Source organism: Aquarana catesbeiana, linkage group LG13, assembly GCF_042186555.1.
Source record: "Aquarana catesbeiana isolate 2022-GZ linkage group LG13, ASM4218655v1, whole genome shotgun sequence".
NCBI classification, from domain to species: domain Eukaryota; kingdom Metazoa; phylum Chordata; class Amphibia; order Anura; family Ranidae; genus Aquarana; species Aquarana catesbeiana.
In genome coordinates, this window is record NC_133336.1 from 207944845 (window position 1) to 208016933 (window position 72089).

The 72089-nt window shown below is 43.7% G+C and overlaps 1 protein-coding gene across 1 annotated transcript; it reads left to right on the forward strand.

The window, feature by feature from the left end:
- The first annotated feature begins 51192 nt into the window (after positions 1-51192).
- On the forward strand, positions 51193-53666 carry LOC141117782 (zinc finger BED domain-containing protein 4-like). Its single transcript, XM_073610813.1, has 3 exons — positions 51193-51568; positions 51728-53109; positions 53194-53666. Exons 1-3 carry the CDS (start codon positions 51402-51404, stop codon positions 53580-53582), a joined length of 1938 nt encoding a protein of 645 aa, XP_073466914.1. The 5' UTR covers positions 51193-51401; the 3' UTR covers positions 53583-53666.
- Positions 53667-72089: the final 18423 nt, after the last annotated feature.

Sequence of the window (72089 nt, forward strand, 5' to 3'; positions counted from 1 at the left end):
GACATCACTGAGTTTATATAGAAATCTTACAATTTACAGTCATTGTGGAGACAACTCTCAGGTTTTACTCACCTTGAGGTTGCTGCTCTCCTTTCCACCAATCACCAGGCAGCAAGGGGGCGGAGTCCAGGCGGGGCAGTGAAGCTTAGTAAATTAAACTAAGCCAAGGGAGGCGGAGCTGTGGTAGGACACGCCCACTAACCCATAGCTCTTTTCTCCAGCTCTGACGTAGAGAGGGTCCTGACATTCTCCTGTAGTCCTAGGGAGGGGCGACCACCACACTCCACACCGGGGAGAAAACCGCGCATGACAGGGGGGAGTTACACCCAGAAGAACAGGAAGTGAGGATTTCTAAGAAGAAATGAGGACATTTCCAAGACAAATGGAAGGATGAGGTAAGTGAAGGAGGACGGCACTGAGGTAAAGGAAGATATGAAGGAAACAATAATTGTACCTTTACAATCACTTTAAGGCGATCGCACCTGAGCATCGCGGTTTTCAGCGTTTTTTTCTGGCGTTTTGTCGCACTTTTGTATTTTTTTGTACGGAGTTTTCAAAGCGTTTTTGAGCATTTTTTTTATTAGCCAATAGAGGAAACTATCATCTGTTGTATCATTTGTAACCAGATATGTGAGATTTGTAGCTTTTCCAATAGATTTTATATATTTTTTAAAATTATTATTCATTTATTATTATTTTTTTGTTATGGGAAGGGGTTAGAGTTATGGTTACGTGTTGGGATTAGGATTATGGTTAGGGGTTATGATTAGGGATAAGGGTTAGGGGTTAGGATTAGGGGTCAGGAGTAAGTGCCGGTTCACACAGGGGCGACTTGTCAGGCGACCTAGTCGCCTGACAAGTCGTCTCCCGTTCTGTACAATGGAACCGTTCTAATAGGAGCGACGCAAGTCGCTCCGACTTAGAAAAAGGTTCCTGTACTTCTTTTGGGGCGACTTGAGGCGACTTGCATAGACTTCTATACAGAAGTCGTTTTGCAAGTCGCTGTGCATGTCGTGTGCAGGTCGCCTCGGTGAGGCGACCTGCAAGTCGTGCCGCCCCTGTGTGAACCGACCCTAAGGGTTTGGTTTGGGGTTTGGGTTGGAGAGTTAATATTTTATTTTTGAAATAATGCATTCAAATTTAACTAAACACATTCAATTTTAGGCGACTAAAATACAACTAAAACAATTCAAATGACTAAAATAAGACTAAAACTAAAAATGACATTTTAGTCAAAAGACTATAACTAAAATGAAATAGAAATGTGATGAAAAAATGAACACTGGTGACCAAAATGCTGTACAGTAAAGTTTTCCCATTTGAAATATTTTCAGAAACCTATACTGCATTTTGGCCACTAGATGGAGCTGACAACACAGACATTGATATTTTCCTAAAATTACAGAGACTTTTTTCAGCTGGTACAAATGTTTTGGACATACATTCTGCAATTATTGAAACTTATATATATTTTTTTCAGTGAGGAATAATTTCATGGAAGACAGACCCCTATACCCCTGCCGGACTGCCTCTTTAAGAAATTGGATAGTATTATCACCTCCTTTATTTGGAATGGCAAGACTGCTAGAGTAGCGAGAACAACCCTACAACTACCCATTACTCTAGGTGGCCTGGCACTACCCTCTTTTATAAAATATTATTGGGCGGCGGTTCTGGTCACTGTTAAATGTCTCTGAGGAGCCAGCCAACCCTGCATCTACCCTAGAGGCGGCACTACTTGGATCATATTCCGAATTGAGGAACCTGATACATAGGGGTCCTAGGTCCAACCCTTGGGTGACCCCCCTATGTGTACAACTCTTCGAGTGTGGGATACTGTTGCTAGGAAACTTGGGAAACCCCATGCCTGGTCCCCACATACTCCACTCTGGGGAACCCCCCGTCTGCCCCACTTCCGTTCCATCCCAGATCCGATTATTTGGGCCAGATATGGGATCATGACTTTGGAGGACATAGTGTCCCAGGGGCAGTTGATTACTTTTGATGCTCTTAAATGGGATCGGGGACTTCCGAATCAGATGTTCTTCCCATATATCCAACTGCGCCATGCTTTTCACTCCCAATTCCCCTCCCCGGTGAGTTTGGAGATGTCTGAGGTGGAGGATACGCTCCGATCCCCAGATGGTGTGAGAACACTGTCTATCTTCTACAACAAGCTTGCTGTTCTCCACACATCCAAGGTATCTCAATTATTCTTGGTCTGGCAACGAGATGTTCCAGATCTAACGGACGATGACTGGGCGGAGGGAATTCAGCAATATCTACCCCTGACGATCTCGTCACAAGATAGATTTATCCAGCTGAAATTCTTACACCGCGCCTATTGCTCCCCGACAGGTTTGGTGAGAATCTACCCTGACCGAACGTCTAACTGACTAAAAAAAGCTCGGAAAATGCTGGTTTTTATCATTTGGTCTGGTCCTGTCCTAGTGTAGTGGAATTCTGGAAGGCAGTCTTGGCTGACATGAACTCTATAGGAAAAATAAATGTTCCATATAGCCCTATCCCCATCCTTCTGGGCATATGCAACTTCTTAGAGGCCCCTCAGAGGAAAAAAATGTTTGTTTTCTACACGACACTGTATGTGAGAAAGGCAATACTCCTACACTGGAACCAGGCTCAACCGCCTACTAGACAACTTATACAGACAATGGTTAACACAGCCCTTCCACTATATAAATGAACTTACCTAGGTAGAAACTCCCCAAAGACATTTGATAAAATCTGGGCAGAGTGGGTGAAGGCAAAACATCTGACCCTTGGATAAACAAACTAGGAGTCCTATTACCCCTTGAGTCGCTTAATATTCCTGAACCAACCAAAACCTAATCCTATTGTTTATGTCACTGGCTAGACAGGAGATGAGAGGTTGGCAACCCCCCTCCTTCCTTCTCTTCCCAAATAGCACTGTGCCTTTGAACTAGCTGTACCCATTTAGACTACTGTTAGAAATCAATATTTATGAATGGTTGGGTCTTTGAGAACAATGGACATGGATACATTTATATCATTTATTACTCTTCTATGTATAGAAAAAGTGAAGTTTTATATAAGATCTTTATATATACTTATGAAAGTATATATTTTGTTATAAGCTTCATAAACAGTTCTATGTAGAACTCTCATATGGTATCAATTAGTCTCACCTCCCCCATCGTAAGAGATAAGGTTACATCCTTTTCCAAAGACACAAAGTTCCAGTATGTTAAGAATAGAAGCTGTTTCTTTACATTACTATATTTCTTGATTAGGATATTAATAAGAACACTGTATTTTAAATGTATATATACTGATATGTAGTAGGATTTTAGATGTTTAAAGGAAACGTGTATATTGTATAAGTTAAATGATTCTTATTTTAGCTACTCTCACATAGTTCATAGCCCCACCCTTAGGAATATTAGATTGAGTGACACCCACCTTTTTAGAAAGGTGGGAGGGAAATTGCTCATTCAAAGTTCCCGGTTTTTCTGTGGGACTATAAGGAAAAAACAAACCTTTAAAGCAGCCTGAATAGGAAAAGGGTAGGGGTTGTTTTTTTAGGAGTAGAAAAGCTTGTAACAGGGGACAAAGGCAGACTTTCACTCCAGCTCTCCACGAGGACACGCTCACACACATACATCTCCAGACATTGCTGATATTTTTACACACAGACATATCTGATTTAATCTTCATTGTAAGAATATAATACATTATTGATACTTTGACATTGTTTTTGTAATATTTTGCTATTTTTATTATTCAATCAATTTTTGAGTTTTTACACGAGAATTGAACGGATTTTCTTGGAACGTTTCTCATCAATATGAATTATTGAAATATCATTATTATTACAGTAATAACACAAATTCAACAACTACTGGAATACTTGTTTATTGCATTTACTGTTTATAATATGTACCTGTTTGGTTTATACCCCTGTTGTCGGATTTCTATCTGTGAAGATTTGTAACACTCTTCCAATGTCTGTTCATTTGAAAACTTGAACAAACTATTTGTTAAAAAAATTCATGGGAATTATAGATTGATTCTCTGATAATTGATTTTAACAGGATTTAAATCATTCACATAGTCACATATCACTTTACAGGATACAGACATTATGTATTTAGGGAAGGATCACTGTAGATGCTGAATGTAAAATCGATTGTATCTCTGGGAACATGGAGATGATTATCTATCCAGCTGCAGCCATCAGTCATGTAAAACTAGTGCTGGGCTCTCTTATTAGACATCCCAGCATGCATTGGAAACCCCCTGACATTCATCATCACCCACTTCACTGGTATTACCATCCCCCAATCATCACCATGAGAAAATTATATGAACCCCTCCTCTCGGGACTGGCCCTAATCCCTCTTTAAAGAACAATGGGGTGGCCCCTAAAAGTTGCACATCTAGGTGTCATGGAGTAGTGAATAGAGTGGTAACCTCAGCCTGGACTCCAACCAGGCCACGCCCCCAACGCATTTCACTCCACACCCGGAGATTAGTCATGGGGAACCCATCCCTCTTTACTGTTTCTCTCCTTTCTCTCCCCCTATCCCCTGTTTCCCACTCCTCTCTCTCTTACAACTTTCTTATTCCCACTAATTTTTATTTACTAGGGACCTATCTTTCTAGTGTAGCGCTCCCCCCACAGAAGCCGCTGGTGAATAAAGGTATCCTCCACCCTACACGGCCTGACACAGAATCTTCCACACATGCTGGAGACAAGAAATCAGTCCTTGCAGCTTTGGTTTATTTTATTAGGGGTCTTGCACTTGGATAGGATTGAGGGCAGTGGTGGCTGGTGCTTCATCTTTTTTCAGAAGGGGCGGCAAACAAAATGGCCACCATCCCCCATTCGGTCGGTCAGTCAAACCCCCCCACCCATCGCTTGCTTGTTCGATTGCCCACCAGCCCTGAACTTACCCCATCTAGGCCGCGGGTTGCTTCGGCTCCTTCCTGCCTCTCCTCCTCGGAGGCTTCACCTTGTGTTTCCTCCTCGGTGGCTTCCTTCTCAGCGGCCAATATGGCTGCTTGTCCTGTTGGCCAATAGGGTCTTAAGACCTACTTGCTGATTGTCCAGGAGGAGAAGCAGGAAGACAACAGTGAATGTTAAAGCGGAGTTCCACCCACATTTTCAACTCCTCAGCATCCCTCACTAATCTGTGCACTGTAAACGAATTGGATTTTTTTTCTCAGCACCTTCTGTATATATGCTGTATTCATTTTTCACTTCCTCCTCCCTGGCTGCAGCCCCGCGTGTCATTTCCACTCTGCAATGCCTCCTGGGAGATGTTTGTCATCAATAGGCATTGCTGGCCCATAGCATCGTGTTATTTGCAAACTGGAAATGACGCGATGCAAGGCGGTGGCCAGTGACATTTTTAAAAAGGGTAACCAGGCTTTTGTTGCCATGGTTACCAAAGCTTCTTATACACAGTGATGGGCTGTGGGGGAGGCGGCTGGAAAATCTCAGCTCTGATTACATAAAGAGCCCGGGGGAGGGGACAGTCCATTACTAATCATTTATAATAGAGGAATATGATGGGGCACTTTTGGGGCAATTTGATGGGGGTAATAGGATGATGTAATTTTGATGGGGCAGTTTTGATGGGATGGGACAGTTTTGATTGTGGCAGTATGATGAGGCAATTTTGATGGGGCAATAGGATGGGGTAGTTTTAATGGGGCAATTTTGATGGTGGTAGTATGATGGGGCAATTTTGATGGTGCAGTTTTGATGGGGCCATTTCCACTTACCCTGTGGAGGGGTTAAATTCTCTGGCAATGAACAGTCTCATAGCTTTCCCAAGCAAAACATCCCTTTTCAGACTCTATTATAGGAATACACAGATGGGCATGACAGTATGTATCCTCTGATTTTCAGCTTCCAGCTGTGGCGGGGGAAGGAGACAGTTCTGGTGATGACCCCAAATTGGCTGAAGGGGCCTTGGTACCCTCTGCTCATCCTTATGAGTGTCAAGGATTGACTCCCTCTGCCAGTAAGATCAAATCTTCTCCAAAGTCCCATTCATCCAGCATCCGACAGGCTCAGGCTGATGGCCTGGGTCTGGAGAGGCAGAGGTTAATGGATTTTGAATGCTCGGTGAAGATTGTGAATACTCTTATGAAGACAAGAAAGGACAGCGCTAACCGTGCCTATAGTAGTATATGGAATAAATTCCAAGTATTATTGCTGATCAAGATTTTACACTGGACTCTTCAGAAGTCTATTTTGAAATGTCTGCAGGCATGACTTGATTTAGGTCTATGAGTAAGTATGCTATAGGCACACATTTCAGCTATCTCTGCCTTCACCAGCATACAGTGGGCATCCAACACTTACTTATACTGTTTTTCAAGATGCAATTTGGTTGAAACCTTAAATTGTTTCCAAAATGAGATCTCCCATTGCTGTTGGACATTATTGCATCAGATGCCTTTAATCATTCTGTGGTACCTCTCACTGAAAACTGCTTTACTGGGGGCAAATACATCATCCAGAAAAGAGTCAGCATTGGTGGCCTTGGAGTTTAAAGAACCCATACTCGCGTACTTCCCAGACAGGGTGGTACTCATGCCAATACTCAAATTTGTGCCTGAACTGACCTTCAGAGTTCATATCACACAAGAGGTTGTCCTCCTATGTTCCTTTTGGGGAGTACTGAAGAAATTAGCCCATCGGATGTGGACCAAGCTTTAAAATGTTTAATCAAGGCGACTTCAGCCATGAGGAAGTCAGAGCATCTGTTTGTCATTCCAGGTGGAACACATAATGATTTTACGGCTTTCAGCAAGATTATTGCCTCTTGGTTGGTAAAGCTCATCTCCTTGGCCTACAAGATGAAAGGGTTGGCTGCACCAGGAGAATCACGGCACTCTTCACTAGAAGGGTCTCGACCTTGAGAGTGGCAGCAGGCGGAGTGTCTGAAAGTATCTGCAAGGCAGCTACATGGGCACCAAAATATTCATATTCATGGCTTAATGACAGTTGAGTTAGGCAGAGGCGTCCTGCCTTCTGTTTTTAGTCAGAATAGAGGAGTGTGTAATATTATCCCTCCCCTGTTTTGTCTAGTTAGTTCCCAGCTGTGCTGACATGGAGCCGTCAGGAAAACGGAGAATTGAATTCAAATACTTACTGTAATTTTCCTTTCCTGACGAGCTCCTTGGCAGCACAAATCCCACCCAGCTTGGTAGGACTAGTTATAGAAAGCCTAGGCTGTAGGTGATCTCAAATGTATATAAGTTATGTCCTGGAGGCATGGGGGGCGGAGCCTATACCCAGCTGTGCTGCCATGGAGCTCGTCAGGAAAAGAAAAATTACAGTAAGTATTTGAATTCAATTTTCCATTTTTTATAGTTGTGCTGCAAGTAAGTGTCCCTGCATTTGGTTACCACCATTACCATTTTTTAACTTCTTTGGCTAGCCGCTCTTTTTCCACCTTCTTTGTTATACTTAGCCATACTCAATGTAACAGTTCAGTGATTCTTAGAACTTCAGAATCATGGCAGCTTTACTTTATTCATGTATTTATTGCATGCATATAATCCATGTTACCATTATGTTTTGATGCTGCTTTATTGCCCGTAAATTATCCAAAAAGTTGTTTTAAGCCTCTGTTTGTCTTTTTAAACCCACAAAAAAACAAAAAAAACAAACCTGCAAGACAAAGGCATAATGAGCTAGTATACATAGCATACTAGCTCATTATAAAATACTCACCTTAGATCAAAGCCCCCGCAGCAGTCTCAACACACTGCTCTGCCCGGCGACATGTCTCCTGGAGTTATTTCTGAGTATCGTGGGCTCCGGTGCTGTGATTGGCCAGAGCCGCAATGACGTCACTCCCGTGCATGTGCGCGGGAGCTGCCGGTAACGGCACGTCAGCTGAAGCAACGGCACGAATGAGCCGTTGCTTCAATGCGCATGCGCCGATGACGTTGGCACATGCTGATACAAGGGATATCTCCTAAACTGTGTAGGTTTAGGAGATATCCACGGTAGCCACAGGTAATCCTTATTATAGGCTTACCTGTAGTGAAAAGTGGTTTGTAAGGGTTTACAAGCACTTTAAAATCATGTACAGTCATTTCTGTGCCAGGGCCGTCCTCAGACAAATGATCCTTGTGATTGCCTGTCTGATTGATGGTGATGCCATCACTGAATGGGCTCCCGATCACCTGACACCCTCACACTCCTTGGATTGGTTATACCAATCACATGCATGTATCTCATACACCTTGCTACACACAAATAAAGCCGTCTGTTTCAGACAGAAGACAGACTACCTGGAACTTGTGAGTGTGTCCCTTGATGACAGGACATACATTTCAATGCTGTCATTGCATTTGGTTACTATGATTCAGGGGCGTAACTGGAAATCACAGGGCCCCATAGCAAAATGTTGTATGGGGCCCCCCTGCAAACCCCCACCCCCACCCCCCCACAAAAAAATGAATTAATGCCATTGAACCACAGATTACATCACTCGCATATATTAAGAGCTTTAAAGTGCTGGTGTCAGTGCTCCCTTATCTCAGTGCTGGTGTCAGTGCTCTCTTATCTCAGTGCTGGTGTCAGTGCTCCCTTATCTCAGTGCTGTTGTCAGTGTTCCTTTATCTCAGTGCTGTTGTCAGTGTTCCCTTATCTCAGTGCTGGTGTCAGTGCTCTCTTATCTCAGTGCTGGTGTCAGTGTTCCCTTATCTCAGTGCTGGTGTCAGTGCTCTCTTATCTCAGTGCTGGTGTCAGTGCTCTCTTATCTCAGTGCTGGTGTCAGTGTTCCCTTATCTCAGTGCTGGTGTCAGTGTTCCCTTATCTAGTGCTGGTGTCAGTGTTCCCTTATCTCAGTGCTGGTGTCAGTGTTCCCTTATCTCAGTGCTGGTGTCAGTGTTCCCTTATCTCAGTGCTGGTGTCAGTGCTCCCTTATCTCAGTGCTGGTGCCAGTGCTCTCTTATCTCGGTGCTGGTGTCAGTGCTCTCTTATCTCAGTGCTGGTGTCAGTGTTCCCTTATCTCAGTGCTGGTGTCAGTGTTCCCTTATCTCATTGCTGGTGTCAGTGCTCTCTTATCTTAGTGCTGGTGTCAGTGTTCCCTTATCTCAGTGCTGGTGTCAGTGTTCCCTTATCTCAGTGCTGGTGTCAGTGTTCCCTTATCTCAGTGCTGGTGTCAGTGCTCCCTTATCTCAGTGCTGGTGTCAGTGCTCCCTTAACTCATTGCTGGTGTCAGTGCTCCCTTATCTCATTGCTGGTGTCAGTGCTCTCTTATCTTAGTGCTGGTGTCAGTGTTCCCTTATCTCAGTGCTGGTGTCAGTGTTCCCTTATCTCAGTGCTGGTGTCAGTGCTCCCTTATCTCAGTGCTGGTGTCAGTGCTCTCTTATCTCAGTGCTGGTGTCAGTGTTCCCTTATCTCAGTGCTGGTGTCAGTGTTCCCTTATCTCAGTGCTGGTGTCAGTGTTCCCTTATCTCAGTGCTGGTGTCAGTGCTCTCTTATCTCAGTGCTGGTGTCAGTGTTCCCTTATCTCAGTGCTGGTGTCAGTGCTCCCTTATCTCAGTGCTGGTGTCAGTGTTCGCTTATCTCAGTGCTGGTGTCAGTGCTCCCTTATCTCGGTGCTGGTGTCAGTGCTCTCTTATCTCGGTGCTGGTGTCAGTGCTCTCTTATCTCGGTGCTGGTGTCAGTGCTCTCTTATCTCAGTGCTGGTGTCAGTGCTCTCTTATCTCAGTGCTGGTGTCAGTGCTCTCTTATCTCAGTGCTGGTGTCAGTGTTCCCTTATCTCAGTGCTGGTGTCAGTGTTCCCTTATCTCAGTGCTGGTGTCAGTGCTCCCTTATCTCAGTGCTGGTGTCAGTGTTCCCTTATCTCAGTGCTGGTGTCAGTGTTCCCTTATCTCAGTGCTGGTGTCAGTGCTCTCTTATCTCAGTGCTGGTGTCAGTGCTCTCTTATCTCAGCGCTGGTGTCAGTGTTCCCTTATCTCAGTGCTGGTGTCAGTGTTCCCTTATCTCAGTGCTGGTATCAGTGTTCCCTTATCTCACTGCTGTTGTCAGTGCTCTCTTATCTCATTGCTGGTGTCAGTGCTCTCTTATCTCAGTGCTGGTGTCAGTGCTCTCTTATCTCAGTGCTGTTGTCAGTGTTCCCTTATCTCAGTGCTGGTGTCAGTGCTCTCTTATCTCAGTGCTGGTGTCGGTGCTCTCTATCTCAGTGCTGGTGTCAGTGTTCCCTTATCTCAGTGCTGGTGTCAGTGTTCTCTATCTCAGTGCTGGTGTCAATGCTCTCTATCTCGGTGCTGGTGTCAGTGCTCTCTATCTCAGTGCTAGTGTCAATGCTCTCTATCTTGGTGCTGGTGTCAGTGCTCTCTATCTCGGTGCTGGTATCAGTGCTCTCTATCCTGGTGCTGGTGTCAGTGCTCTCTATCTCGGTGCAAGTGTCAGTGCTCTCTATCCTGGTGCTGGTGTCAGTGCTCTCTATCCTGGTGCTGGTGTCAGTGCTCTCTGTCCTGGTGCTGGTGTCAATGCTCTCAATCCTGGTGCTGGTGTCAATGCTCTCTATCCTGGTGCTGGTGTCAGTGCTCTCTATCCTGGTGCTGGTGTCAGTGCTCTCTATCTTGGTGCTGGTGCCAGTGCTCTCTATCCTGGTGCTGGTGTCAGTGCTCTCTATCTCAGTGCTGGTGTCAGTGCTCTCTATCCTGGTGCTGGTGTCAGTGCTCTCTATCCTGGTGCTGGTGTCAGTGCTCTCTATCCTGGTGCTGGTGTCAGTGCTCTCTATCCTGGTGCTGGTGTCAGTGCTCTCTATCTCGGTTCTGGTGTCAGTGCTCTCTATCTCGGTGCTGGTGTCAGTGCTCTCTATCCTGGTGCTGGTGTCAGTGCTCTCTATCCTGGTGCTGGTGTCAGTGCTCTCTATCTCGGTGCTGGTGTCAGTGCTCTCTATCCTGGTGCTGGTGTCAGTGCTCTCAATCCTGGTGCTGGTGTCAGTGCTCTCTATCCTGGTGCTGGTGTCAGTGCTCTCAATCCTGGTGCTGGTGTCAGTGCTCTCTATCCTGGTGCTGGTGTCAGTGCTCTCTATCCTGGTGCTGGTGTCAGTGCTCTCTATCTCGGTGCTGGTGTCAGTGCTCTCTATCCTGGTGCTGGTGTCAGTGCTCTCTATCTCGGTGCTGGTGTCAGTGCTCTCTATCCTGGTGCTGGTGTCAGTGCTCTCTATCTCGGTGCTGGTGTCAGTGCTCTCTATCCTGGTGCTGGTGTCAGTGCTCTCTATCCTGGTGCTGGTGTCAGTGCTCTCTATCTCGGTGCTGGTGTCAGTGCTCTCTATCTCGGTGCTGGTGTCAGTGCTCTCTATCTCGGTGCTGGTGTCAGTGCTCTCTAGCCTGGTGCTGGTGTCAGTGCTCTCTATCTCGGTGCTGGTGTCAGTGCTCTCTATCCTGGTGCTGGTGTCAGTGCTCTCTATCTCGGTGCTGGTGTCAGTGCTCTCTATCCTGGTGCTGGTGTCAGTGCTCTCTATCTCGGTGCTGGTGTCAGTGCTCTCTATCTCGGTGCTGGTGTCAGTGCTCTCTATCCTGGTGCTGGTGTCAGTGCTCTCTATCTCGGTGCTGGTGTCAGTGCTCTCTATCTCGGTGCTGGTGTCAGTGCTCTCTATCTCGGTGCTGGTGTCAGTGCTCTCTATCCTGGTGCTGGTGTCAGTGCTCTCTATCCTGGTGCTGGTGTCAGTGCTCTCTATCCTGGTGCTGGAGTCAGTGCTCTCGATCCTGGTGCTGGTGTCGGTGCTCTCTAGCCTGGTGCTGGTGTCAGTGCTCTCTATCTCTGTGCTGGTGTCAGTGAGGGAGGTAGCAGCGGAGAAGCCAATCAGCTGGCATTGCCATTGCAGGATGCGGAGCACTTTGCCCACCATGGCAGAGGTTCAGCCCTGGACTGGGACCTCCCAACCCCCCCCAGTGGAGCCCTGCATAGGCAGGGGTAAGGGCAGGGTGGAGGGAGGGGTCAGGGGCTGTCAATCACAGGTGGACACACTAGGACATTGGCACAGGACTGAGCTGTCCTTACTGTTAGTGACACATGATCAGGAAGAATGGAGTGGTGGGGATGGGGCAGGGGTCTGGATGTAAAAACCAGTCTGTGGCTGAGGGATGCTGCAGGAACATGGATAGGGGGTGTCTCTCTCTCATAAAAAAAATGTTGTTGGTCGCTGGCTGCAGAAAAGGTTGTGGCATGGTGGTGCTTTGCCTACCCCTGCAGCTGGAGCTCCTGATTCCCGCCCCCCCTACACACACACTAACAGTTCCAGAGAGGGGCAGCCCAGACACCTCTTATCTCCTACCTTCCCTTCAGTCGGATCGGCTCCATACAGCGCTCGTGAGGCCTCCTCCGCGGTGCCTTCCTCTCCTCATCAGCCAGATGCCTCCTCTGGGGTGTTCGGAAACTGCCGCTCTGCTGGGCACTCCAGTGGTAGGGGGGATGACGGCTGGGGAGGGGGGGCGCGATCTGTGTCTCCCAAGCAGAGGGAATTGTGCTCACTGCTCAGTCTGCTGGAATCTCCTCCCCTTCTCCTCCGTAAGAGAACACAGCGCTGGCCCCGCCTCCTCCCCAAGACAGCCACGCTCCGATCCTCTCTCCACTGCTTGGAGCTCACAGGCAACCCGCTGCTGGCCGGAGCTTAATGCCGAGCCTGTGGCGACATTTTTTAGCCTAATTGCCGAATTAGAGAGCCACCTGTGCCGGTCCGTACACGGCTATGGGCCCCATAGCGCATGCGTGTGTTGCTAGGGCGGTAGTTCCGCCACTGCTATGATTACCATTTTTTAACATCTTTGGCTAGCCACACTTTCATTCTTGTATTTATTGCATACATATTATCCATGTCACCATCATGTTTTGCTGCTACTTGCTTGCCAGTAAATTATCCAGGGAGTTATTTCAAGCTTCTGTTTGTCTTTCTGCCAAACAATACACTTTCTATAATCATGTCTATTTTTTATGCCAGGGCCGTCCTCAGACAAATGATCCTTGTGAGCGCCTGCACAGCTACAGCAATGTTATTCATACTTTCTATATATTTTTTTTCATCTCGCCTGTCTTCACTTTTTGTAGAGTCTGTTTTTTGGACTTAAACTCTGCCACCCTACCTCTAGGGGCATTTTCCCCTCCTGCTGGCAGAGCTCAGATACAACGGGACAATTTGGAGAGCTTTAACCTCATGATCCACGTTTTTATATCTGTCAATGGTAGCCACCATGTGCGTATTTTTCAGATAAAAATGCCATTTTGATGTTATGTTTGCTATTTGTCATGCCTGCTTTTACTTTCTATATACCATATTTTTTCTGATACTCTGTTATTATATTACCAGATGTCACAGCTTTCTCTGACCATCCCCCGAAGATGGAATTTAAGTGTATATTTCGAAACATGTTAGGATTTCTTTGATATGTGTGATATTTTCGTCTATTGTTAGATGGTTTTTATCAATAAAATGTGTACTTTTTATTATACTTCTTTACGCTTCTTTCTGGTTTCATACCTATGCCTATAAAGTCTCAGGGGGCATCTCCTTTGTTTTTTTGTTAGTCCTTCCCTGGTTCAACCCCTCTGGTGGTTTTGGAACAAGGCACAGTTCGCTGGCTCGATGAGAAACTCTGGTTGCCAGGCACAACGGCCAGCAGTTTAACCATGGGCAGATATCCCGGACCACACCCCCAAATGTAGCGCTACCCCCGCAGGAGCCTCTGGTGAATAAAGGTATCTCCCACCCTGCACGGCCTGACACACAGAATCTTCCACACACACACTGGAGACAAGAATCAGTCCTTGTAGCTTAGTTTTTGTATTTTATTAGAGGTATTGAACTTGGATAGGGTTGGGGGTATTTATGGGATGCCCACTTGATCAAGGTAGTAGCAAAACTCTTCAGGGACCCAACTATATACAGCCTGTACACACTCTTCTTCTTCTACCTCCAGCACATTCTTGTAGAACTACAACTCCTAGGACCAGCTGACACTGTTTGGATGATGAAAAAAAGACTCAGTTAGATCTGTAGCAACCACCCTTTATGGGCAGGGACCAAGGGCCTCTCTAGTAGTGTAGCAAAATGTCCTAGTGCCCAGCTGTCCTCCTCCTCCTGTGGTTACTGATCCCAGTATTACCTCTTCAGGCACTGCCAGCCCACCTGGCTGCAGCTACCCCTTCCACTTGCCCTCCTGACTAAGACTTTATAGTCTTCCCAGACTGACTCTGCATCTATCCCAGACTTCTCTCACTCAGTCCTCTCATGGAATGCTTCTCAGTCCTCTTGGCTGCAACACTCACCAGCCCATTTGGCTGTCTTCTTTCCTGGAGATTTGCCTGGCAGTGTTCTCCTGCTGTCTTCCACTTGCTCCTGTGCCTCTGGACAGGACACCCTAATGCACCGTAAAGAAGGTTCCTTCTGTGCCCAGGCCCAAGGTCACCCCCCAGACTGAGGGGCACCCCTCCTGGGCCACTGACAGCCTAACATTTCTTCTCCATCTTCCACCCAAACTCCACACTGCCCCAGCTGATCTGACCCAGAGTATTTGAGGGGGCCTTCCCCTTGCCAACCCATCTGTTGGGGATTGGTCAGGGCCCTCATGAATACTTCAAACAGCTCCTCCCCTCCCATTCTTCTAGAATCTTCCACTAGTTTCTAGAAATAAGGCAAGGTCTTAAAGATGTTGCCTGCGAGTCATACCAGCCTCCCTGAGTCACTCCCCTGACCCAGATTAACCAAAACACAGGCTTGGCTCTCAGCCAAACCTGCCAATTTACCTACACTTAAAGTGTTACTAAACCCAGCAATATAAAAACAAATCATCCACCCCCCCACAATGCACACAGCTTCTAAATCTTCTTTTTATATCCAAATACTGCAGCTATATACCTTTTTATATACCTTTTTTTCCTTTTTCTTCTGTATATCGTGATAAACTGCAGGGTCCCAGCGATTCTAGAGTGTTCATGTAGGAGAAGATTCCACTCTCCTCTGACCAAACTTCCTCTGTATCAGTATACCCTCACCTGCCATCTAGCCAGTGCTGATTGGCACTGTGCCAATGACATGCTCAGTGCTAAAAAAAAAAATTTCAGCATAAAAGACACAACTGAGCATGTGCAGGTTGGCCACTGCCTATGTGTTAGCTGGCCTTCCCAAGATAGACAATGAAAGAAGGGGAGGATATTTGAACACAGGATAAAACAGACTTTTAACAGTGCACAGGATTAACCCCTAAAGTTCCACAGTGAGTATAACAAGCATGCTATTCTGCACATACAGACAGGTTTTACTGTTGTGGGTTTAGTAAAAAACCTATTCTACTTCTAGCCCACTAGAGGGTGCTACACTAGCATTGCCTCCCTAGTATATACTGTATATATTTGACAGGATATCATCTGTGACAACTCTACAAGACCCATGGTCCTACCTAAGGGTGGTGATCATCTCCCCTTTTCTCTGGTTTTATTCCCCGGAGATCCGAGTATCCTCATTGTTGCTTCACACTTGGCTTGCTCTCTCTTGAGCTTTAATTAGTGAGAGGTTACGCAGTGATCCTTCTACCACACCTATCTAATTATTCTACTCTGCTACCTATAGCTTTTTACATCTGTAAGAAATGAGATGTTGTATGATCCTCCTGAATGTACCCCCCATGCCAACCTTATTTCTTTAACCACCTCAATACAGGTCACACCCCCTTCCTGCCCAGGCCATTTTTCAGCTTTCAGCGCTGTCACTTTGAATGACAATTGCGCGGCCATGCCACACTGTAACCATGTGAAATTGTTATCATTTTCTTCACACAAATAGAGCTTTCTTTTGGTGATATTTAATCAATCCTGGATTTTTTATTTTTTCCTAAGAAAAGAAAGACCAAAAATTTTAAAAAGTTTTTCTTAATTTCTGTTAGTAAATTTTGTAAATAAGTAATTTTTCTCCTTCACTGGTGGGCGCTGATGAGGCGGCACTAATAGGCTGCACTGATGGGCACTGATGAGATGGCACTTAAGGGCATTGATGAGGTGGCACTTATGGGCACTGATAATATGTGGCACTGATAGGCAGCACTGATGGGTGGCACTGGTGGGCACAGATAGGCGACACTGGTGGGCACAGATAGGCAGCACTGGTAGCCACGGATAGGCAGCACTGGTAGCCACGGATAGGCGGCACTGATGGGCAGCAGTGATGGGCATTGATGGGCAGCACTGATAGCCAGCACTTACTGGCATCACTAATGGCCACTGATTGCTGGCACTTGTGGGCACTGATTGCTGGCACTTGTGGGCACAGATTGGTGGCAAATGGGGGCACTGGTTGGCACTGATTGCTGGCAGTGGTGGGTAATAATTGCTGGCACTGGTGGGCACTAACTGTAATCAGGGCACTGATGGTCAGTGCCCTGATTACATACCTAGCTGTCCCCTGTGAGGAGATGCCACTGATCAGCTCTCCTCTCCTCACACTCTGCAGTGTGAGGCGAGGAGCGCCAATTACCGGCATCTCCGTGTTTACATGTGCCCAGCTTTGATTGGACACAGCTGAGCACATGGTTAAAGAGCCACGGCTCTTTACACAGTTTGGGGTCGTGCCGTGCCCTAGCACCATGGCGCAGCCGCGATCACCCCTGGGGCACGTGAAAGCAGTCGTTTTGGGAGGACATCATATGACGCCCACCCAGAATGAGACCTGCACCACCCAGCCGTCATTTGATGGGGGTGGGCGGGCGTCAAGTGGTTAAGGGGTGCATCCCACTCATTGCATTATGGGAGATCCTGTCTTATCCTCTCTATCGATGGCAATTTTCTCTTTTGCTCCTTATCTATGTATACTTATTCTATTCTTCAATAAAATGTTTGAAGAAGAGAAAATATATGAAAGCTTCACCAAAATTCTAATCAGCCACTCAACTGGTAAGAATTATTACCCCCCAGTACACCATGATAATTGTATTACATGTATGACCATCTCAGCCGCTTTATCTACTCCATAGGAATCCTCACATTACAGGGAGATGAGAAATGTCTTTATTTTACAATGTATCACCAGCCAAGTTCTTAGGAGTAAGGCCCCTTTCACACGATCACAACGATCGGATCCACCTGTCCATTTTTCGGGCCACTCATTGACTTCTATGGTGAGACGGATGTCAGCGGATCTGTGTCCTCTGACACCCACCTGGCATCCGATCTGACAAGATCTGCTGGAAACAGATGTATAGAGATACGTTCACCATCCGTCCAGCTGGTTGGATGGGATTGGATGGAAATGGACAGGCGGTCGGTTTTCATCGGATCTCCCCATAGAGGAGAGCGGGACTCTTACAGGTCAGTCTCTGCACAGTGAGCGGATCCGCCCGTGTGAAAGGGGCCTAAAAGTTCAAATGACATTTTATTTATTACAACTTTATTCCACATTAAATTGTATCAAAACCCCTGAATGTCCCTCTGATCTGATCTGCAATATATGGTCTGCGCTCCATTAAATGTTCCTAAATAATATCACTGCACTAATAGCTGCTTCTCTATTTTGAATTCCATTAAAATATAGAATGTCACTCGGTCTTTTAGAAAATGAAATCACAATTCCTGCTGTGTATGTAATGATGAATACATAGACTGATGATATACAGTAAGATTATCATAAACTTCCATCCCATCCCCCATTGGGATCCCACCAGCACTGTTCAAGGGCTCCTCTGTCCCCTGATTTGGCCGCTCCAATGTGGGTGACACGGAGTCCGTGTGGAAAGGCCAGCAGTGACACATCGGAGGGAGACTCCATTCAGAAAATAAGGATCCCCCCACCATGGGGGAGGGGGAGACGGCTGTGTAAGATAAATACCGGGATGACAGACAAATGCCGGCTGTGTTCCCTGAGTCAGGTTATATATGAAATGTTCAGTTTTTATCTTCTTCATTACAAAACAGAATCCCCCATCCTGTCCTGGTGTATTAGTTCATCTGTGATGATCCATTCTCCTCTTGGGTCGGGTTTGCTCAGATTTATATCTCATCCTCATCCAGAGCAATGTCCCCTCCCCCCTGCTCCATTCGCAGCAATGTCCCCTCCCCCTCCTCCATTCACAGCATTGTCCCCACCCCCTCCTCCATTCACAGCAATGTCCCCTCCCCCTCCTCCATTCACAGCAATGTCCCCTCCCCCCTCTTCCATTCACAGCAATGTCCCCTCCCCCTCCATTCACAGCAATGTCCCCTCCCCCTCCTCCATTTACAGCAATGTCCCCTCCCCCTCCTCCTTTCACAGCTGTACCCAAGTCTCCTCCTCCTCCATCACGTATAAATCTTCATTTCTGGTCGAAGCTTTTCCAGATTTCTTAGTTCTCTTGATTCCCCTGAGAAGGAGTTGCAGTAAATCCTAGAAGAGAGGATATAAAGAGTCATCAGAACTGAGCAGAATTCTCTCACACTATTTCCCAGCATCCTCCAGGATATCTATTAACCTCACCACACACATTACAGTCTGATTGTACAATCTCTGTTTGATCTTCCAACAAGTATGTAGAGTAAGGATCTGTCTGATTGTATAGAGACTGATATGATAGTTTAGGCAGGTCCTCATATTACATCTGTGACGGGAGGGCTCATGGAACTCAGAATCCCTTGGAAAATAGGGGATGCCCTTGTTTCAGCTCCCCATACATCTCTTATGTCTAAGTCACCCTGTGCTATCCTGGCACAGGGTGAGTGAGAAAATATATCTTGGACTACTTAAAGTGGGACAGTAATATTTGTCCACAATATCTCCCAGGATGTATGTAGAAACTATTATTGGTTTGTTTGATTCTGAACTCAACGTGTTAATTGAGTGAGCTGATCACATTAGCCTCCAGGACTGGCTAGGAGACAGTCTAGTCTGGCTTACCACAGGTTCTAAGGGTATTCCACACATTGTTGTTTGTTTTAATTAACCCTGTGTTGATGTTTATGGTAATGTGTATTGAATAGTCACCTAGTCTGGGTAAATGATTTAGTAAACTAGCTCATGTTAATTAGGTTACAGTTGTATTGTTAGAGAAGGTTCCAACGGCATATAAAGTCTTGTAATTTTGATTCTAAATAAAAATAGTCCATGTTAGCAGTGAAACAAGTGTCGCCTTGTTTTGTGCTCAGAGCGGTTGGAATATCTGATATCTGAGTCCAGACTGGGAGGAAGTGGTATACTGACGGAAGCACTCAAGCAGAGTGTGGGACGTTCCGTGACAACATCGTTCTGGAAGATATAAACAGTGACGTCACTAAGGTCAGTGTCACCTGGTGCGGTAAAACATGGTGTCACCCCCTCTTCTGTCTAGGCTGCCCAGCGCACCTGCAGGCAGTGCATGGTCACGTAGTGCACCCAAAACTGGCCCTTGTAAATGATAGTATAGGGGGATATAGTGGTAGGGTAGTATAGGGTGGTATAGTGGCAAGCTAGGGTGGTATAGTGGCAGGCTAGGGTGGTATAATGGCAGGTTGGGGTGGTATAGGGCAGGTTGGGGTGGTATAGGGCAGGTTAAGGTGGTATAGGGCAGGTTGCGGTGGTATAGCACAGGTTAGGATGGTATCTGGCAGTTTGGGTGATATAGGGTAATTTGGGGTGGTATATTGACAGTTTGGGGTGGTATAGGGCAGGCTGGGGTGGTATATGGCAGTTTGGGGTGGTATATTGGCAGTTTGGGGTGGTATAGGGCAGTTTTGGTGGTATATTGGCAGTATGGGGGTGATTTGGGGTTGTTTATGGTAGTTTGGGGTGGTATAGGGCAGTTTGGGGTGGTCTGTTGGCTGTTTGGGGGTGATTTGGGCTGGTTTGCATGCCTGCAGATGAAGACAGACACCCGAGCGGGGCTGCTGTGTCCTCACCTCTTTCTCCTTCTTCAGCTGCGGGATCAGCCAGAGTGAAGGAGTCTGTGGGAGGAGTGGAAGAGGCAGCCACACCCCAGCTCTGCCCACCAACTCCGGCTGCCTCAAGAGATATTGGAGGTCTCGAGTGACAGCTTAGACTGAGTGTAGAGTGATACAAGCACGGCTGGGTGCCCTGCTTGAACTGCTAGCTTCAAGCAATATAGTGCACTGTGTAGCAGCGCTGGCCCTGGTGTCACCCCTCTGGCTTACCAACTAAGAAGTGACACTGCACAATGGAGGATGATGGGAGATATCAGATTATAGAACAGGAAATATTCCTCCTCATTGGTCATTTGTCCTGTGATGTCCCAAACCCACCAATCACAGTCACACTTCTCTTTCTTTCTCATCCAATGAGGGACACAGCAGTTCAGATAAGTTTGGGTTATACTGCCATCTACAGGAGAATCTGACACTGGCAAACAAAAAAATTATGGGCCAGGCCAGGATAATCCCTCCTACTCCCAGCATGCCTCAGTTTTTTGCTAGTGTCCTAGGAGGATGGATGTCTTTTCTCTACTGATGAGAAAAGTTTAAAGCGTTATTAAACCCAAAAGCAAACATTTCTTATATTGCAGCTCACCAATTCTTAGATGTAATAGCTGTAAAAGATTTTCTTTTTTTGGCTTTCTTCTATTTTCATTTGGTGAACCAGCCAGCAGGTCTTTTCAAAAGCACAAAATCTCCAGCAGAATGTATCAGTTTACATGGATGAGACAAACCATTAAACACTGGCAGTGGTGATTAATATGATCAGCTTTTATTTATTCATGCAAAACTTTTATCCCCCAAAAACTGTTTGCTGTAACTGACTATAAAGTGTGAGCTGGAGTTTGGCTTCAATTTGTTAGTGTATCTAAATCTGCTAATACATTTATCACAACCATTCAGCCGACTAAAAATGCTACTGTGCCTCCTTTTCTCATTCCTCCAGAGTTGTGTCTCACTAATACAGGAGATGTCTAACTGGCCAGACCACCAGGAGATAATAGAGGGAAAAAAATGAATGCAGCCACCACATATAATGATTGGTCAGCTGTGATATGACATTTTTGGCTTTGGGTTTAACTTTTTTGCATCTTTTTTCCTTCCATTCAATAAAGATTGTTGTAGATTATTGGTGATGTGATGTATAAATACAGATAAGTGGCTCCTCCCCATGAGACTGGAGATGTGTGAAGGATGTGTGATCCCCGGTGTCTGGTCTCTCTCACCTTCTGTCTGCAGGAATTCTATTACTTTGCTGATCTGAACTCTCTCTACAAGCTTGAGCTGTTTCCTGTCCTCTGCTCTGTACATTCCAGCTTTGGAGATCTCAGAGTCCATCCACTGTCCATGTTGTACTTCTTATTATCTAATCATCAGTCAGATTTACATGTCACAACCATCACCAACAATTCCATCTTCTGTGGAGGATTATCAGCAATCAATGCTGGAGACTAGAGGGGACTTCCTCAGACTGCACTTGTACTTTACCATAGTACCAGTACTGGTATGGGGGATGGGTGTTGTATGGAAGGCTGGGGGGTGACAATGCTGTCACCTTTTATTCTCATAGGGGGTTATTTTTGATAGGGGGCTTCAGTCCATTATCCACTATTAATACAATTATTTAGTACATGAGTGTAACCATTTGAGAAAGAGTTTGTTAAAAAGTGGTGTGCCCCCTCCATGGAGTCAGCAGTATGACCCATCACTTGAAGTATCTGGATCTAATCCTAGAGTATTTCATAGAGTATTTCTTCCTCGGGTGAAACTTCAATCTCTCTGCTCCCAGACCGGGATCCTTCAGTCCAGGAGTCTTTTATGAGGGGCTCACCCATAAGTGCAGCTAGATCTCTTATAACTATGAGGTGTAAATGTTTTATAAGAGTTCACAATGTCCTTAGTGGTGGTTGTTGATTTTTGAAGAATTTTGGATTGCACATGGTGTTTCACTTTTGCAATATAACTATACAAATCGCTAATTGTGGTATGTGTTTATATTCATTAACTGCAGTTTTACAGAAGGTTCCTAAAGTGTTATAATAGATATACATCTTATATCTTATACCAGGTTATTTTGTGGAGTGCGCACTGGTGGACTTTAAGGCTCCACACTTGAGTGATCCAAATCTGGGGCGGAACCACCACAATTCTGCCCACAATTAGAAATTGTGGCAAATCACGGGACGCTTGTGTGATGCCAATACTTCTTAATAGCACTCCAATCGTGGTGCAATTTTGCCACAAGATAAATCGTACTGCAATTGCGGAAAGTTGCAACACGTGAAGCAGGCGCTTCCTTTGAGCAACAGCATCGCGTGTTGTAATTTGCTGTGATTGCAGCAAGATTTATCGTGTGACCATCATGGCAAAATTGTGCCGTGATTGGGGTGCTATTAAGAGGTATTGGCATCGCACAAGCATCCTGTGATTTGCCGCAATTTTGATTCGCGGGCAGAATCCCAGTGATTCTGCTCCAGATTTGGATCGCTGAGATGTGAATGGAGCTGAATGTAAAAATGTGGGTGTGTTTTCTTTTAAGGGAATAAAACTTCCCTCATGTCTCACTTTGGCCGGCTCCCTTCATCTGTGTGACTGATCCCCCAAAGCCTCTTGTCTCAAGCACTCTGGCAGATATATGAAAGAATGTATCAGTCGCACTCCACTCTTAGCTCCTCTTGCCATGTTTGATTGTCAACATGACGACTGCATAGAACAATGTCTCCACCTGAGAACCAACCTTCCTTGACACATTTCCCCACTCCTGGCTTGCTGACAGTGATAGGATCCACAGAGAGTGAAGACAGACTATAGGGGCCAGAACCACATTGTCATTGTATAAGAGGGATGAGTCTTGAGCAGAGCTATGGATTTGGCTCTAGCAGACAGTCACACAATGATGTAATAAAGTACAATGCAGAGCTAATGGTCCTACATTGTAGGTGAGGATGGTGAGGAACCACTCATAAGCTGGGGCATCAAATAGAAAAGGAAAGCTCTGAATCCTGTCAGAGTGTAGAATAGGGTAAATATAATTCCATATTCCTCTATAACTCTGCTTTTTGAACCGAGGGGCCTAACTGCAAGGGTGGATGTTTTTACTGCATGGAGTTGGGTCTTATGGGGATTTAACACATTATGATGTTTGGGAAAATGGGCTACACATTCAAAGTTTTATAGTAGACAAGGTTGAAAAGAGACAAAGATCCATGAAGTTCAAACTTTGAGTGTGAGTTATATGTGTTTGATCCAGAAGAAGGCAAAAAGCCCGACATGAATAGTCTAATTTTCTGAGGAGGTGAAAAAACGTCCTTACTTATTGGTGATCAGAAAAATTCCTCCAACCTTCTATCAAATGTAACAATTTCCATTAGACTGTATTGTGCCGACTGAGGAAAATATCTCCTTTTTTTAAATTCATTCACCTCTCAGCTAATACCACAACCTGGGGGAGGGAGTTGCTCATTTGCACTGCTCTAATGCCCCGTACACACGATCGGACATTGATCGGACATTCCGACAACAAAATCCATGGATTTTTTCCGACGGATGTTGGCTCAAACTTGTTTTGCATACACATGGTCGCACAAAGTTGTCAGAATTTCCAATCGCCAAGAATGAGGTGACGTACACCACGTACGATGAGACTAGAAAAGGGCAGTTCTGAACCAAGCATGGCACCCTTTGGGCTACTTTTGCTAATCTCGTTTTAGTAAAAGTTTGTTGAGAGACGATTCATGCTTTTTCAGACTTGTGGTTTTCAGATCGTTTTCTGCTGTTCAGTTTGTGCTTGTGGGTTTGTATCTACTCTTCAGTGCGTGCAGTCAGTTCGTATTGGATTATTCAGTGCGTTCTTGTCCGCTCGTTGCTGTTTTTCAGGTCGCTCTTCACAGGCCTTGCTGTTCTTCAGTGCGTTCTGTTACTTCGTTCTGAGCAGTCGACCGTTTTCTAGCCATGTTGCGTATACATACTCCTCGTAGAGTTCGTGCTGTGTGGGGGCTTGGTGTTGAGGTCCTTACCTTGACACAAGTCCAGTCCATGAACAGGGTGGGGAGGAGTTCATGGACCAAGAATTGCTTGCTCCAGCATGACCAGTTCTGTCACATGCCTTTGCTCCGTGAGATCCGTGACAATAATCCTGATGATTTCAGGAACTTTCTCCGGATGACGGACCCCGTATTTCACCGTTTGTTGGCTTTGCTGACCACTTATATCAGCAGGCAGGATACCTGCATGAGGCAAGCCATCACTCCGGAGCAGAGGCTAGTCACCACCCTGCGGTACTTGGCGATGGGGAGAAGCCTACAGGACCTCAAGTTCTCAACAGGCATCTCCCCCCAGGCTCTGGGGATCATTATCCCGGAGACCTGTTCTGCCATCATCCAAGTCCTGCAGAAGGAATATATTAAGGTAAGATTTATCCTTTAATATCACATTTTATTGTATTTAATGTTTGATAATATATTGTATTTCTTTCCTCATTCCCTAATTACCATGATTGTAATATGCTGTGAATGTCCCCTTTGTTCTCATGCATGATGGATTTTTATGTAATTTTTTTGTCCTTCATGCATATTTGCCTTCACTTACCTCCCCAGCATGGTCTCCTGGCCCTATATTCACCTCATGTAGTCACAGTGTATTTTGTCAGCTCCATAGTAGTGCTTTACCCTAAAAACCCCCTAAAATGTTTAAAAATGTGATTTGTGCTTTAAATTCAGGCAGAGTGCCAGAGGCTTTTTTTGGGTCCCAAAATCATTAGGAACACTCCCTCCCCCAACTGCTAAGTCAGCTGATACCAATTCTCTATCTATCCTCAATCATCGATCTGCTGACTTTGCCAGACCCATACACACTATACCCATCTCTTTTGTGGTCAGATGTATGGATGAATTCCCCAAAGCATGTAGTGCAAGGGCCTGCCTGTATACTTTCAAATGGTTCCTTTTTAAAGTTTTTGTATCCTATTATTATCTTGATAGGTAATAGCAGAATGTCCAAATGTGCTAAAATGTGTACAATGTGTATTTATATCTTTGTATTATGACACTTCTTACCTGTCCAGTGGGCTGCCAATAGTGTAAGTAAGGAGGGGCTAGCCAAAGTAATACACATTATTTAGGCATTCATCTCTCAATGAAGTGGAGAGGGTTAACTGTCCAAAACATCTCCCCCCTAAAATGTTAGAAATGGCCCATGAGAGGGGGGGAGGGGGAACCTGATAGGTGGACCTTATACCTTGGTCTTTCAAAACTCCCTAAAATAAATGTTATACTGATGTTGGCCAAGAATGTTTGTGTCTAATCTGCTTTCCCTGTTTAGGTGCAAAATGATTTTTTTTTTCTTGTTTGACTCCACAGTTTCCTTCCAACCCACAGGAATGGCAGACTGTGGCCTCCCACTTTGCCCAGCGGTGGGACTTTCCTAACTGCGGAGGGGCAATTGATGGGAAACACGTCCACATCGTCCCACCACCCAACTCGGGGTCATACTATTACAACTATAAGGGGTTCAATAGTATTGTGATGTTGGCGGTGGTGTCGGCTACTTATGAGTTCCTGTATGTGGACGTGGGTAAGAATGGCCGGATGTCCGATGGTGGAGTCATCTCCCACATGGAGTTCTACAGGCGTCTCCAGAATGGCAGCTTGGACTTGCCACCTCCAGAAGACAATGTGGAAGGACTCCCATTTGTCTTCATTGCGGATAAAGCGTTTGTGCTGGGGGACCATCTTATGCAGCCATTCCCGATGAGGACCCTCACCCCGGACCAGAGGGTTTTTAATTACCGGCTGGCCAGAAGAGTGGTGGAGAACACATTTGGAATCATGGCCAGCCGGTTCCACCTATTTCTTACACCCATACACATGGTGGAGTACAAACTGAATCATATCATCCTGGCATGCTGTGTTCTACACAACTTTTTAAGGCAAAATTCTGCCAACTATGCTGCCTCAGTTGGGCCTGAGACCGGAATTCATAATGAACCAACCCTGACGGCGCTTGAAAGTGGCCGTCCTGGCTTGCCCCTGCTGAGTGCCCGTGAGGTCCGTCTTAGATACCTTGATTACTTTGTGGGTAGGGGGGCCATCAATATGCCAGACAATGTCTGAAACATTTTTAAAATAAAAAAAACATTTTAACTACTAAAATCTTTGGTGACATTTACTGCTTGTGTTTCTTTTAACTGACCCTGACAGAACTGTGGTGAGTCCTGAAAATGGCGCGATTGTGTAACATTACAAAGCACTGTTGGGTGTTATTTACTAAAGGCAAAGACACTTTGCACTACAAGTGCACTTGAAACTGCACTGACACTGCACTTGTAGTGCAAAGTGCATTTTCCCTTAGGAAATAACCCCCATTGTCACAGAAAACACCAATTTGAGCACAACAAAAGTTTTGGAGCGTTGAAACAATAACCCACACATTCTTGAGTATCAATCTTTTTAATACCAGCACAATCACATGTGCATTTAGAAAAGGTTTTTAGAACAAACCAACATGTTTGTTGTATAACAATTTTTTGGGTCCATTTAAGGTAAAACAGGCATGTTTAAAACCAACAAGAAAGACACAAATCTGGAACTTACAAAGTTCAACTTTTAAAGAAATTAAAGGCAATATCAGACATGAGTATTTATAAACTGTGTTTGATATTGCATTCAGATGGGGTGAAGTCACACCTGGAAAAGCCAAATTTTGAAGGTGCACACAAATTAACGAATGTCAACATGTGCTACCTGCCATCACGGGGGATCAAGGGACGTGTTTTGGGGGTGCAACCCCTTCCTCCCAGCTACTTTGTTATTGAGGAAGGGGTTGCACCCCCAAAACGCATACATTGATCTCCCGTGTGCACACTGTGTGCATCTTTAAAATTTGGCTTTTCTCGAATATGTCAAAAAATGTGATCCCAAAAAGCACAAAAAAGGGAAGAGATTTGGAGTTGTTTTAAACTCTCCCTAAAAAATCAATGATGTTCTTAATTTTTTTTGAACATCATTGATGTTTTTCTGGATGTTTTCCAAGTCCCTATTACACCCCATGATCTCCCCGATCAGGATCTGTGCCCTTTCAGAGGTGAAATGACCTGGATCCACAACATCACGATCACCTAAAAAGATAGAAACAAAAACACACCATGTATTATAAATATGCCGGAATCCATCTCTTACCTGAGCCTGTGGGCAGGCACTCACCTGATGTGGTGACTAGTTCCACCACGTCTCCTTCCTCCTCCTCCTCATGTTGGCTTTGTGGGATCTCCACTTCTTCCTGAGGTGGGGTGTCTGTGGTCTCCTCGGATGAGGGGTGTCCTCCAAGTCTTTTATTCCCTATGTAAAAAAAATAGGTATACTTAGCACACAGATATTTGATGGCAGAAACAGGAATATGAAACATTGTTTGGAAGTGGTACAATTGTCTATTTTGCCAGAGTTCCAAGATGAAGAAATATTTTTTTCCTTTGTCAAGCTTGAATACTTACCTGTTTTGTGCAAGCTTCACAGAAGTCACCCCTATAGTATCTACTGAAGTACCTGTGTGGGACTCCCTAATAAAAAGGGTGTTCTTGTGTCCCAAACTAGTGCTCCAGTGTCAAGAAGTGAAAACTGCTGCTGAGTGTCTTCTCCTTACACAGAATCTAGTTTGCATTTCATTCTAGTTACCAACCCATCTACACATCCAAATTATTTTAAGAGAAGTAGGCCATAAAAAATGTATTCAAATGCATATGGCCAAAACAATGGTGTTTTCTATGCCGAACGAACAATGTTTCCTACGAACGAACAATGTGCCCATGAACATGAAAGTTGCCATTTTAAACTGTACAACAGTAAAGAAAAGCACATGGAGCAGCACGAATGTCATAAAAATAAAGAATAGGAGCACAGCACAACTACTTACTTTTTTGCAGCACTCTCCTGATCCTTCTGTACTGCTCGTGCTCCCTTAATTTGAGGTCTGACCACCGCTTCCTGAGCTGATCTTTCGATCGTCTTACCCCGAAATTCTTCTGCAGACTTTTGACCACTTTTGCCATTATCTTGGCCTTTCTGACATTGGGTTTGGGGTAAGGTCCATACTTCCCGTCATAGTCGGTCCTTTTCAGTATGTCAACCATCTCCATCATCTTCCCAAAGATGTATTTGAGGCTCTGGGCTTTCCTCCTCCTCATTGCTGTAATTATCAGACACCTACTGTGTCTCCACCATGTGCTCTTCCCCCACTGCGCTGAATGAGAAGGGGTGGGGAATAGACTAGAAAGAACGTCAGGGCAGGCAGAGTTTCACGCATGTGCAGTGTATATAAAGTGTAACACGCGTGCGTAGTACATACGATCTGTGAGCAGAGGAAGGAGTATCGGAGGCGCCAATCGTGATAACGAAGGTAAGATCTAAAATTGGGCCTGTACTGCTTCTAGATTGAGGCCTATATTGTAACAAGATTAAGAGAGTTTTGCATAACATTAGGGTATGTCTTGTGTTGTGTCTTGCAGATAAAATGGATGGCTTCAATGACCACAATTTCCTCCCCCTGTTCATAGACAAATACAGGGAGTTGCCCTGTCTCTGGCAGGTCAAACACCTGCATTACAATCATAAACAAAAGAGGCAGGCAGCGCTGGAGAAACTGCTGGAGTTGGTGAAGCCGGTGGTCCCCACAGCAACCATCACCTATTTAAAAGCCAAAATTGGTGGCCTGAGGAGCACTTATCTTAGGGAGCGCAAGAAGGTCACAGATTCCAAGAGATCCAGAGCTGCAGCAGATGACGTTTATGTCCCCAGGTTGTGGTACTATGAGAGACTGCGATTTCTGTCAGACCAGACTGAAGTCAGGGAATCCCTCTAAACACTTCCTTCCACTCTTCCTTCCACCCTATCTTCCACCCCAGCTGAGGCTTCTGATGTCTAACCTGGGACTTCCAGCCAGGAAGAAGTGGAGGAGCCCAGCTGGAGCCAGGTATAGCATTCTTCTACAGATTTCTGGTCAATAAATAAATTATGTTTACTAGATGTTATTATTGATCACTAATTGCTGATTTAATAAAGTGTTTTACATATCAATAGACAGTAGTGTGCAAAAATAATTGGGACAAGAATGAAAAATGCTGGGCTCAGAATGATAATCTGTTATATTTGTTAACATTCAATTTGCAACAATCATGAGGTGAAAATTGTGTGTGATTGATGAAGAAAAAAATAAAACTATGTCCTTTTTCATACACAGGAAGACCTCAGCCAGGACGAGGCTGTGGAATGTGCCACACAGGAGGAGGCTGTGGAATGTGTCAGCCAGGAGGAGGCGGGGGTTAGTGGCAGCCAGGAGGAGGAGGGGCTAAGTGGCAGCCAGGAGAAAGCCGGGCCCAGTAGGAGCCTGACAGAATCGCAGGTTCCTCCCCTTCAGCTTCCAACCAAAAGACCCAGGAAGGGGAGTCACGTGCAGGATTCAGCACTCAGGCTGATTCAGGAGGCTTCTGCGTCCCTCAGAGCCACCCCCACTCCTGAAGAGGCCTTTGCCTCCATGGCTGCCACAAAACTGCAGGGCATGCAGGAGGGTCAACGCCAGCTGTGTGAGGACCTTCTTTACAAAACACTAACTAAGGGGGTGAGGGGCAAAATCACACACAAAACCCACCTGTGTGAGTTGGACCATCCTCCTCTTTCTCCTCCTTCTGCCACAACTCCACCACCACACACTTAGCGTGGATAGGAAGCGTGGAAGGAAGACCAGAGAGTGATGACCTGGGTTCAGTCTAGTCTGGCAAAAGATGCAGGCTCTTGTATGACCACAGCCTGGGGTCACAGATGTCATCTGCTGCTTTCATGATCTCTGGGACTTCTGGACCAGACTGCACTCCCTTAGATATGGACTCCTCAGGCCACCAATTTTACTGTAAAATAATTGATGTCTGCCCTGGGGGCCAAAGGTTTCACCAATTTCTGCTGTTTCCTCCCTCTTTGTTTGGTTCTGATCCCTTAATAAAGGATATTTTGTTTCAATTAGACTCGCCTATGTGTGTTTCCCTTCAAAAAGGACAGTTTGTTTATGAGGAGGCAGGTACATTTGTAAACTACAATGTGAAATTAACAAGGGACACCAACACCAAGCAATCTCCTTGAGATTAAATAATACAAGATAATAATGGTGTTGTGGTAACTTGACACACAAAACACACACAAAAATATTCAGGATGTAAAATCAAAAAATAAAAATAATTAACAAGATCAGGCTTGAAAACAATACAAACCAAAAAAAAAAAAAAAACAGGCTTTAAAACAATACAAAACAAAAAAATAAAAATACATATCTTTTTGGTCAGATGTGACAAATCTAAATATATTGATGAAATCACGATAAATAATAAAGAAAGAAGTTTGTGAGAAGTCTGTGTGAATATGAGCAGCAAAACTACTTCCTTCTTCTAGCATTATAAAGAAGAAGAGATAGCGCTGCATTGAACAATTCAAAACATTGCAGCCTGACGAAAGTGCTGTATCCATTCCGAATGCTAATTTTACCAGACCGAGCAGTTCCATCTCGGAATTTCTTCTGAGCATGCGTGGCACTTTGTGCATCGGAATTGTCCACACACGGTCGGAATTGACGCGATCGGATTTTGTTGTCGGAAAATTTTATAGCCTGATCTCAAACTTTGTGTATTGGAAAATCTGATGGAAAATATCCGATGGAGCCCACACACGGTCGGAATTTCCGACAACAAGCTCTGATCGCACATTTTCCGTCGGAAAGTCCGACCATGTGTACAGGGCATTACAGTAAAGAATCCCTTTCACGGTTTAAAAATTCAATCTTCTTCCATCTAGTTTTAAATCATGGCCATAGAGGTCAGAGAGCTTAGAGTAAACAGGTTGTTACAGTTTATATAATCACCTTTTATATACAGTATTTATACATTGTGTCATATTCTTCTTTACTTAAATTATAATTGTTAATATTGCCTGTTAAGAAGATCTCATACGCTACTCTAATAACATCCTGTACTACTTCAACTTTACATATTAGACATGTGCAGGATGAAAAAATTCGTTTAGTTTAGTTTCGTTTGGATTCGTTATTTAACTTAATTCATTTAGTTAAATTCGTTGCATTCATTACATTCGTTTTCGGAATTCGTTTCGTTTCATATTCGAATTCGAAAAAATTCGACCGCATTCGAAAAAATTCGACCGTATTCGAAAAAAAAAACTATCAAATTCGAAAAAATTCTAACACATTCGAAAAAAACTTTCAAATTCGAAAAAATTCTACCACATTCGAAAAAAACTATCAAATTCGAAAAAATTCTACCACATTCGAAAAAAACTATCAAATTCGAAAATATTCTACCACATTCGAAAAAAACTGTCAAATTCGAAAAAAATTCTACCACATTCGAAAAAAACTGTCAAATTCGAAAAAAACAATAACTGAATTTGAAAAAGTAAACTATATATAACCATTTTGCGAAATTTGAAATTCGTATAGAATGAAATCGAATTCCAATAGAAAAGATTAGGATAGAATAGAAAGTATAAAAGAATAGCATAGAAAAACAATAGATCAGAATAGAAAAAAATATAATATATTGTATTCTAAGCTTTTCTATTTGAATTCGAATTCATTCTGTACCAAATTCCAATTTTGGAAGATGGTTAAATATATATATTATTTTTTTTTCTATTCTGTTCCATTGTTTTTCTATGCTATTCTTTTCTATTCTATTCTAAACTTTTCTATTCGAATTTGAATTAATTCTATGCGAAATTCGAATTTCGGAAGATGGCTTCTGAAATTAGAATTTCGTATAGAATGAATTTGAATTTGAATAGAAAAGAATAGACTAGAAAAACAATAGAACAGAACAGAATAAAATATAATATATATATATTATATCTTATTCTATTCTGTTCTATTGTTTTTCTAGTCTATTCTTTCTACTCTATTTTAATCTTTTCTATTCAAATTAATTTTATACGAAATTCGAATTTTGGAAGATGGTTTTATATATATATATATATATATATATATATATATATATATATATATATATAAATATTTTTTCTATTCTGTTCTATTGTTTTTCTATTATTTTCTATTATATTCTGATCTTTTCTATTTGAATTCAAATTCATTCTATACAAAATTCGAATTTCAGAAAATAGTTATATAGAAATAGAATGAAATCAAATTCTAATAGAAAAGAATAGAATAGAAAAACAATAGAACAGAATAGAAAGAAATATTTTATATATATATAAAAATAAATAAAACCATCTTCCGAAATTGGAATTTGGTACAGAATGAATTCGAATAGAAAAGATTAGAATAGAATATTTTATATTTTTTTCTATTCTGTTCTATTGTTTTTCTATGCTATTCTTTTATATTATTTTCTGTTCTATTCTAATCTTTTCTATTTGAATTCATTCTGTACCAAATTCCAATTTCGGAAGATGTATGTGTGTGTATATATATATATATATATATATATATATATATATATTTTTTTTTTTTTTTCTATTCTGTTCTATTGTTTTTTCTGTTCTAGTCTTTTCTATTAGAATTCGATTTCATTCTATTTCATTCTGTTTCTGTATAACCATTTTCGGAAATTCAAATTTCGTATAGAATGATTTCGCATTCAAATAGAAAAGATTAGAATAAAATAGAAAAGAATAGAAAAACAATAGACCAGCATAGAAAAAAAATAAAAATAAAAAAAATATATATAAATATATATACCGTATTTATCGGCATATAACACGCACTTTTTTCCCCTTAAAATCAGGGGAAAATCATGGGTGCGTGTTATACGCCAATCCCTTGCGATCCTGAGCTGACAGATCTTCAAAATCGCCGACAGCGATTTGAAAATGGCGCCGAAATACACAGAGCCAGTCCTTGGCTCTTCTCGGCCACTTTCGGCTTCACTCGAGTGCCGCCCGAACCTAGCCGAGTGTACTCGGCTAGGTTCAGATAGCTCCGCTCACAGTCACGCCCATCCCGGGCGGGACTACGAGTGGAGCCGAAAGTGAACGAGAGCCGCCGAGAAGAGCCGAGGACCGGCTCTGTGTATTTTGGCGCCGGCGGCACCATTTTCAAATCGCGGTCGGCGATTTTGAAGCTCAGGATCGCAGGGGATCACAGGATTTTCAAACTGCGAGCTGCAAGGCTGCACTGGGGCAAGGCTGCACTGGGACAAGGCTGCACTGGGATAAGGCTGCAATGGACACTGGGAAGGCTGCACTGACAAGGCTGCACTGACAAGGCTGCACTGACATGGCTGCACTGGGGCAAGGCTGCACTGAGAAGGCTGCAATGATGGGCATTTAAATGTAAGTTTTTTTCCCTTAAACTTCCCTCCTAAAAGTTTTTTTTTCCTTAAAATTCCCTCCTAAACTTGGGGTGCGTGTTATACGCCAGTGCGTGTTATACGCCGATAAATACAGTAATTTTTTTGTATTATTCTCTTCTATTGTTTTTTTATGCTTTTCTTTTCTATTATTTTATATTCTATAATAGTTTTTTCAATTCAAATTCATTCTATACGAAATTCGAATTTCGGAACATGGCTTCTGAAGTTTGAATTTCTTATAGAATGAATTCGAATTAGAACAGAAAATAATAGAAAAGAATAGACTAGAAAAACAATAGAACAGAATAGAAGAAAATATAATATATATATATATATATATATATATATATTATATTTTCTTCTATTCTGTTCTATTGTTTTTCTAGTCTATTCTTGTCAATTATTTTCTATTCTATTCTAATCTTTTATATTCAAATTTGATTTCGGTCTATATGAAATTCGAATTTTGGAAGATGTTTTATATATATATATATATATATATATATATATATATATATATATAAAATTTTCTATTCTGTTTCATTGTTTTTCTATGCTATTCTTTTCTATTCTATTCTAAACTTTTCTATTCGAATTTGAATTCATTCTATACGAAATTCGAATTTCGGAAGATGGCTTCTGAAAGTGGAATTTCGTATAGAATGAATTCGAATTTGAATAGAAAAGATTAGAATAGAAAATAATAGACTAGACAAACAATAGAACAGAATAAAATATAATATATATAATTTTTTGTATTCTGTTCTATTGTTTTTCTAGTCTTTTCTCTTCTACTCTGTTCTAATCTTTTCTATTCAAATTCGAATTCATTTTATAAGAAATTCAAATTTCGGAAGATGGTTTTATAATATATATATATATATATATATATATATATATATATATATATATATATATATATATATATATATATATATATATATATTTATTATACCTATATATATATTATACATATACACACACACACACACATATATATATATATATATATATATATTATACATATACACACACATATATATATATATATATATAAAACCATCTTCCGAAATTTGAATTTCTTATAATATGAATTCGAATTTGAATAGAAAAGATTAGAATAGAGTAGAAGAGAAAAGACTAGAAAAACAATAGAACAGAATAGAATAAATTATATATATTATATTTTATTCTGTTCTGTTCTATTGTTTGTCTAGTCTATTATTTTCTATTCTAATCTTTTCTATTCAAATTCGAATTCATTCTATACGAAATTCCACTTTCAGAAGCCATCTTCCGAAATTCGAATTTCGTATAGAATGAATTCAAATTCGAATAGAAAAGTTTAGAATAGAATAGAAAAGAATAGCATAGAAAAACAATGAAACAGAATAGAAAATTATATATATATATATATATATATATATATATATAAACATCTTCCAAAATTCGAATTTCATATAGACCGAAATCAAATTTGAATGTAAAAGATTAGAATAGAATAGAAAATAATAGAAAAGAATAGGCTAGAAAAACAACAGAACAGAATAGAAGAAAATATAATATATATATTATATTTTCTTCTATTCTGTTCTATTGTTTTTATAGTCTATACTTTTCTATTATTTTCTGTTCTAATCTTTTCTATTCAAATTCGAATTCATTCTATACGAAATTCAAACTTCAGAAGCCATGTTCCGAAATTCGAATTTCGTATAGAATGAATTTGAATTTGAATTGAAAATACTATTATAGAATATAAAATAATAGAAAAGAAAAGCATAAAAAAACACATATATATATATATATATATATATATATATATATACATATTCTATTGCTTTATTATTTTATATTCTACCTTATTGTTTTTTTTAGAAAAACGTTTTCTATTTTTTTTTAATTTGATTATGTTTTCGAATTCGATTCGAATATGTTTTCGAATATGTTTTCGAATTCGATTCGAATATGTTTTCGAATTCGATTCGAATATGTTTTCGAATTCGATTCGAATTCGTTCGTTTTTTTTCGGATTCGTTTAAATTCTTTACTTTTGTCATTCGGAAATGACAATTGCATCCGAATTTCCGAATAATGAAAAATTCGTCCGAATTTCGATTCGGAACGAAACGAAATGCACATGCCTATTACATATGATTACATCATACGATCGGTTTCTAAATACTGATACTCTGACTTTCTTGTACCTGTTTTGATACACTTATGGTTGTTTATGATATTGTATTATATTTTACAGACTAAAATCAATAAAAAACATAAAAGATCCTGTTCTATGGAACTTCAAAACTGATCCATCAACTCACCCCGAGACCAGAACAATTAAGGGTCTCTCCACCTCTCTGCTCATTATCTTATCTAGTAATACAGAATTGTATTTATTTTTATGTAGATCAGATTACTTTATAAAACTCCAATGAATATAATAAAAAAAAAAAAATGGACTACAGACCCCAATATTGTCATCCATGTGAAGAGACGGTATTAACACCATACACAGGATGAGCACAGAATACCACTATAATCTCCTTGTGTATGGAGCACGAATGGTATCAGCAGACCGTGTGAGGCCGGAATCAGCATTGCTAGTGATTGGACGGGATGATTTTTAATTGATATTCTATTTATCTCTGCTGATAAGAGCTATGTACTCATAGGAAGTAATGGGGAGGTCCCCTGACACTTAATAGCAGATGGTCATCTCAGATGACAGGAAGCTCATATGAGGCTCTGATTGGTCATTGCAGTAAGATCAGCTTTCCCCATGTATGATCACCTACAATCACATCTATATTACAACTTATTGGACTTCATAGAATATCGGATTATAACAAGGTTACAGGAAAAGACTATTTCATGGCTGATAACAGAGTGTGATAAGATCCAAGAATTAGGCTGCTCGGTTCCATGTTGCAATGCAGTGCTAACAAATAAGAGCGTACACAGAGCTACTGAACACGTAAAGAGTTTACTGTAATATAATTGTAACAGTGTGAATTCAGTATTTAAACTCAGATATCACAAATGAAAATGATAACAATACATACACTTCTAAAGTCAAACTCAATGGTTGCTGGAGAATAGGGATGAGCCGAACACCCCCCTGTTCGGTTCGCACCAGAACATGCGAACAGGAAAAAAATTTGTTCAAACACGCGAACACCGTTAAAGTCTATGGGACACGAACATGAATAATCAAAAGTGCTAATTTTAAAGGCTAATATGCAAGTTATTGTCAATAAAAGTGTTTGGGGACCTGGGTCCTGCCCCAGGGGACATGAATCAATGCAAAAAAAAGTTTTAAAAACGGCCGTTTTTTCAGGAGCAGTGATTTTAATAATGCTTAAAGTCAAACAATAAAAGTGTAATATCCCTTTAAATTTCATACCTGGGGGGTGTCTATAGTATGCCTGTAAAGGGGCGCATGTTTCCCGTGTTTAGAACAGTCTGACAGCAAAATGACATTTTGAAGGAAAAAACACATTTAAAACTACCGCGGCTATTGCATTGCCGACAATACACATAGAAGTTCATTGATAAAAACGGCATGGGAATTCCCCACAGGGCAACCCCGAACCAAAATTTAAAAAAAAAAATGATGTGGGAGTCCCCCTAAATTCCATACAAGGCCCTTCAGGTCTGGTATGGATTTTAAGGGGAACCCCGCGCCAAAAAAAAAAAAAAAAAACGGCGTGGGGTCCCCCTAAGAATCCATACCAGACCCTTATCCGAGCACGCAACCTGGCAGGCCGCAGGAAAAGAGGGGGGGACGAGAGTGCGGCCCCCCCCCTCCTGAACTGTACCAGGCCACATGCCCTCAACATTGGGAGGGTGCTTTGGGGTAGCCCCCCAAAACACCTTGTCCCCATGTTGATGAGGACAAGGGCCTCATCCTCACAACCGTGGCCGGTGGTTGTGGGGGTCTGCGGGCGGGGGGCTTATCGGAATCTGGAAGCCCCCTTTAACAAGGGGACCCCCAGATCCCGGCCCCCCCCCTGTGTGAAATGGTAAGGGGGTACTTACCCCTACCATTTCACTAAAAAACTGTCAAAAATGTTAAAAATGACAAGAGACAGTTTTTGACAATTCCTTTATTTAAATGCTTCTTCTTTCTTCCTTCATCTTCTTCTTCTTCTGGTTCTTCTGGCTCTTCTGGTTCTTCCTCCGGCGTTCTCGTCCAGCATCTTCTCCGCGGCGTCTTCTATCTTCTTCTCCTCGGGCCGCTCCGCACCCATGGCATGAGGGGAGGCTCCCGCTCTTCTCTTCATCTTCTTCTCTTCTTCATCTTCTTCTTCATCTTCTTCTTCATCTTCTTCTTCTTCTTCTCTTCTTCATGTCTTCTCCGGGCCGCTCCGCAGCCATGCTGTGGCATGGAGGGAGGCTCCCGCTGTGTGACGGCGTCTCTTCGTCTGACGGTTCTTAAATAACGGGGGGCGGGGCCATCCGGTGACCCCGCCCCCCTCTGACGCACGGTGACATGACGGGACTTCCCTGTGGCATTCCCCGTGACGTCACAGGGAAGTCCCGTCAAGTCACCGTGCGTCAGAGGGGGGCGGGGTCACCGGATGGCCCCGCCCCCCGTTATTTAAGAACCGTCAGACGAAGAGACGCCGTCACACAGCGGGAGCCTCCCTCCATGCCACAGCATGGCTGCGGAGCGGCCCGGAGAAGACATGAAGAAGAGAAGAAGAAGAAGAAGATGAAGAAGAAGATGAAGAAGAAGATGAAGAAGAGAAGAAGATGTAGAGAAGAGCGGGAGCCTCCCCCCTCATGCCATGGGTGCGGAGCGGCCCGAGGAGAAGAAGATAGAAGACGCCGCGGAGAAGATGCTGGACGAGAACGCCGGAGGAAGAACCAGAAGAGCCAGAAGAACCAGAAGAAGAAGAAGATGAAGGAAGAAAGAAGAAGCATTTAAATAAAGGAATTGTCAAAAACTGTCTCTTGTCATTTTTAACATTTTTGACAGTTTTTTAGTGAAATGGTAGGGGTAAGTACCCCCTTACCATTTCACACAGGGGGGGGGCCGGGATCTGGGGGTCCCCTTGTTAAAGGGGGCTTCCAGATTCCGATAAGCCCCCCGCCCGCAGACCCCCACAACCACCGGCCACGGTTGTGAGGATGAGGCCCTTGTCCTCATCAACATGGGGACAAGGTGTTTTGGGGGGCTACCCCAAAGCACCCTCCCAATGTTGAGGGCATGTGGCCTGGTACGGTTCAGGAGGGGGGGGGGCCGCACTCTCGTCCCCCCCTCTTTTCCTGCCGCCTGCCAGGTTGCGTGCTCGGATAAGGGTCTGGTATGGATTTTTAGGGGGACCCCACGCCGTTTTTTTTTTTTTTTTTGGCGCGGGGTTCCCCTTAAAATCCATACCAGACCTGAAGGGTCTGGTATGGAATTTAGGGGGAACCCCACGTCAATTTTTTTTTTAAATTTTGGCTGGGGTTCCCCTTAATATCCATACCAGACCTGAAGGGCCTTGTATGGAATTTAGGGGGACCCCCACATCATTTTTTTTTTTTTTATTTTGGTTCGGGGTTCACCTGTGGGGAATTCCCATGCCGTTTTTATCAATGAACTTCTATGTGTATTGTCGGCAATGCAATAGCCGCGGGTAGTTTTAAATGAGTTTTTTCCTTCCAAATGTCATTTTGCTGTCAGACTGTTCTAAACACAGGAAACATGCGCCCCTTTACAGGCATACTATAGACACCCCCCAGGTATGAAATTTAAAGGGATATTACACTTTTATTGTTTGACTTTAAGCATTAATAAAATCACTGCTCCTGAAAAAACGTCTGTTTTTAAAACTTTTTTTTGCATTGATCCATGTCCCCTGGGGCAGGACCCGGGTCCCCAAACACTTTTTATGACAATAACTTGCATATAAGCCTTTAAAATTAGCACTTTTGATTTCTCCCATAGACTTTTAAAGGGTGTTCCGCGGCATTCGAATTTGCCGCGAACACCCCAAATTGTTCGCTGTTCGGCGAACTTGCGAACAGCCAATGTTCGAGTAGAACATGAGTTCGACTCGAACTCGAAGCTCATCCCTACTGGAGAAGTATATGCAGACAGGCAGAAAGCGGGACTTCTTCTCAGTGTGATAAAGTCCTGACACTGAGCACACTCCCACCTGAACCCCAGAGCATAAACTCATTAAACTGTCAATGCAATTTCAAATACGATGCAGTAATGTAATACAGCCCATATATATATCTACAACTTATACTCAAGGGCTCCCCCTAGGTTTTAATGCAGTTCTTAGAGTGCATAAAAAAGTAAGAGCACTTTATAGAGAAAAGTAAAGTCTTTGGTCTTCTTTCTTCAGCCAGCTTATTATACTGCAGTATTTGTAATCCAGGAAACGAATAAGTAGTAAGTTATAGTAAAGATGATAAATAAGTAACTGTGTGCTTGGTTATATAGAGCACTTGTGAAACTTCTTCTCTACTGAAGGATGCAACACTGTGTTCACTTTGCAGTATAATAAAACAAACTCTGAGGCCTCACTGTACACAGTCTAAATAAATGAAACCCTTCTGTGGGACTACAGGTCTCACTAGCCTTCTGGAACTGAGTCTGTACAGCAACAAAGTATTAGATCAGTCTGGGCAAGTGCCCGCTCACCACACAGGGCCCAGATGCTTGTACTGCTCTGCTCCTGATATTTCAGTCCCGCTCCACGCTGGCGCCGTCACACCTCACCGTTCTGACTGATTGTTGGTGACTATAATACAGGAAACCTTCGGGTGTATTTTGAGCTCTCCACTCTGTTCACATGCTGATCCAGCACACTGTGTCCCTGAACTCCTTGGAAGTCAAACGATTCCACTCCACACCTCACAGGCCGCAGTTTTCTGATCACACACACAGCTCCCTGCAGGCAGGTCTTTAATGGCGTCCAGAGAGAGAGCAAACGTGCCATGCCTCTTTCTTATATACCCCTACCCAGCAAGCAGTTCTGTGGCTTGGCCTTGTGGGTAGGTAAGTAGGCATTGTGGGTAGGTAGTTCTTTGACTGGTAATTTACATATGAGTCACTTCCTCATTCATTACATCCCCCACAATGCATTGAAGCGTGGCTATTGCAAAGGGCAAACAAAAGTCATAACAGCATGAATACAAAGAGAAGGACACTAGAAGGAGCCTTTCCTTTCTGAAGAACATTATTTATTATAATACAGAAATTACTAAGCATGGCTACACACTCCCCCTGCTCAAACTCTTTGGTCCCCAAAGATAAGAAATTCAACTTTGTCTTGCTGAAAGGAAAACCAGGTTATAATTCTAATCCCATTCCAATCTTGACAAATATTTAGACATCACTGCATTCTTTCGAATCAGCTGATACACATCATCAGTGAGGGGGGTGTAGCTTCAGGAGCTGACCTATGAATCGTATGGATCTGCTCTTCAGAACTCTCTCCCAGTGTGTCATACATAAGTCTCTTGGGAGGATGCATGTCCCTCCTTAACCGCATGGAAGAGTATCTCCCAGCAGGCTGAGCTAAGTCTGTGACTGTGTCCCTGCCTTCAATTCGATCACTCAAGTCAATAAAAGAATCTTGGGTTGCAGGTACAGGAACAGGTATTGACTCCTCAGGGTCAGGCACTGGCAATACCTTACTGGAGAAATCAATTAAATCTCCCGTTTTGTCTTCAAGAAAGACCATCACAGCTTCAGTCTCTTCCACATCCTTTCTTAATAAAGTCTTCTGAAATTCCGGCCCAAGAGACCTGCAAACTATCTTCTCCTTCTTTAAGGGCCGTTGAGACTTCACTTTGACCAATTCTTTCGCCTGTGGGGGCAAAGTTCTAAGAGTTTCCATCTCTTTGTTTCTCTCCCTTATTCTTCTCAGAGGGCTGGCTATTGAACTCTCTTCTGTCCAAAACCAGGTAGGCATTGATACCAGGTCATCTTCCTCATCCCTCCTTCTTGTCTGTGAGGATGATGGCACCGCACTAGGAACCTTGGAGTATGCATACTCTTCCCCAAATTCATCATTTTCCTGAACCGCCTCCTTCTCCTCTGACAAAGATATTGGACTAAGGATTTGGAAATACCCGTAAACTTCTCCAAATTCATCATCCTCTTTAACTTCAGCTGGTATCTCTTTCTGTGAACATGTACGAGGTGGAGTTGGAATTGAGGAGGTAGCTGGGGAACTGGTGGGACCCTCACTGCATCTGACAATGGTAGCAAGTGATTCCGATGCCACATATTCCTCGGTCCTGTCTCTCCTTTAGGTCTAATTTGATATACCAGTAAACCAGTAACCTGTTTACACATGATATAAGGCTGCGGCCTCCACCGGTCCGCCAGGTTGTGCTTTTCAGGCACCCTTAGATTCTTCAACAACACCCGATCACCTGGTTGCAAATCCTTAATTTTTACCCTTGCATCATAATGCTCCACTGCTTTCTCAAAGGCCTGTTGCAGATTCTTTTGCAGCCTGTTCACATATCCTTTATGCAATGTTAATGGAGTATCATCCAGAAAAGTGCCAAAGGCCAAATCAGCAGGAAGTCTAGCCTCTCTCTGACTCTGTACCCCACTGGCTACCCCGACTCCTCAGATCCTCCCTTAACTCTGGCACCTCGGGTTCCATGTTGCAATGCAGTGCTAAAAAATAAGAGCATACACAGCACTACTGAACCATGTAAAGAGTTTACTGTAATATAATTGTAACAGTGTGAATTTAGTATTTAAACTCCGATATCACAAATGAAAATGGTAACAATACATACACTTCTAAAGTCAAACTCAATGGTTGCTGGGGAAGTATATGCAAACAGGCAGAAAGCGGGACTTATTCTCAGTTTGATAAAGTCCTGACACTGAGCACATTCCCAACTCAACCCCAGAGCATACACGCATTAAACTGTCAATGCAATTTCAAATACGATGCAGTAATGTAATACAGCACATATATATATCTACAACTCATACTCAAGGGCTCCCCTTAGGTTGTATGCAGTTCTTAGAGTCCATAAAAGAAGAGCACTTTATAGAGAAAAGTAAAGTCTTTGGTCTTCTTTCTTCAGCTAGCGTATTATACTGCAGTATTTGTAATCCAGGAAATGAATAAGTTGTAAGTTATAGCAAAGATGATGAATAAGTAACTGTGTGCTTGGTTATATAGAGCACTTGAGAAACTTCTTCCCTACTGAAGGATGCAACACCGCGTTCACTTTGCAGTATAATAAAACAAACTCTGATCACTGGTGACTATAATACAGGAAACCTTCGGGTTATCTTGAGCTCTCCACTCCATTCACATGCTGATCCAGCACACTGTGTCCCGGAACTCCTTGGAAGTCAAACAATTCCGCTTTGTGCCTCACAGGGCGCAGTTTCCTGATCACACACACACAGTTCCCTGCAGGCAGGTCTTTAATGGCGTCCAGAGAGAGAGCAAATGTGCCACGCCTTTCTTTTATACCCCTACCCAGCAAGCAGTTCTGTGGCTTGGCCTTGTGGGTAGGTAAGTAGGCATTGTGGGTTGGTAGTTCCTTGACTGGTAATTTACATATGAGTCAGTACCTCATTCACTACATCCCCCACAATGCATTGGAGCGTGGCAATTGCAAAGGTCAAACAAAATTCATAACAGCATGAATACAAAGAGAAGGACACTAGAGGGAGCCTTTCCTTTCTCAAGAACTTTACTTATTATAATACAGAAATTACTAAGCATGGCTGCATACACAAAAATTCATGTAAAAAATCTCATTAATCTGATGGCTGTATGAATTTTGTTCAAACTTATTTCAAAATTCTGTATACTTTTTACCATTTGATTTTGGACTTCACTGAATGAAAATGACACACACTATTAGGAATTTATTAATTCAAGAAAATGACATTTTAAATCAGTCATTCATAAAATTAAAAATTCCACATGAATATCTACAGCCAGCTGTATTATGTACAAGGCTACAGTACTGGTATATATAACTTTCAAACAATATAAATGTGAAAATATAACAATAAAAGTGAGACTCCTCATCACAAAAGTCTGTATAAGCTTCCCACTTTGCATTTTACCCAAACAAGATGTCATCAGGGGCTCAGAGGATCTCCTAGTCAGATGAAATACATAAGGAGGACATTTTTAAGGCTGATGTTGATGTTATTTTATATGGCACCAATCATACAGTTAACTTACTTTTTTTGCATATATGAAAGCTTTTATATTTTGCTTTATGAGATTGTTATAACAAAGAAAGTCTTGGGTCATTTACACTATTGGAGTGTTTTCTATTTTTGTGGATCCCAATTACTAAATGTGACATGAGAAGTGGATGAGGTGGTGTGATCCATTCATTATTCCTGTATGGGGATTGGACCATACACACTCACACTGACCTCTAGGCTTTCACCTCCAACCTTCTGCTCTTGGATTCAGTTTTGGGGATTCACTTTGATGGTCACAGAAGTCTCACTCATGCTGTAAAAACTTTGTTGAAACAAAGTGACACAGTTGCACTTTGGGATTTCCTTTGAACATTGTGGTGGAGGATTACATGTTTTGTTGTGAATTAATTTTCATCATTACCATTTTTTTGGGGGCTTTTTTATGAGTCTCACTACTATCGCTGCACTATTTTTATATATGCTGTTTATATGTTCTTTTTATTAATTATCAGTGAAATAGTCTCAATACCATTGTTATATATTCACTTATAAGGAATGTTGTGTTAAGGAGTCTCACTTTTAATGCTATATTTTCACATTTATATTGTTTGAATGTTATATACTAGTGCTGCAGTCTTCCATATTGTACTATTTGGATCAGTCTTCCTGCTGGTTTCTGGTTCTCACTATCAGGCCTCATGCACACTGGATGATTTTGCTCCTAGGGGTGTCTGGCATTTTTTCCTTCCTCTAATCTCCCCTCTATGTTATCCTATGTGTCCATTCACACATAAACTGTAATGCCCCATACACACGGTCGGACATTGATTGGACATTCTGACAACAAAATCCTAGGATTTTTTCCGACGAATGTTGGCTCAAACTTGTTTTGCGTACACACGGTCGCACAAAGTTGTCGGAATTTCCGATCGCCAAGAACGCAGTGACGTAAACCACGTACGACGAGACTAGAAAAGGCCAGTTCAGAACCAAGCGCGGCACCCTTTGGGCTCCTTTTGCTAATCTCATGTTAGTAAAAGTTTAGTGAGAGACGATTTGCGCTTTTTCAGACTCGTGGTTTTCAGATTGTTTTCTGCTGTTCAGTTTGTGCTGGTGGGTTTGTATCAGCTCTTCAGTGCGTGCAGCAAGCTACGTGTGACTTTGATTAGTCATTGTGTTCTTGTTCGTTCATTACTGTTTTTCAGGTCGCTCTTCACAGGCCTTGCTGTTCTTCAGTGCATTCTGTTACTTCGTTCTGAGCAGCCGACCGTTTTCTAGCCATGTTGCGTATACGTACTCCTCGTAGAGTTCGTGCTGTGCGGGGGCTTGGTGTTGGGGTCCTGACCTTGACACAAGTCCAGTCCATGAACAGGGTGGGGAGGAGTTCATGGACCAAGAATTGGTTGCTTCAGCGTGACCAGTTCTGTCATATGCCTTTGCTCCGTGAGATCCGTGAGAATAATCCTGATGATTTCACCCCCCCGTGTTTCACCGTTTGTTGGCTTTGCTGACCCCTTATATTAGCAGGCAGGATACCTGCATGAGGCAAGCCATCACTCCGGAGCAGAGGCTCGTCGCCACCCTGCGGTACTTGGTGACGGGGAGAAGTCTGCAGGACTTGAAGTTCTCGACAGGCATCTCCCCCCAGGCTCTGGGAATCATTATCCCAGAGACCTGTTCTGCCATCATCCAGGTCCTGCAGAAGGAGTATATTAAGGTAAGATTTTTATCCTTTAATATCACATTTTATTGTATTTAATGTTTGATAATATATTGTATTTCTTTCCTCATTCCCTAGTTACCATGAATGTAATATGCTGTGAATGTCCCCTTTGTTCTCATGCATGCTGGATTGTTATGTAATTTTTTTTGTCCTTCACTTACTTCCCCACCATGCTCTCCTGGCCCTATATTAACCTCATGTAGTCACTTAACAATGTATTTTATCAGCTCCAAAGTAGTGCTTTACCCCAAACACCCCCTAAAATGTTTTTAAATGTAATTTGTGCTTTATATTCAGGCAGAGTGCCAGAGGCTTTTTTTTGGGAGTCCCCAAATCATTTGGAACCCTCCCTCCCCCCAACTGCAAAGTCAGCTGATCCCAATTCTCTATCTATCCTCAATCATCTATCTGCTGACTTTGCCAAACCCAGACACACTATACCCACCTCTTTTGTGGTCAGATGTATGGATGAATTCCCATGTAGTGCAAGGGCCTGCCTGTATACTTTCAAATGGTACTGTTTAAAGTTTTTTTATACTATTATTATCTTGCTAAGTAATAGCAGAATGTCCAAATGTGCTCAAATGTGTACAATGTGTATTTATATATTTGTATTATGACACTTCTTACCTGTCCAGTGGGCTGTCAATAGTGTAACTAAGGAGGGGCTGTTCCAAGTAATACCCATTATTTAGGCATTCATCTCTCAATGAAGTGGAGAGAGTTACCTGTCCAAGAGCTCCCCCCTCACCCCGGACCAGAGGGTTTTTAATTACCGGCTGGCCAGAGCCAGAAGAGTGGTGGATAACACATTTGGAATCATGGCCAGCCGGTTCCGCCTATTTCTGACACCCAGACATATGGCGGAGTATAAACTGAATCATATTATCCTGGCGTGCTGTGTTCTACATAACTTTTTACGTCAACATTCTGCCAACTATGCTGGCTCAGTTGGGCCTGAGGCTGGAATGATAAATGAAACAACCCTGACGGCGCTTGAAAGTGGCCGTCCTGGCTTGCCCCCCCCTGAGTGCCCGTGATGTCCGGCTAAGATACCTTGAGTTCTCTGTGGGTAGGGGGGGGCATCAATATGCCAGACAATGTGTGAAACCTTTATCAAATAAAAAAAGAAAATCTTTGGTGACATTTACTGCTTGTGTTTTGTTTAGCTGACCCTGTCAGAAATGTGGTGAGTCGTGAAAATGGCGTGATTGTGTAACCTTACAAAGCACTGTTGGGTGTTATTTACTAAAGGCAAATACACTTTGCACTACAAGTGCACTTGAAATAACACCCATTGTCACAGAAAACAGCAATTAGAGCACCCCAAAAGCATTGTAGCGTTGAGACAATTATCCACACATTCTTTTTTTTTTTAACAGAAGATTTTATTGAACAAATCAGCATTACAATACAATAAATTAGTACAGTCAATACGATGAGAAAAGTGACAACAGGATCTGCCTTCAATCAAAAGCCACTATTTAGCAGACATGTCAGTTATGCAAACGTCAGAAATTACACCTAGCAATACTTCTCATGGCATTAAAGCGTAATATCCTCTTCAGGTGGAGTAAAGTAGGCAACCAACATGCAGTCAAACCTAGTAGGGATGGCGGGGGGGGGGGACGGGGGAAGAGAGGGGGGGGAAGGGGATCGAGGGAGGGGGAAGGGGATGAGGGGGGGCGAGCATCAGAAAAATAACCATGAGATGTAGGATGTCCTCTAAAATGTTTCACTTCTTGGTTATGGGGATGGGGGTTCAGAATCCCCGGAGGCATCGACCCAAGAGGACCAGATTTTATCAAACTTTCGTGGGCATTGTCTACTTTCATATGTCAGTCTATAAAGAGGAAGTGCCATATTCACCGACCTTCTCCACGAGGCCTGAGTAGGAGGCTCCACCAGTTTCCATTGCAATAAGATTTCACGCCTGGCATAGTATAGTGCAAAGGTTAGACACAATTTACTATATCTATCTCCCTCCACTTCCTCCAAATGACTAAGCAGTAATATCTGAGGGTCAACCGGCAAGTGTGAGCCTATGACCCTGCTCATTGTGGAGGCCACTGCTGACCAGAACGGGTGAAGTTTGGGACAGGACCAGACCATGTGCCAGAAAGTACCCTCCTCCTGCCTACATCTCTGACAGTTGGGATCTCTTTGATGGTAAATGCGCGCCAGTCTCTGTGGGGTGAAATACGCTCTGTGTAGGAACTTAAATTGTATGAACCTATCTTTTGCAGCTATCATGGAGGGAATGTAGGAGATTAAACACTCCTTCCATTCCTCCTCGTTCAAGGAGGGAATATCGACCCTCCACTTTTCCCAGGTTTTGGTTAATTTGGCATCATACTCCACTGTAAGGTACAGATATAGTGTTGAGAGGGGCTTCCCCATCACGCTGGAAGTCAGGAGCCGTTCAATGGAGTCCGGTTCCAGAATGAGGGGGGCAGGGAACTGAGCTTCAAAGGCGTGTTTCAGCTGCCAGTACCTAAATTGGAAGGAGAGCGGAATAGCGAAAGATTGCCTAAGGGCTTGGAAAGACATAAGTCTACCCTCTTTGACTATATGTTTTAATGTGAGAATTCCCTTTTTTGCCCAAAGCGAGGGATCCGGTATGCTGTAAAAATGGGGGAGCATAGGGTTACCCCATAGGGGCATATGGGGTGAGATGAAATTGGGCTTCCTATATATTTTCCTAGCCTCCTGCCATACCTTCACGGTAGTTCGCATCAGTGTTGTCATGGTATGGCTGGCTCTAAGTCCACGGAACGGGAGGTTGCTCAGGGCTGCATAGGAACCCAAAATAGCTGCCTCCAGAGTGACCGCCGGATTCTGTACGGGCTGGGAGAACCACCACCGAATCGTGACCAGAACAGCTGCCCAATAGTAGATTTGAAAGTTCGGTAGGGCCAATCCCCCCCCGAGAGCGGGAGATATAAAATCTGCTTGGCCACCCTGGGTGGCCTCCCAGCCCAGACAAAATGTATCAGCAGACCCTCCAACCTTCGAAAGAAAGTCCCGGGTATGTGTATAGGTGTATTACGGAAGAAGTAGAGATACTTGGGAAGAAAGATCATCTTTAGCAGATTAACTCTGCCAACAGGTGTCAGGGGAAGGGAACGCCAAGCAGCACATCTAGCCGTAAGCTGTGTCATGAGTGGTCGCAGATTGTTATCCATGTAGTCTTGGACTCTGCCGCTAACCTGTATGCCCAAATATTTGAAGTCATCTACCCATTTGAGTTGTGGTTGTGGCACCCTAGGGGTCGAGGGGTGGAGCGGGAAAAGAACCGACTTGTCCCAGTTAATGCGTATCCCCGAGTACCCACTGAATCGGTTAATCAGGTCCAGTGCGGTCTGTAACGAGGACGACGCATCCGCTAAATAGAGCAGAGCATCGTCCGCGTATAACGATAATTTCTCCTCTATTGGACCTACCTGGAGACCCTTCACGCCCGGATCCTTCCTCAGCAATATCGCCAGGGGCTCCATTGCCAGAGCAAATAGACCCGGGGAGAGAGGACACCCCTGTCGCGTGCCGCGAAAGAGTCTAAACTTCCCCGATAAACATCCGTTGGTGCGTATTCTAGCTGAAGGGGCATGATATAACATGCGGAGCCAGTTCGTAAAACCCGTGCCGAACCCGAATCGCGAGAGCACCTCCCATAGGTAACCCCACTCGACGGAGTCAAAAGCCTTCTCCGCGTCGAGTGAGGCCACCACTCCTTTAGTCTCCTCATCCGCTCTATCTATGTGGGTATAAAGGCGTCTGATATTAATGTCAGTTCCCCTTCCGGGCATGAAGCCCGTTTGGTCCCTATGGATAAGGGCCGTAATGACCAAATTAAGCCTGTTGGCCAGCACTTTCGCCAGCACCTTTGCATCGACGTTTAGAAGGGATATGGGGCGATACGAGGAGCATAACGTGGGGTCCTTCCCCGGCTTAGGGATCACCACTATAATTGCTTCGCTCATTGTGTCCGGGAGTTTTTCAAGACGCCCCGACGCAGAGAAGAGGTCCTGTAATTTATCAACAAGTTCTGTTGCGTACTGTTTGTAAAACTCCACTGGGATGCCATCAGGACCCGGTGTTTTTCCTGACTGCATTGATTTAAGTGCCCGGAGTATTTCCAGAGACGTAATTGGGGCGTCGAGCTTGTCGCGGTACGTAGCTGTAAGGGTTGGGATATCAATATCATCTAAGTATGCTCCTAGATCTTCCCTTCTATAGTCTGCCCTGGAACTGTAGAGGGATTCATAGAATTCGGCAAAACAGCCATTTATCCCTTCCGGTGTATGGATCAGCTGTCCCGATAGGTCTTTAATACATGAGATACTCACCCCACCAGCCTGTTCCCTGGAGAGCCAGGCCAGCAGACGGCCTGACCTCTCTCCCTGCTCAAAAATCCACTGAGACTGAGCCAACATTTTCTTCTGGGTGAGAGAGGTACGAAGACGCACCACCTCTCTCGTCATGAGTTGTAGATGCGAATAGTGCACAGGGTCTCGAGTACGAACAAAAAGAGCCTCCGCACTGCCCGCATCCCACTCAGCCTCAGTCAAATCTGCCCTACGCTCTCGTCGGACTCTGGCAATGATGGTCTGGTACCGCCCCCGTGTTGTGGCCTTAAAGGCGTCCCACACTACTGTGGGGTCTGCCGAGCCCACATTTATTGCCCAAAAGCAGAGGTGGGGGACTCGAGTCACATGACTTGACTCGAGTCGGACTCGAGTCACCTGTTTGAGGACTTGCGACTTGCTTGACAAAATTAAATAAATGACTCGACTTGACTTTGACTTGCCACTAATGACTTGCGACTTGACTTTGACTTGGGCTATTTGACTTGCAATGACTTGCAATGACTTGGCACCACCAGTGCTGTGTCTTGGCCTAGGCAAAAGCCGCCCCCCCACAAAAGAAAGCTCCCCCGAGTCCCGGCTTCTGCCCGCACAAATACAGCTTGCCAACATTGTGGGCGGGGATCGCATAGGTGTCCGCGAGCGGCGCTTGCAGTGTTCGCGGCCGCCGCAGACTTTTTTTTTATTTGATGATGACTGTGCACAGTGCTGCAGTCTCTCCTCCTAGGCTGTACAGGTCTCTGTATTCCGTCCGGCCAGGCCGCAGCGCCGCCCCCCTCCTACTGCGGAGTGATCTCTGAGGGAGGGGCTGGGCTTCTGTGCAAGTGTGCAGAGCCAGCAGCGTGAGTCGCAGGCCTCACGGTGGGGGAGGAAGAAGGAACTGGAAGTTGCCCAAGGAGCCAGCCAAGCCTAGCCGACTGACTGAATCTGAGTGGAGTCCAGTCCAGCAGCCATAGAGTAAGTCATGGCAGACTATTATTCTTCTACTGAGGGGGCACTGGAGCAGGGACAGTCACACGACTCAGGGAGGAACTGGTCTGAGAATGGGGGACAGTGCAGTGGTCGTTGCAGCACAGAAGAAAAAGCACAGAGCCCGGAGCTGAGGAGGAGGAAACAGATTTGCAGAAGCTGCAGGTTTGTTTGATGCAGTGCCAAGCAAATGCTTCCTTGCAAACTTTGCAGGGAAGCATTAGCTTGCTTGGCACTGCATCAAACAGACCTGCAGCTTCTGCAAATCTGCACTAGTGATGTAGCAGCTAGCAGGGCCCTGGCCTGTACTGATGATTACAGGACGCAGATATGATTGCAGATGCAATCTATCATCAATATCATTGCACATGCTAAAACTATGAAACCTAGGTAGGTACAAACCTTCTTTCCTTGTTTTCTCCTCCTCCTCGGCTCTGTGCTTTTTTTCTCCTGCTATGCGACGGCCACTGCACTGACCCTCAGTCCCAGACCAGTTCCTCCCTGAGTCCTTCACTAATTAACTATTACTTGTGCGAAGTACAAAGTGCTCAACGTGAATATTACATAAAAATCATATTGCTGAATTAAGTTCTCCATGCGTACTACAAACTCATTAAACAGTCCACATCCAGTGAAAGTTCATGTACTGCAATGCTCCATGCATGCTGAAATCAATGCAAGCTTTAGCACTGGTCACTGTATTGGTGTCACTGGTGCCCAAAAAGTGTCACTATGAGTCACTAATGTAATATTCTAATCTGGAATGATAAACGTGTCACTGTTTTAAACAAGGTTAGGTTAAGACCGTATATATATAATACATTAAAAATAGTTCTGTAAGTACTAGTGTACTAAGCAGCAACACCTTATTTTCTGGCAGTGCCCGGGCCATCCCGACAGCAAACTCTGGATCCACCCCTGACAGATCAACGCACAAGGCAGCTATAATGGAGGGAGCAATTCCAAAAATAATTAAATTTGGATTTAAGGATTATATTTTAGATGTTGGTGAAAAGAAGAGAACGGCGATATGCAAGGTCTGCAACTCAAAAATAAGAGACACGTCCACCACAACATCCAACTTCATCCGTCACTACAAAACCCACAAAGAAAAGTAGGTACAGTAACGTCACGTGTATATATATATATATATATATATATATGCAAATTAGGCCTACATCCCACTTTAGGTGGGAGCAGAGTGTATTGTTGTTCAAATCAATAAATCACATAGCTAACTTTTTTTTCTATCTCTCTTCTGTTTACTCTATAGATATGAAGAGTACATCCATACCAAAGGGACTTTTGATGATACCCAGCCTCAAATCTCACAATTCATCGCACAGGGGACTGTGCAGCTATACCACTGCAACCACCAGCAGCAAAAGGCAATTACAAACTCAATCCTGTCAGACCTCATTCTAAACTGCAACATGCCACTGTCCATCATTGAACATCAAAGCTTTCGTCGCTTTTTGTCAATAGTAGACAACAAATACTCTCCAGTAAGTAGAAGAACAATTACTGGCAAGCTTGACAATCTGGTGGCAGATAGGAAAATGAAGCTGAAAAATGAACTCGAAGTGGTAGATCATCTGTCAGTGACTGTAGATATATGGTCAGACCGCAGGATGAGAGGCTTTCTTGGAGTCACAGTGCACTGGATCAACATTGAGGATGACCGTCTTCAGTTAAAATCACAGTTGCTTGCTTGCAACCGCTTCAAAGGTCCCCATACAGGGGAAAGAATTTGTGAGGAATTTGAGCATATATGTGAAGAGTACAAGATTAAAAAAAAGGTAGACCACATCATCTGTGACAACGCCGCAAACATGAAAAAAGCATTCACTACATGTTTTCCAGGACAGCTAGATGAAGACGATGACCTTGATGATTCAGACATTTGGAATGACCTGTCAGTGGAAGAACAGGAGATGTTTGACAATTATTTGAGTGCAAAAACCCAGACTAGACTTCAATGTTTTGCACACACGCTTCAATTGGTAATAGGTGATGGACTTAAAGAGACTAAATTAGTCAATGCAGCTCTCGCCAAAGCTTCCAGGTTGAGCTCCTTGTTACACACAAGCACCTCTTTCAAGGAAAAATTTGAGGAGGAGTTTGGACAGCGTGGAATCCCTGCCTCTGTTACCACACGCTGGAATTCCACACTGAGGCAATTGAAATCAGTGGTCAGCTGTGACCAGCTGAAACTGACTAGAATGCTTGAAGATGGGGGACACAAAGAGACTGTATTCACAGCTAGAGAGTGGAATCAGATTAAGGAACTCGTGGATGTCCTTCAACCTTTTGGAGAAGCCACAGACCTCTCACAGGGAGAAAAACTTGTGACAATAAGTGCTGTTGTACCCTGTATCCTTTCTCTGAATCACCACTTGGAAAATCATAAAGAGAGCGTGCGCTACCTTGGTGGCTTGATCCGTAGCCTGCAAGAATCACTCCAAAGACGATTCGAAGGGATCTTTGTCAATGTGAGGATGGCAGATGAACAGAATGATGTAGCAACCTTACCCTTCTCTGACCCTCTATACCTAAAAGCTGCTCTGCTGGATCCTTCATTTGGCACCATGTGGTTGACCCATGATGTTTTGGCTACCGAAAATGTCAAGGAGGCTGTGTCTGCGATGATAAAAAGTATGTTATGTTTTTGGTAATAACCCGTTTGCAGTAATAACACCTGAGTGCATTGAGTCACTGTTTTATGCTTGTGTTTTTCAGACTTGATTCTCAAAGAGGACTGCAAGCCCACCCCAACAACCACCGATGAAGACGAGCAAATGCCAGTGGCAGAGTCAGAGAGTCAATCTGGGCTGTTCACAGCATACCGCAAAAAACAGAAGAGAGATTCATGTTCCAGTCCCCAAATACAGCTGAACCAGTATTTAGACATTTGTGATGGACAGAGCTGCCTTCAGTTTTGGGCCATGAACAGGCACATGCTCCCCTCTTTGTTCAGGGTAGCGGTAAGAGTAATGTCAGTCCCTGCATCAAGCGCACCTGTTGAACGTGTGTTTAGCCATGGTGGGGTGATAATGCGACCCCATCGCTCACAACTGAGCGAGAAAGTACTTTCAAATTTAATTTTTTGCAAATGCAATGCATTTTAGGTGGCTATTCTGAGAATAGCCACTTAACATGCATTGCATTTGCAAAAAATAGTATTCTGAGAAGTCAGAATACTATTTTTTGCAAATGCAATGCATTTTAAGTGGCTATTCTAATAACTAAGAAAAAAGGAATAGAAGTAGATAAGCGCTGTTTCCAAGCCTGGTGAATTCAAATGTGTTATTCCCTTAGTGGGAGGGCAGTATGGAGTGGGAAAGATTGTAAAGATATTGCCTATAGTATAGTGAATGTTTATCCCGTGGAATTACTATAAAGGTCCTGGATGTGCATAAGTCAAGTTGGTTGTCTGACTTAATAAAGTGCAGTGTGTGCTCTAAAAAAGATATAACTTAATCCGTATAAATATAATATATCCATATATAAATGAACCCTATTTTTAAATTAAAAATATTTGTGCAAAATTATGTGATCCATAACGTAATCGATAATGTACATATGTAGTGAACAAACAAATATATATAATCAAGTGCTTTCAGTGCTGCTACAAAAAAAAACCCTGGATTCTGATGGATATTCCAATGAGTAAACCTTTCAGTGCGTGCCTTAATCCGTGTTCTAATAGTGATTGATTGCACTCACCAGATCCTAGCAGCACTGAAAGCACTTGATTATATATATTTGTTTGTTCACTTCATATGTACATTATCGATTTACGTTATGGATCACATAATTTTGCACAAATATTTTTAATTTAAAAATAGGGTTCGTTTATATATGGATATATTATATTCATACGGATTAAGTTATATCTTTTTTAGAGCACACACTGCACTTTATTAAGTCAGACAACCAACTTGACTTATGCACATCCAGGACCTTTATAACACATTTGAATTCACCAGGCTTGGAAACAGCGCTATCTACTTCTATTCCTTTTTTCTTATATCTTACTCCACCTAGTGGAAGTAATCGGTAGTGGCAGCAGTTCCAACAACATTCTTTAATTTTTAAATTTTTATTCCATTGCATGCATCCCATTGCGCGGGTGTTTCTCCCTCTTTTTTCTATTCTAATAACTAAGCTCAAAGTTTGAACTTGACACAATGCCAAATTGCCAATATCTGGACACTTGAAGAATGGTGATGGGAATACTATTATTCTCATCACCATTCAAGTGTCCAGATATTGGCATTGTGTCAAGTTCAAACTTTGAGCTTAGTTATTTTCCCCCTCAGCAAGGACTACATTTTTTTCAGGCTTGTTGGCCATTTAATTGCATGAGTGTTCTGCTCCTTGTCTGCTGTTTGGGCATTCAAAGTGTTTCTTTAATATGCCAAGAATAAAGCACTAAGCAGTTTTGTTAATGTTGAAAATAAAACAAAACCTTTCCTGAAAACTGACTTTTAACTCATTTAAAGGATGGAAATGGGGTAGATCAGTATTTTGACTTAATTTGTGACTTGACCAAAATAAATGACTTGACTTGACTTGCTTGCCTTCTAGCAGGGACTCGACTTGGCTTGCTTGCTTTTCGCCACAGTGACTTGGGACTTGCTTATGACTTGAAGGTTAAGACTTGAGACTTGCTTGTGACTTGCACATGTGTGACTTACCCCCATGTCTGCCCAAAAGTCTAGGAGTTCCGTCCTAAATTGGGAATCTACTGCAGTGTCTGAGATCCAAAATCTGGAGAGCCTCCACACCCTTGCCACTGGGCCCAGGGAGAGATCCAAAGACAGCAGCAAGGGTGCGTGATCGGAAATACCCCTAGGGAGAATTTGTATGTCTGTGACCCGTGGGAGTACCTGGCTCCCTGCAAAGACCAAGTCTATACGGGAGAAAGTTCTGTGAGAGGCCGAGTGGCATGTGTATGCCCTGGTCTGGGGGTGACGCCACCTCCAAACATCCGTCAAGCCATAGGTATCTGCCCACTCAGCCAACCCAGAGCAATGATGTCCCGCAGGAGTTAGCCTGTCAAAATCCGGGTCAGGGACCAGGTTAAAATCACCGAGTATAACAGTATTGTCAGATGCAAAATCGGCTATACTGCTAGTGATCTGGTTGAGCACCCCCAAGGAAGCCGGGGGAGGCAAATACAAGCCCACAATGGTCCACGTTAAAGAGTATATTTTGGCATGCATAATGACATACCGACCATCAGGGTCGAGGGCCAAATCCAAGAGCCGGAAGGGGAGTGACTTCAACACCAAAGTAGTAACACCCCTAGAGAAAGAGGAGTGCGTGGAATGATAGTGGTGGCCCACCCAAGGTTTTTTAAGAGCCATAACCCTACGTCCTGTTAGGTGTGTTTCCTGGAGTACACATATATGCGGGTTATAAGATTTAATAAATTGGAACACCAGGGAGCGCTTGACTGGGGAGTTTAGTCCCCTGGTGTTCCAGGAGATAAAGGAGACCCAAAACAAACACATCCGGAAACAATGCAATGCTGATGAGTTAAATTTTTTTGGTATGAACATCAAACAAAAACAAATACACCCAACTAAAAACAGATAAAGGATACCAATATCCAAAGTAAATGAAACAAGCCCCGTTAGGGGAACTTTCTTCTCCCCACCCCCCACCCCACCCAACCCCCCAAAACTGAGGCGGGTATCAATCCCAAACTTATTCAGCTCGCCGGCTGCAATGGGGGGGTCCGTGGAAGAGGCAAGCCCACCCCCCGAGACTTCACGCGGGGGGGGGGAAGCAGCATTTCAGGCGGCCCTACACAAGTGAGATCTCCGCTTGTAATGCAGCAGGCTGTGAGGACGTGGAAAGTCAGACATAAGGAAGTATCCGGTAATGCGACCTCACAGTAGTTTCGATCCATCTTATAGTAAAAGATACAAAACAAAGACTCCAACGCTCCTCGTGGAGGCAAACAGATGCAGTGGAACTTCTTTTCCAACAGTCTCCTGGCCAAGTTCTTTGGCAGGGGCACTAACTTAGCATTTCCCTGATAAGGATAACCAGTGCTCCCCCCACAGATCTGCACACTCCATGGAATGAACCGGGCATAACCTGTGCAACATAACAAAATCATCCATGTGGTAGTTCGTGTGATAACTCAGGCCCAGATCTGAGCTGTGGAGAGGGACCAATGGATAAAAAGGGGTCAGAGAGCACATACCAGAAAAACCATTAGCGATTCTGTGGCAACGTGTCCAGCCAGGCAGAGGCCTCTCTCGGTGTGGTAAAAAAGCGAGTTGTCTCACCGTCTTGAACTCTCAGGCGGGCAGGGAAGAGCACACTGTAACGGATGTTGCGTGATCGCAACGCCGCTTTAACCTGGTCAAAAGATTTCCTAAGCTTCTGGGTCTCGACCGAGTAGTCGGGGAAGAACATCATCCTGGTATTCTGAAATCTGAGGTCCCCCACAGATCTAGAGGCACGGAGAACTTCATCCCTGTCTCTGAAGTTAAGGAGACGGAGAATGAAGGTGCGGGGAGGGGATCCAGGAGGTCCCGGCCTCGGCGGGATGCGATGCGCCCTTTCAACCGCGTAGTAAGGTGACCATCGGGCATCGGGCAGGAGGTCACGCAGCAGACCCTCTATGAAAGAGGTAGGATTATTCCCCTCCGCCCCCTCCGGTAGACCAACAATGCGGAGATTATTGCGCCGATTCCTGTTCTCCGCGTCTTCAGCTCTATATTCAAGGGCCTTTACCTTGGTCTGAAGCGTATGGAGTGATGCTTCATGTTCCGCAATGGAGTCTTCGGTGGTACTCAGCCTTTGCTCTGTTTCAGTGACTCGAGACCTGATTTTGTCAATATCTTGGCGGATAAGACCCATGTCCAACTGGACGGCTTCAATCTTTGTTGTTAACGTAGATTGACAAGTAGCAATAGCCGCCATGACGTCAGCCAGCCAGGGGGGGTGAGAGTCATCCGACTCCATAATGTTCTTCCGCGAGGCTCTGCGGGGACTGCACGTATTAGGAGTCTCTGGGGGAGGGGAGGTGGGTGTCTGAGGTGAGTCCGACTGTGGCGGAAAGGCCAGCCTCTTACCCCCTTTGTTGTACTTTACGCTGGAGTTCCTGCGCCTCATTCAGGCGCCTGGGGCCTATATCTGGGTATTGGTCAGTAAGTGGGTGTGGGGGCCCTCCCGCTGGGTCCGGGGTAGTCAGGTAAAGGGTATGGTGTAGCGTGTGGCCCAGCAACAGCCCCCCCCCCACCTGGAACTGTATAGAGGATCCACTCACCACAGGCTGACAGGGGGTCTCTGGTTCAGCCGCTCTCCTGCACAAAGAAGGTGTCAGGGGTGGAAGTGCCCAGGGGTTCCCCCACTGTCCAGGCAGCTGTCCCCAACCTTTTCAGGGACACTTCCTCCAGGCCATGGGGTTCGGGTCCCCCCTGCGCCGGTCCGGCGGCTCCGGATGTCCAGGAAAGGCCGCGGTCTCGGCCTAGTAAAACGTGGGGGTAATCAAGGTCTTCAGGCCCCAAGCGCAACTTAATACAGGTCCAGGGACATCTCTACCGGCTCCATCCGAGGTCCCCAACAGCCGATGGTCCTCCCCAGCAGCTTCGAGCGCCGAGAGGAGGTCCCGGTCCGCGGCGCGGCCCGCCAGGAAAGGCCGCGGCTTCGGCCTAGTCCTCCGAGGTAGGCCCGGAGCGTCAGCGGGATGCCGATCGCGGCTCTGGGATAGCCAATTCTCCTCTCCCCACAGCAGACAGGTCCCCCCAGCTCTCCCTCGGTCAGCAGGGGTGAAAAAATAGGGTGATTAGTGCCGATGGATCCGGATTAAAGTTATCGGATCTGCGGAGCTCCCTTCAAAAGCCGCCGCTCAGCACGCCATCTTAGCCACGCCCCCATCCACACATTCTTGATTAACAATCTTTTTAATACCTGCACAATCACATGTGCATTTTGACAAGGTTTTTAAAACAAACCAACATGTTTGTTGTATAACAATTTTTAGGGTGGCATTAGAAAAAGTAGAAATGTCCTTTTAACATAAAACTGGCATGTTTAAAACCAACAAGAAAGACACAAATCTTGAACTTACAAAGTTCACATTTGGTAGAACTTGAAGGCAATATCAGACATGAGTATTTAGGAACTGTGTTTGATATTGCGTTCAGATGGGGTGAAGTCACCCCAGGAAAAGCCAAATTTTGAAGATGCACACCAATTTACGAATGTCAACATGTGCTATCTGCCATCACGGGGGATCAAGGGACATGTTTTGGGGGAGCAACCCCTTCCTCTCAGCTACTTTATTATTGAGGAAGGGGTTGCACCCACAAAACGCATCCATTGATCTCCCGTGATGGAAGATAGCACATGTTGGCACACTATGTGCATCTTCAAAATTTGGCTTTTCTACAATTTGTTAAATAGTTTTAAAAGTGTAGTACACCATAAAAGAAAGGGCTTTGTAGGGGTTTTAAACTCTCCCCAAAACATCAATGATGTTCTTATTTTTTTGAATAACATCATTGATGTTTTTTGTGATGTTTTCAAATGCAACATTACACCCCATGATCTCCCCAATCAGGATCTGGGCACTTTCCGAGGTGAAAGGATCAGGATCCACAACATCACGATCACCTAAAAAGAGAGAAACCAAAAAAAAAAGCCGGCATCCATCTCTTACCTGAGCCTGTGGTTGCAGTCACTCACCTGTTGTGGTGACTAGTTCCATCACGTGTTCCTCCTCCTGCTCTTTTTGTGTTGGGGGTATTTCCCCTTCTTCAAGAGGTGGGGGGTCTCTGGTCTCCTCGGATGAGGGGTGTCCTCCGAGTCTTTTATCCCCTATGTGAAAAAAAAGGTATACTTAGCACACAGATATTTGATGGCAGAACTAGAAATATGCAACATTGCTTGGAAGTGGGGTACAATTGTCTATTTTGGCTGAGTTCCAAGATGTAGAATTTTTAGTGTCCTTTGTCAAGCTTGAATACTTACCTGTTTTCTACAAGCTTCACAGATGGAGACACCCCTATAGTATAAACTGAAGCACCTGTGTGGGCCCCCCTAATAAAAAGGGTGTTCTTGTGTCCCACACAAGTGCTCCAGCATCCAGATGTGTAAACAGCTGCTGAGTGTCCTTTCCTTACACAGAATCTAGTTGGCATTTCATTCTAGTAACAAACCCATCTACACAACCAAATTCATTTCATACAAGTAGGCCCTAAAAAATGTGGTGAAATGCATATGGCAAAAACAATGTTGTTTTATAGGCTGAAAGAAAAATGTTTGATATGAACAAATAATGTGCCCATGAACATTAAAGTTGCCATTTTAAACTGTACAACAGTTCCTAAAAGCACATGGAGCAGCACGAACGTAATAAAGACAAAAAGAATAGGAACACTGGACAACTACTTACTTTTTTGCAGCACTCTCTGGATCTTTCAGTACTGCTTGTGTTCTCTTAATTTCAGGTCCGACCACCACTTCCTGAGCTGATCTTTCGATCGACATACCCCAAAATTCCAGTGCAGACTTTTGACCACTTTCGCCATGATCTTGGCCTTTCAGACATTGGGGTTGGGGTAAGGTCCATACTTCCCGTCATAGTCGGCCCTCTTCAGGATGTCCAACATCTCCCCAAAGGACATATTTGAGGCCTTAAATCTTCACCTTCTGGATCCAGACAATTCCGGCTCTGGGCTTTCCTCCCCCTCCTCCTCGTTGATATAATTAGCACCCACCTGCTGTGTCTCCACCATGTGCTCTTCCACCACTGTGCCGAATGAAAAGGGGCGGGGAATAGACTAGAAAGAATGTCAGGGGCGGGCGGAGTTACACGCATTCGCAATGTGTATAAAGCGTAACACACGTGCGTAGTACGTACGATCTGTGAGCGGAGGAAGGAGTATCGGAGGCGCCGATCGTGATAACGAAGGTAAGAGCCAAACTTGGGCATATACTGCTTCTAGATTGAGGCCTATATTGTAACAAGATTAGGAGAGTTTGGCCTGACATTAGGGTTTGTCTTGTGTTGTGTCCTGCAGTGAAAATGGATATCTTGAAAGATAACGACTTTATGGCAATCTTCATTGATATTTTCAGGGACCTGCCTTGTCTGTGGCAGATAAACCACCCACATTATAAGAACCAAACAAAGAGGAAGGCAGCACTGGATCAATTGCTGGAATTTGTGAAGACGGTGATCCCCATGGCAGACATCACCTATTTGAAGATCCTAATTGGTGGCCTGAGCAGCACTTATCTAAGGGAGCACAAGAAGGTCCAGGATTCCCAGAGATCCGGAGCACTAGATGACATCTATGTCCCCAGGCTGTGGTACTATGACAGGCTGCATTTTCTGGCAGGCCAGACTGAACCCAGGTCATCACTCTCCAGTCTTCCTTCCACGCTCCCTTCCCCCCCAGCTGAGGCTTCTGACGCCCAACCTGGGCCTTCCAGGCAGCAACATGTGGAGGAGCCCAGATTGAGCCAGGTATAGCATTCCTCTAAATATTTCTGCTTGTCCAATCAATGATGTTAACTAGATGTTAGTTTGGAGTACTAATTTCTGATTGTGATTGATGATGCAAAAACTAAAACCATGTCCCTTTTTCATACACAGGGAAGTCTTAGCCAGGAGGAGGCCGGGCCAAGCAGGCTGCCTGATATCCAGGTCCCTCCTATACAACCGCAAAAACAAAGTGGCAGGAAGAGGAGCACCCTGGAGGAGGCTGCCATAGGCCTCTTTTGGAAGGCTACAGAGGCCCTGAGAAGCCCACACACTGTGGAGGAGGACTTTGCTTGCATAACTGCCTGCAGAGAGGCAGATGGAGGAGGGCCAACAACTCATGTGTGAGTCCTTAATGTTGGAAGCTCTCAATAAAGGGTTGAGGGGCCAAATAACATCTGCTACCCACATTTGTGACCTCACACATGGTCCTCCTCCTCCTCCAGGTCCTACTACTCCTCCTCCTCCTCCAGGTCCTACTAGTCCTCCTCCTCCTCCAGGTCCTTCTCCTCCTCCTGCCACATCTCCAACACCTGAGCCACAGCCAGGAAGGAAGCGTGGAAAGAAGACCAGAAAGTGATGACCCTGGGTCCAGTCTGGTCTGGCAAAAGATGCAGCCTTTTGTAGTACCACAGCCTGGGGACACAGATGTCATCTGCTGCTTTCTGGATCTCTGGGACTTCTGGACCAGACTGCACTCCCTTAAATAAGGACTCCTCAGGCCACCAATTTTGATGGTAAAGAATTGATGTCTGCCCTGGGGGTCCAAGGCTTTGCTAATTTCAGCTGTTTCTCCAGTGTTGCCTCCCTCTTTGTTTGGTTCTGAGCCCTTAATAAAGGATTTTTTGATTCAATTATACTCTCCTATGTAGTTTTTCCTTCAAAAATGAGTTTGTGAGGATTCAGGTACATTTCTAAAGTACAATGTGAAATTAACAAGGGACACCAACACCAAGCAATCTCCTTGAGATTAAATAATATAAGATATCAATGGTGTTGTGGTAACTTGACACACAAAACACACACAAAAATATTATGGAGTAAAACTAAAAATAAAACAGAACAAAGATCAGCCTTGAAAGAAATACAAACCTAAAACAAAAAAAAACTGCCTTTAAAAAAAAACAACCCAAAATGAATTTTGTCTGATGTGACAAATCCAAATATATTGAGGGAGTCCCGATAAACAATAAAGAAATAAGTTCGTGAGAAGTGTGTGTGAATATGAGCAGCAAAACTACTTCATTCTTCTCACATTATAAAGAAGAAGAGAGTGCGCTGTATTAAACTATTTTTGACATTGCAGCGTGACGAAAGTGCTGTATCCATTCCGAACGCTAATTTTACCCGACCGAGCTGTTCAGTCTTGGAATTTCTTCTGAGCACGCGTGGCACTTTGTGCGTCGGAAAAGGCCACACACGGTCGGAATTGATGCGATCGGATTTTGTTGTCGGAAAATTTTATAGTCTGCTCTCAAACTTTGTGTGTCGGAAAATCCGATGGAAAATGTCCGATGGAGCCCACACACGGTCGGAATGTCCGACAACACGCTCCGATCGGACATTTTCCATCGGAAACGGGGCATTAGAGGAGTTTAGTGACCGGAGAGTTTAGAGGCAGAAAAAACATCTCCAGTGTGTCCAGGAGCAGCAGAGTTTTGTCATAAAAATATTTGATGAATGTAAACGCATGTAAATGTGTCTAAACTTGTGGTAATGCTAGGCAAGTTTAGCACTTGAGTGTTAATTTATTTTAATGGACATAATAAATGATTTATTCTGGTCAATGACATGAATGAATGCCCAAATGCTTGACACAGGTAAATGCTGCTAAATACATTACACACTTTTACAATCTTAAAGCTTTTTTTGGCTTAAATGCTGCCAGGAGGAAGACTTCTAGGAGAGTTAAGAAAACATCCAGTGTGCATGAGGCCTTGGAGATTACACATTTTATTTTGTTTTTAATTCAGATATTTAATTTCTTCATTTTATATCCAACATTAAACACTTGCTGACCATGCTATAGCCGAATGATGGCTACAGTGCAGCCAGCTAGTTCTGGGAGGCCGTCACATGACAGCCCCCCATGCTCGTGCTTCTCATGCACCCCCTGGGGCACGCACCCAGAAGTGTCCGTGATCGGGGTAAAGGGCCAATCACAGCAGATTTTCTCTTTTACATGTCCAGGGCTGTGGGTCATTCATGGAGGCTACATTATCACCACCAATGGCAAATCTATATATGGGTTGGTGGGAGGAGCTTTGTATCTACTCTTTGGACAACCCCTCTGCACAAAATATATTTTGGTATGGTCACTACATTGATGATCTACTGATGGTGTGTGATTGGGATGACTCTTAATTGAATTAATTTGTCAGTTTCATTAAATTTAATGAACTCAATCTTCAGTTCAGTCTCTTTTTAATTCCCAAACATTGACTTTCTGGATATCTCCCTGTGTGGGGATCCAGATACTAAATCTATACACACCTGCACTTACAAAAAGTCATGCCCGGGAAAGAATATTCTTTTTGTCATCAGTTGTCACCCATTCCACACCATCCGTGTGATCCCTGTTGGAGAATTCACTCGGGCCTTAAGGAATTGCTCCTCTGACATGACTTTTAACCACTTCAGCCCCAGAAGAATTTACCCCCTTCCTGACCAGAGCACTTTTTGCGATATAGCACTGCAGCACTTTAACTGACAATTGCGCGGTCGTGCGACGATGCACCCAAAAAAGACATCCTTTTTTCCCACAAATAGAGCTTTCTTTTGGTGGTATTTGATCACCTCTACAGTTTTTATTTTTTGCGCTATAAACAAAAAAAGAGTGACAATTTTGAAAAAAAAGCAATATTTTTTACTTTTTGCTATAATAAATATCCCCAAAAAATATATCAATAAATACATTTCTTTCTCAGTTTAGGCCAATATGTATTCTTCTACATATTTTTGGTTAACAAAAAATCGCAATAAGCGTATATTGGTTTGCGCAAAAGTTATAGCATCTACAAAATAGGGGATAGATTTATGGCATTTTTATTATAAATTTGTTTTATTAGTAAAAATTCGTTCGAACACGTCAACACCGTTAAAGTCTAAGGGACACGAACATGAAAAATCAAAAGTGCTAATTTTAAAGGCTTATATGCATGGTATTGTCATAAAAAGTGATTTTAATAATGCTTAACGTGAAACAATAAAAGTCAAATATTCCTTTAAATGTCATAACTGAGGGCAGAGCCACCTGGTTACGTAACCAGGTGGCCCCACTCCCCTCTGACGCTATGGGGAAGCCATAGGGATGTCCACATGTGTCAGAGGTGGGTGGAGTCACCCGGCAACGTCACCATGTGGCCCCGCCCTCAGTTATAAAAGAGCTGTCACCCGAGAGGACGGTCATTACAGCGGGTGCCTCCCATGGAGGCGGGTCGGTCCCTTTTTTTTCTTTTTTGGTCTGTCAGCGGAGCAAGAGAAGAAGAAGACTTTGTGGGACAGTTTTATTTTTTAATTCTTTAATAAAGGACTTGTCCCCAAGCCGTGTCATGTCATTTTTACCATTTTCACACTTCTTTTGTGAAATGGTAGGGTTTCCCCATTACCATTTCACAAAGGGGGGAGGCCGGGATCTGGGGGTCCCCTTGTTAAAGGGGGCTTCCAGATTCCAATAAGTCCCCTGCCCACAGACCCCCACAACCACCGGGCAAGGGTTGTGGGGATGAGGCCCTTGTTCCCATCAACATGGGGACACAGTGCTTTGGCTACCCCAAAGCACCCTCCCCATGTTGAGGGGATGTGGCCTGGTACGATTCAGGAGGGGGGCACTCTCTCATCCCCCTTTTTTCCTACGGCCTGCCAGGTTGCATGCTCGGATAATGGTCTTGCATGGATTTTTGGGGGGACCCCCATGCCATTTTTTAAAAAATTTTGGCGCGGGGTTACCCTTAAAATCCATACTTTCAAGTCTGGTATGGATTTTGAGGGGGACCCCACGCCTTTTTTTTTTAATTTTGGCGAGGGTACCCCACTTGAAGGGCCTGGTATGGAATTTGGGGAGACCCCCACACAATTTTTTCTTACATTTTGGTTCGGGGTTCCCCTTAATATTCATACCAGACCCAAAGGGCCTGGTAATGGACTGTGGTGGAAACCCATGCCATTTTTTTCAATGACTTTTATGTGTATTCCCGGGACCGACAATTCATTATAGCCACGAGTACTTTTCAATGAATTTTTTTCCTTTGGAATGTCATTTTGCTGTCAGACTGTTCTAAACACGGGAAACATGTGCCACTTTACATGCATACTATAGACACCCCCAGGTACAAAACTTAAAGGAATATTTCACTTTTATTGTTTCACTTTAAGCATTATTAAAATCACTGCTCCCGAAAAAACAGACATTTTTAAAACTTTTTTTGACATTGATACATGTCCCCTGGGGCAGGACCCAGGTCCCCAAACACTTTTTATGACAATATCATACATATAAGCCTTTGAAATTAGCACTTTTGATTTCTCCCATAGACTTTTAAAGGGTGTATCGCGGCTTTCAAATTTGCCGCAAACACCCCTATCCCTATTGTCATTTATACAGTGATCAGTGCTAAAAAAATGTACTGATTACTGTGTAAATGACACTGGCAGGGAAGGAGTTAAACACTAGGGGGCAATCAAGGGGTTAAGTGTGTCCTAGGGAGTGATTTTAACTGTGGGGGGTGGGCTTACTACAACATGACAGAGGTCACTGCTCCCGATGACAGGGAGCAGTAAATCCCTGTCATGTTGCTAGGTAGAACAGGGAAATGCCTTATTTATATAGGCATCTCCCCATTCTGCCACTCCATGTCACGATCACTGTCCACCGGTGGACATCGAGTCCACGGGACCTACGGGCACGCTCACGGAGTACTAGGCGGGCGCGTGTGCAGCCACTAAGCCGCGTCTTAAAGGGGACATACACGTACGCCCATTTGCACAGCCATGCATTGTGCCGATGTACATCATCGTGCGCTGGTTGGCAAGCAGTTAATGAGGAATACCAGACTATAACTACATGACTAGCACAAAGGGGCTCCCCCAAATCAGCTGTTCAGAGAGGATCGGCTAATGCTAGGACTAAGAGGAGAGAGGATCCACTTTCAGTTAACGCACTAAAAAAACATAGCAACAGAAATAAACATCTTTGTATAGGGACAGATAGGAAGAACAATTGTTTGGCAACATTTGTAACCACCTTCTCACAAGAATACCATCAAGTTGTTAATATAATAAAGAAAAATCTTCCCATCCTCTATTCAGACAAAAGTCTCCACAAAGTTTTAAAAACAGGGTGCCATTTTTCCAGTAGACGAGCACCAACTTTGGGCTCCTTGCTGTCACCTAGCTTATTTTCATCTAGAAAATACCAACCCACCTGGCTCTCATATCCAGGCTGTTACCCATGCAATCTAAAAATGTGTAGATAATGCCATGCTAATCTTTGTATTAAATCATTTAACTCAGCGATCACTGGAGAAAGTTTTGACATTAAGCAATACATTAATTGTGGAACCAAGTATGTGGTGTATCAAATCTGCTGCATTTATTGCAACCTGCAGCATAGTGGATTTACCACATGTGCTTTACTAACAAGAATAGGAGAACATTATTGTGATTCTGTTACTCCAAATGCAAAGAATATTTCAAATGTCTCATATCATTTTAAACAATGTCATTCTGGTGATTTGTCCTCCTTTAGGTTTACTGGCATTGAAAGAGTGACTCCTATGCCCAGCAGTGGGGATAGGAACAGACGGCTTCTAGGTAGGGAGACATGGTGGATATTTAGGTTACAAACCAGGGTCCCTCAGGGGTTAAACCTCAGATAGGACCTGGATTTACATTTAAGTTGATTCTCTTCTGCACTACCTGCCTCTTCCCTTTTAGCACAATTTCTATTCTCCTACTGGGCATTCCTGCTATTTATTCATTTTTTGTTTTGTCACCTTATTGGACTTTAGACCCCTTTCACACTGTGATGTTTTTTAGGCGTTTTTGGGCTAAAAATAGCGCCTGTAAAGCACCTGAAAAACACCTCCCCTGCAATCCCAGTGTGAGAGCCAGAGTGCTTTCATACTGGGGCGCTGCACTGGCAGGACATTAAAAAAGTCCTGCAAGCAGCATCTTTGGGGCAGTGGAGAAGCGGTGTATACACCACTCCTCCACCGCTTTTGCCCATTGAAATGAATGGGCACCACTGCCGAAGTGGAAAAGGGGGATGATTAATGCGCTACCCAAAAAAGAGACGAAAACAGCTGCTACAAAACCATGTGACAAAAAGGGAAGAAACAAATTAGAAATAAATTGTAGCGCTAAAAAACACACAAAAGAAATAATATTCCAAGTGCATGTAAACGTAATGTCCCAGGAAAAGCCAGTATGTGATCCAAAGGAACAAAAAGTCCACAGTGAAAATAAATGATCGGTGTATCAATCCTGTCTGCTTCTCAACCTTCAGCTTGTATATCATCACTAAAAGCGAATGGATGGAATACGCTTACCAGAGAAGTTGAATTCTACTGCCATGAGCATAGAATCAATGAAGCTTAATGCCACCCAGGGTGAAGTGGTGAAGTGTTGGAGGCAAGGGTAGAGCCTCAACCAGACCGGGACGTCCCCTCTCTCCCCACCGAAGCAGAGCCGAAAGTGGGTTCCAGAAAGCGAAGTGGTTTCTCAGTTCCCCAGGATATGTGGAAAAAAGAAGGAATGCTCCCACATAGTGTAACTTCTGGGTGTTTTATTCATAAAAAACCACGATACATTTAAAATGTGATCACAAAGATGAAATAAAAAGCAGTGTATAGGGTCTATAAAAAGTCGCCCTACGCGTTTTGGTCCAATGACCTTCAACAGGGGCATAGGGGACCCTCATAACACTGCCCAAATTTATAAAATACTGTATGTCATCTAAAGTAGTCAAGACCAAAAGGCTGTAAACAAACGAAGAACAATGGATACCATTGGACCCAGGAAACATCACCTGTTGGAATATGTCACACCCCCTAAAAGTATCCAATCAGTGAACGTATGGCATAACATTTGTTATATCTCTTGGGCCAATGTAAATTTAGAATTTCTCTATGTCTGTATCTATGCTTATGGCTGCAGTGAGCGTCCTCATGTGAAAAACCCGGGAACACTGCTGGACGTATGCGTGTGACGTCAGTGATTAGGAATGTGCGGGCCGTGCAGGAGGGTTGCCTGGCAACCGTGCACGCTATTTCCCGAAAAGCCTGCGAACTCAGGAGGCGTGTCCGCGCGGCCGTCATCTGACGTGAGATGTCAGAAATATGCGGACCGTGCAGGAGGGTTGCCTGGCAACCCTGCACGCGACCGCCCAAAAGCCCGCGAACACGAAAAAACGTGTCAGCGTGGCCTCACGTGATGCCGAATTGTCCATCATGTGATGACCAACGTCATTCACACGTGGACGTTCTGGGTAGGTTGCTAGGCAACAGAGTCACCAGGCCGGGAATGCTTGTAAACTCAAAGGGGACGTCCGCACCGTCATCACATGACCCTAAGTTATCCGTCATGTGATGGCAAGCAGACACTGGAGACAAGTTGCCAAGCAACAAGGACACGATGTCAGGAAGGTCCGCAATAATGCGGACGTGCCCGCACTGTGATCACTTATTCAGGAGAAATCTCACATATAACAGCTATTGTAAATCAACATTAGAGGGTACGCCAGTGGGCTAGGAAGGATGGCATGTTGAGAAGGCACCCTGATAAGAAAGACCTGATGTCACTTAATAGTGTAGAGAAAGGGCAAACAAGAAATGAAAATATAAAGTGGAAAATAAAAATAAAATAGAGTGAAATCCTGTTTGTTACATGTGTGGATGAAATGTCCAATGGTGATAAGAAAAAGTCACCATCTGAAATGAATAAAAATGAATGAAAATGAATAAAAATGAATGAAATAAGAGTAATTGGGGTTAAACTTGCCCGACTCACTGGACCCCATATAGATGAAAATAGTAATGGTGTGTGTCATGACCCAAAAGTCAAGAATAAAAAGAGTAAGAAATGAATAAAATGTGCGTGAGTCCTGTAATGAACAGTGCGTGTGTAATGAGGCTCGTGTGAGCAAGAAATGTATATGTGTGTGAAAATATGTGCAGAATTGTATGTGAAGTGTATGATCCTGTATATGAATATATTGAATAAAACTAGCTGTGATAGCTGAAAGAAGATAATGATGGAGTGAGCAAAAGAAGTGAATAAATTAAATAAAAGTATTATAAAAATGTACATTATGAAAGATTAATAAACAAGTTCAGATCCCATTCCACATTAAGTCCAAAAGGGAAATAAGATCTAAGCTGGTGTATCCAGTACGTCTCAAGCTTAGACACCCCGCGTAGGCGGGACTCACCCCGCCAATGGGGGACAAACTTATCTATCACCTGAAACGTACTGCCCGTGGGATCCTTATTATGGTGAAGTAAGTAATGTCGAGGTACTGAATGTTTATCTTTGCCACCTTTTATACCCGCAATGTGTTCATTTACACGTGTAGTGAATGTTCTCATGGTTCTGCCTACGTATTGTTTTTTACATGGGCAGGTAATCAAATAAACTACATACTGAGTGGTACAGGTGGCAAACTCTTTCATGTGGTAAATACGTGAGGTGATGGTAGACTCAAAGGTATCCATTTTTCGTCCCCTTAACACATTATGTGCACATACATTACACCTACGGCACGGGTAATAGCCTTGGCATTGTTGAAAGAAGGAGATTTTCTTTGGGGGGTCTATGATATTAGGGGCAATTTGTCCCTGTATAGAACGGGCCCCTCTGAAAATGACTCCAGCATTATCGGGTAATGCAGGACCTAGGAATCTATCGCTCTTAAGTACTTTCCAGTGTTTTCTAAAAATAGCCTTTATTTCTTTAAACTGGGTGGAATATGTAGTGAAAAACGACCATTTAGCCCTGGAATCAGAGGTATCGGAAGGCCGTTCTGTGAGTGTCAAGTTCCTATCTATCTGTGACACTCGATTAATCTCTGCATCCAATTCTCCTGCATTGTACCCCTTAGCTATAAATCTATCTTTCAATATCTGAGATTGAGCGTAATAATCATTAATTTGGGAACAATTACGACGCAATCGTAAAAATTGGCTGCGTGGAACAGACCGTAACCATTGGGTGTGATGGCAACTATCGGACGGGATATACCCGTTCCGGTCTGTGGGTTTAAAATAAGTTCTAAACTCTAAATGTTGATCTACCACCATAATTTCTAAGTCCAAGAAATGAATGGAATGTAAACTAGCCTCATAACTCAGGGAGATACCGCGATAGTTGGCATTCAAAAATGCCATAAAGGCATCCAACGACACCCGGTCTCCGTGCCATAGGAGGAGGATGTCGTCAATGTACCTCACCCAGAGAGCCAACTCTGGTCTCTGGCAGGCATAGACGACATCCTCCTCCCACTGGGCCATAAAAAGGTTGGCCAGGCTGGGGGCAAACTTAGCCCCCATGGCCACACCCTTTTGTTGTACATAAAACTGGTCTTGAAACCAGAAGTAGTTGTGGCCGGTGGCGAACCGTAAAAGCTGCATAATAAAATTACGCTGCAATATTGGTAAAGTGTGATTTCTGGATAAATGTGTTTCAACCGCACTAAGTCCCAATAAGTGTGGTATGCTCGTATATAGCGCAGCCACATCGGCTGTAACCAAATACGTTCCCTCTTTGAGTTCAACCCTTTCCAGACGTTGAATAACATCCCTAGTGTCCTTGAGGTAAGAGGGAGTGGATTGAACCAATGGTTGAAGAAAAAAATCCACGTATCTCCCTATCCTGGAAGTGACCGAGTCAATCCTGCTGACAATAGGTCTGCCAGGGGGATTGACTGGGTCCTTGTGGACCTTAGGGAGATAATATATTGCGGGGATCCGTGGCACAAGGGGCACTAAGTAGTTCTTCTCTTTTTTGTTGAGAATCCCCAAAGCATAACCTTCATTAACCAGTTCCACTAAGGCTCGTTTATATTTCTGGGTAGGATTAAAGTTTATAGGGGTATAAGTGTCCCGATCCTGAAGGATCTTTGACATTTCTCCAATGTAGTCCTTTTTGTTAAGAACTACAATACCCCCACCTTTGTCAGAAGGTCTTATAATAAGATCTTTCCTATCACAAAGTTCTTTGAGTCCTATTTTAATTTGTGGATCAATGTGAGTCTGTCTTTTAGGTTTAGGGAGCTGGTCTAAATCTTGCAGGACCAGGTTCTTAAAAACCTGAAGAGATGGGGCTAGATTTCCAGGGGGGTTGAATAATGAGGGATTAGCTAGTCCTGAATGTGTATATTCATTGTTACTGGAAATGTTATGGGTTGTAAGAGAGACAGAAGATTGGCTCAAAAAGTGTCTCTGTATGCTTAGTTTTCTAGTAAATTTCAACACATCAATAAATGTACAAAATTTGTTTAAGGGTCTTGGAGGTACAAATTTAAGTCCTTTGTCCAAAACCGTTTTTTCGGCTTCAGTCAAATGGACAGTGCTGAGATTGAAAATCCCCACTCCTCTCAAACTCTTTTTCTTTTTGCTTCTAGCCTTCCACCCCCCTCTGGTCCCTCTTTTCTTTCTTGGTAGTGGGAATGATGTTCTATGGGCCTCTGAAAACCCGATGCATGTTCAAAGTTTAAATCTCTATGGTTATAATTATATGGTGACCTGTTGTAAACATCTTCCTCTCTATCGTATTGAGGGTAGGATTCGTGATATGTATCTGATGTTGGGTGTTCCTGTAAGGGTAGATAACGATTTTGGGTATGTACCGGGGTCTCATAGGGATAGTCACGACTATATGATCTAGGTCTTTGGTTACCTCCCCAATGTTGCCCTCTATATGGCGTCAACCCAGAAGTTCCTCTATAGGGAGGATTGGCTGGATGTCCCCGTGAGTGACCCCTACCTTGATTTTTTGGTCCACCTCCCCTATGACTAGGAGGAGGGTAGACCGGGGGTGGTGGACGAGGTTAGATATTTCGGGGGCCGAGGTTCCTAGAGTTGTTGGGTTTAGAATCTGGAGGCCGTCTAGGGGTTTGGTAAATTTT

What these genes read in the sequence shown, in the direction of transcription:
- LOC141117782 (XM_073610813.1), top strand. Translation starts at nt 51,402, where the DNA reads ATGGAGGGAGCAATTCCAAAAATAATTAAATTTGGATTTAAGGATTAT. An exon ending in TACAAAACCCACAAAGAAAA is followed by an intron (nt 51,569 to 51,727) that starts GTAGGTACAGTA and finishes TTTACTCTATAG; the next exon opens with ATATGAAGAGTACATCCATA. An exon ending in TGTGTCTGCGATGATAAAAA is followed by an intron (nt 53,110 to 53,193) that starts GTATGTTATGTT and finishes TGTGTTTTTCAG; the next exon opens with ACTTGATTCTCAAAGAGGAC.